Source organism: Quercus robur, chromosome 11 (assembly GCF_932294415.1).
Source record: "Quercus robur chromosome 11, dhQueRobu3.1, whole genome shotgun sequence".
NCBI lineage: Eukaryota > Viridiplantae > Streptophyta > Magnoliopsida > Fagales > Fagaceae > Quercus > Quercus robur.
In genome coordinates, this window is record NC_065544.1 from 722222 (window position 1) to 785387 (window position 63166).

The following is a 63166-nucleotide window of genomic DNA, read 5'->3' on the forward strand; positions in this document are numbered from 1 at the left end:
CTAATTTGAGCACTGATCAGTATTTTAGGCATATCTCTCTCCTCAAAAATTCAATTGACACAAGGCTAGATGGGTTGGAACCGTAACTTAAATATCTACAACTTTCCAGTTTTGAATTTTTTGAAATTATCAATTTTTTAAGGCCGAAAGTAACTCAAAAATTACCACTGTAAACTTGGACGGAAATTAAAATAGTAAATGTTTTATTTTTTGGGGGACACTTAGACATGAGGGTTTTGAAGAGAGGCTGGTAGAACGAATTTTGGCAGAGCAAACCTTGTGTTTTTCTTTCTCTAATGGCAGCCTAAACTCTTTGCTAGGGCTAGGGGTTATGTTTCTTCTATACGGTATGAATATTCAATGTGATTCTTTCTAAGATTTTATCAATAATATATTTGATTGTTCAATTAGATTTCTTTTGATGTATTAGTTCTTCCATGCTTTCAATAAGTTCAATCATTTTATTCTTATTGTTTAGATGAATTTCTAATAGTTTCAAATAGAAATCAAGTTCTAAAGTGAATGGGTTTTTCTGAAAACTTTTCTAACCGCATTATCAATCGAGGTTATTATGCGTTTTTGAATTGTCTCAATTCAACCGAATCATAAGTTTTTAATTATATAAGAACAATCAATTATGAAATAGATATTTTCTTAGATCATAAATTCATATCGATATAGGAAAACACCCTGATGCCCTAGTATTTATATTATTGATTAAAATCAGTTTTTATTATTATTCTTGTTAACAATCACCAAGCAAAAGTATTTTTCTTCTTCACTCAAATTGTTATTTAATTATGTTGTCTTTGAATTTACCCTGCTCCTTATGATTCGACCTCAGTACTCCGAGAATTATATTGCTACGATCTCCTGCACTTGGGAGTGAGCAAGCACTTCTACAGTTGCTGATCCAAGTAAAGAAGCACGGCCTCAGGACCCTCCTTTTCCTAGCCAGCAAGGGCCAGCAAAAGAACCCGGTGCTTCCCAAGAAGTACCCTCAGACAAGGCTGCAGTTGTTCCAGAGGTAGGAGCAGCTTCCCAGGGCTTCCAAAAAGAGTTGACTTTAATTGTCCTGTTCATTGAGGGAGCCTCCAAAGATAAAGAGGGGACAACTACCTCCGAGGCAGATAACCCAGCCAACAAAACCTCCAAGCTTCAGATCAAGTTGAAAAAATAAGCCATCCTTTGTAATATAATTATGACTTTTGTAAGGGATTTTGTCCCCCCTTTTTTTTCGACATATTTTAATGAAGTATGTATTTTTAACATCTTGAATTCGTTTGAGTTATTATTCATTTCATTTTTATTTTATCTGTTTTGTTACTTTGGTTTTGAGTAGTTTTCATCTTGACTGCCCTTTGTTTGTACAAAAGAAAAAACATAGTTTACACATACTTTTAATTGGCAGTTAAAATGGGCGATAGCCATTGAATCCGTAACATTACATAGACATATTTTGAATATATATATATGTATCTATCTATCCTAACAAGTTTAACCTCAAGTAAACATCCAAGCATTTGATTAAATAAAGTTAAATCTAGAGTGCCTCAGTATGCTCTAAATGATGCTCATAGGGTTATTGAGGTTTATATCTTTACTAGCCAATCACAAACCCTGTGATCCGAGAATGGAAATTAAGGGTTTACTCCCTTTAAGTGCTCAAATTCATGTTGAACTAGCATTTTAATAGTAAAAGGGTGTATTAATTTCTATTGAACCTGTTTAGGGCTTCAATAGATGTTATAGGGTATTAATTTCCACTGAGTTTGTGGTCTGAGAAACCTGACATAACTTAGTTTTTGTTTAATACTTCAATTGATGTCATAGGGTATTAATTTCTACTAAGTTTGTGGTCCGAGGAACCTGACATAACTTAGTTTCTGTTTAATACTTCAATTGATGAGGAAACACATGACATATGATTGGAACAAATTAAAGGGAAACTAAACAGGACTACTTTTATTAATAATAATACATTTTTAGACTGTTTATATTCCAAGGGTGGAGTACAGCTTTTTCATCTAGATCTTCCAAATAGTAGGCACCTATTCCTGCCACTGAGGTGATCTGATATGGTCCTTCCCGATTAGGCCCCAATTTTCCTTAAGTTGGATTCTTGGTGGTTCCCAGAACTTTCCTCAGTACCAGATCTCCTACAGCCAAAGGCCTTAGCTTTACATTGGTATCATAACCTTGCTTGAGCTTATGCTGGTAGTAAGTCAACTGGACCATCGCATTCTCCCTTTGCTCTTTGATCAAATCTAGACTCCTTTCCAACAACCCATCATTACCGCCCGTGGTAAATGCACTAGTTCTCAACGTTGGGAAACCAGTTTCCAGAGGGATTACAGCCTCGGCTCCATATGTCATTGAGAAAATGGTCTCTCTTATTGATCGTCGAGGCGTTGTTCGATACGTCCAAAAGACGTATGGTAATTCCTCCACCTATTTTCCCTTTACATCATCCAACCTCTTTTTAAGTCCACTTATTATAACCTTGTTGATAGCTTTGGCTTCCCCATTCCCTTGAGGATAGGCTGGAGTGGAATACCTATTCTTTATCCCCAGGTTAGAATAGTATTGCCTAAAGCCTTTGCTATCGAACTAAAGGCCATTATCCGAGATAAGGGTATGGGGAACCCCAAATCGAGTAATGATATTCTTTAAGATAAACCTTTTAACATCTACGTCCTTGATATTAGCCAAAGGTTCAGCTTCGACCCACTTAGTAAAATAATCCATGCCGACCAGCAAATACTTTTTGTTCCCTAGTGATTTAGGAAAAGGACTTACAATATTTAAACCCCACTGAGCAAAAGGCCAAGGGCTGGAAAAAGGATTAAGAACTCCTCCAGGCTAGTGGATGTTTGGAGCGAATCTCTGACGTTGGTCACATTTTCTGACATACTCTTGCGCTTTTTTCTGCATATTTGGCCACTAGTATCCTTGAGTAATAGCTCGGTGAGATAGGGATCTTCCCCCGTGTGACTTCCACAAATTCTTTCATGTAGTTCCTTTAGGAGTGACTCTGATGTCTCGGGATGTACACAAAGCAGAGATGTCCCAAAAAAAAACGTTTATATAACTTTTTGTCCTCAGACAACCAAAATCGAGGAGCTTTCCTTCGTATTTTCTCAGCTTCTGGCTTCTTCTTAGGCAATATATCCCTTTTGAGGAATAACAATATAGGGTCCATCTAGCTCGACCCCAAATTAACTTGATGGATCTGGAGAAAATCTTTCCTCGTTAGGGTGGGAATGCGCAAATCCTAGACAACTATCACTCGGGGCAAATTCCGTGCCGAGGAGGTGGCAAGGGTAGCCAAGGAATTTGCATGGGTATTTTCACCTCTAGAGATATGTGACAAATAGAAGGATTCAAATTTCGTTTGTACACTCCTAACTTGACCCAAATATTCTTGTATTCTTGTATCTCGAGCTTCCAGTTTCCCTTTAACTTGACCTACGATTAGTCTTGAATCTGAGAACATTTCCACTGCCTTTCCACCCATTTTCTGGACCATAGTCATTCCCACCAGCAAAGCTTCATATTCTGCTTCATTGTTTGTAGTCGAGAATCCCAGCCTCAAGGACTTTTCAATGATGATCTTTTCAAGGGATACCGGAACTAGCCCCACTCTTGCTCCCTGTTGATTTGCTGCTCCATCCACATATACTTTCCAAGATGAGGTGTCTTGTGTGGAGATTAGGCCAACCAATTTTTCATCCATGTCATGTCACTTCACCTTTGCTTCTTCTAGAAGTTCAGCAAACTTGACTACTAGATCGACAAGGACCTGGCCTTTCACAGACGTATGAGGCATATATTTAATGTCGAAAGCCTCCAGAATCGTGCCCCATTTAGCAATCCTCCCAGTATATTCTACACTTCAAAGTATGGACTTGAGTGGTAATTGAGTCAGAATCACCACGGTGTGCACCTAAAAATAATGGGGGAGTTTTCATGTTACATGTACTACTACCAAGATACCCTTTTCCAGTGATAAGTACCACACCTCGGCTTCATGAAGTGACTTACTCACGTAATAGACTGGTTTTTGGATGTCACTATCTTCTCGTATTAGAACAAAACTTACTGCATGGGAGGCTATCGCCAAATAGGCAAATAGGACCTCATCCACCGCAGCACTGGACATGATAGGTGGCCGAGATAGGTACTCTTTCAGCTGCTGAAATGCTACAGCACATTCCTCAGTCCATTCAAATCCTTTCCATTTATGTAGTAAAAGGAAAAAAGGGTCTGCAACTATCAGCTGACTTAGATATAAATCGGTTTAAAGTAATAGTCATCCCTATCAGTTTCTGCACCTCCTTAGGATTCTGAGGTGCTTGTAAGCCATTAATGGCCTTAATCTGATCTGGATTTACCTCGATTCCCCTGTGAGTCACAATGTAGCCCAAGAACTTTCTAGAGCCTACACCAAATGAACACTTTGAAGCATTCAAAGGTAATTTGTGTTTTGTCAGAATTCCAAAAATGTTCGCAAGATCTCCTACATGACCAAACACCACTTTGCTCTTTACAACCATATCATCGATATAGACTTCAATGTTCCTGCCCAATTGTGGTTCGAACATCTTAGTCATCATCCGTTGATAAGTAGACCCCGCATTTTTTAAACCAAAAGGCATCACTTTGTAATGATAATTTCCAATGGGAGTAACAAAAGCTGTCTTTTCTTGATCATCCAATGCTAACGGTATTTGGTGATATCCTTGGAAGGCATCCAAAAAGCTCATCCGAGGATGACCTACCATTGCATCCACTAACTAGTCTATCCTAGGTATAGAGAAAGGGTCCTTAGAATAGGCCTTATTGAGGTCTGTGAAATCCACGCACACTCACCATTTCCCACTCTTCTTTTTCACCACTACCACCGTGTTGGCTAACCATTGGGGGTAAAAAACTTCCTTGATAGCCCCAACCTACTTGAGCTTGGCCACTTCATTTCTGATAGCTTCGGCATGCTCTTTTGACTGACGCTAAGGTGGCTATCTCTTCAGGGCGATGGAAAGATTAACATTTAAATGATGATAGATGAAACTTGGGTCAATACCTGGGGCTTCATATGCACTTCATGCGAACACATTAACATTTTCTCTGAGGAATTCAACCAAATGCTCTCTCTCCTGCAGAGGCAGTTTAACTCCAATCTGAAAGAATTTCTCCAGATCATCGCCAACAATTACCCGTTCCAAATCTTCGCACTCTACCTCGTCGGCTGGTCCGTTGAAGGGTAACATCAGGGTTTCTGATTGCTATAAACCGTTATCAGCGGTGGCCAAGGTTTCTGCCTTAGGTTGATGTTGGATAGCCATTACCAGGCATTGTCGAGCCATAATTTGACTTCCTACTGTCTCCAAAACCTGGTCTCCGGATGGGTACTTAATCTTCTGGTGTAGAGTAGAGGAGACAGACCCCAGAGTATGAAGCCAAGTTCTGCCCACAATGGCCGTGTAGGGAGAGAAGACATCTACGACAATGAAGTCTACCTCCACCACATCCGTGCCGGTCTGCACAGGTAATCTGATCTGACCTTTTAGGACAACCATCTTTCCCTCAAAACTCACCAGAGGAGAACTGTAGGCCATCAAGTTCTCAGGTTTCAAATTTAGCCCTCTATACAAGTCTGGGTACATTATGTCAGTAGCACTGCCCTGGTCAATCATCACCTTTTTCACATCGTACCCACCAATTCTCAGCTTAACTACAAGAGCATCATCATGGGACTGTATAGTTCCAACTTTGTCCTCATCTGAAAAACTCAACACTAACGGGGCGCCCATCTTGGCTCTCTTAGGCATTGAGCTAGACTCCTCGGCTGGAGAACGGGGTACCAATGTTACCCTAGAAGGACAAGATCCAGTCCTTCTCGGGACAGCAATAATAATGTTTATTGTGCCAAAGGGGAGTCTTGAAGAAGCATCCCCACGAAGCTCTGAGCCTACTTGGAATGATGCAAGAGTTGCTTCAACTTCCCTTCTCAGACTAACTGGTCCAAATGGTCTCATAAATTCCTGCAATCCTCCATTGTATGTCCATGATCATGATGATAGTGGCAATAAAGGTTCTGGTTGCATCTTATAGGATCTCCTGCCATCTTGTTTGGCCATTTAAAGAACGACTTATTCTTAATCTTCTCTAGTACTTATTGCACTGGCTCTCCAAACACAGCGTTAACCGCCTGGGTGTTGGCAAATCTTGACTGCCCTACAAAGTCTTTCCAAGGTTAGTTATTATTGTACCAGTCTGACCTGAAATCCCTCCTCTCTCGAGGGATCACCTTAGCCTTTCCTTTCCCTTGCAGTTGGTTTTCTTCTACTCTTGTGTACTTGTCAATCCGATCCATCAATTGGTGTACACTAATAACAGGTTTAATAGTTAGAGATTTCCTCAAATCATGCTCCGCTAGAAGACCAGCCTTGAAAGTGCTAATAGCCACATCATCGTGCTCTCCTTCTATTTCATTAAACATCTCCTAGTATCTATCCGAATAAGCCTTCAAAGTCTCACCCTCCCACATGGACATAAACAATAAGGACCCCAAAGGCCGAGGAACCCTGTTGTAAGTAATAAATCAAGCACCAAAAGCTCGGGTGAGTTTTTTGAAGGAATCGATAGAATTCCCCCTCAAACCATTGAACTACCTCATTGCCACTGGGCCCAAACTAGATGGAAAGACTTTACACATTAAGGCCTCATCTTTGGAGTGAACAACCATCCTTTGACTAAAATGGCTAATGTGTTCTATCAAGTCAGTCTGACTATTATAAATGGTGAATGTGGGTTAATGAAATCGCTGAGGAAGGCTCGCATCTTCAATGTTCCGTGTGAAGGGTGATTTAAAGACTTGACTCAGCGCCTTGTTCATGGCATCATTGCCCAAGCCTTTGCAAGATGGGCTTCTGTACCTACGCCTATGGTGGTGCTCCTCTTCATAGGAAAAGGTCTTGCTGGGCAGAGTTCTAGACCTCTGTCTATAATTAGCACCATCTATCTCTTTAGAGGATGGCTCGGAGCTGGGCGGTGAACGTCTTCGCTAGCATGACGCAACTCCCTCTTCAACTCGCCGATTTCACGTTGCATGTCTCTGTCATTCTTTGCATGGGAAACATGACTCTTCCCTTGAGATTGACTTTTACCGGTATGAGCTGTGTGCACACTTCCCTCACGGCCCCCTTTCTGTTCGAGGCTCCTGCACTGATTGCCATGTTGAGAACCCCTTGACTCTGCTTGATGTAGATCAACGTCTACCTAGTATGGTCTTGCTACTACCTAGTGTGGACCTACCTCCTCCATCGTGAATGTTGTAACCGAATCTCCTTTAAATTAGATCAAGCTCTTCCCACAGACGGCGCCAATTGTAAGGACTTAAATGGGATTAGGCCCAAAATAGGATTGGGTTCTAGCCCAAGCGGCCCAAACAATAAATTTGTAAAGCGTAGATGAAAGAACTAGATTTACTCCATAAGAAAAACGATTAAATTTGGTAATTTAAGATTGTTAGACACACGTAAGATGAGAAAATCTGTCCTCGAAGCAACTCGAGGGGTTCATATTATATTGTACTTGTTTAAACAATAAGATCATACAAGAGTTCACAGTCTTCTTCTCAAATTACTTGATTTTTTCCAATCCCCTTTTTTGGTACATCTTCCTATGTTATATACTACATTCTTGGTTCCATACCTACCACACACATGTAGGTTAGATTCGGGTAACTCCTCTCTGTTCTATCCAGCACCTCCCAGAACCATCAACTAGTAGCTATAAGGCTGCTTGATCACTGTTAAGGCATCACTTTCACATTAATGCAGCCGAAGAGTTGGTTGAGAGGTATTTAATGTGGAGGTAGCAAAATTTGAAGATATTTGTTTACCCATTTTCCTTTTGCTACCCCTTATCCAACGTCCAACCCTTATTTTGATGTAACTATGAAGAAGGTCTATGATGATATGGCACTCTTACTGACCTCAGACACTAGATACCGAGATGGCTTTTCTCCTCGGACATTCATTGGACTTATCTCTTATTATCCCTACTCTTCTCTTTATTTCGTTCCCCTTATAATTTTATCTGAACATCCTCGGATGGTCCAATGTCCTCAGATTGAGCCATAAGTCCAATTAGTACAGTTTTAACAGTATCTCCTAATTAAATGGCCCCCACAAGTAATATGCTCATTGGTTGTTTCGTGATTTTTAAGAATAGAACTAATATTTTTCCAATCCTTAGTTCCTCCATTAGCTAGTTGATTTGTATTAGATTTTGAATTAAACAACTTGCAACAAAAACAAAATACTTTATCTAGGTCTTTCGAATACACTAACCATTTTCTATCATGTTTCTCCCCATTTAGTAATTTTCGAATATAATGCGTAGTAGAAAAATGTCTAGAGTTCTTATCTATAGGAAAGTTTAGATCATCAACTCTTATTGGACCATTTTCTACTAACAAATCTCTTAATTTTATATCAATAGTTTTCCATTGACTTGGATCAAAAATATTTTTAGGAATATAATTAGGTTGATCATTAATATTTTCACTCTCCTCTAAATTATTTTGAGCTTCATTATCAAGAATGGTAACATTACATGTTTGAACATTATCATGACCACCTTATTATCATTTTGTTGTATATTTTCATTATCTTCTAACTCTTTTTGATGAATTTCTTGCTCATTTATAAAACCTTCACTCAAATTTTCTGCAAGATTTTGTTTTTTACTAGTAATAAATTTGTCCATAGCTCCTTTTTGAGATTCAATTAGTTCTTCTCTGTCTCTTTTTTTTTTTAAAGTTTTTTATATCCAGATAGATATTTTCTAGTAGACATTTGTAATTAAAAAATATTTATGAATAAATGAAACACAATCTATAATAAAAAAGAAATTACAATTTAACTAGAATAATATAAATTTAATGTATAAAACAATAGAACTTGGTTTATCAAAAGCACAATTGCAACTTTACTTAATATGATCACTTTACACTTTAAACCTGCACAAATAAATTAAAATTAATATTAATACAAAGTAAATTATTCTAAATTTATAATTTTGTTATCAATACTCTTTTTTTTTTATGTAGCAGTAAACCAAATTTTTTTTTTTATAGCAAAAATGTATAGGACTCAACTAAATTGGATGATTGGATTTGGATCTACTAAGAAGTAAGACCAGCCCACTAGCAAAATGTGTAGGACTCAACTTGATAGTTGATCCACTAAGACTAAGACCCTTAGACACGCCCACTATCCCTCCATCACCATGACTCCAACCCACTAAATCTGATTTCTTAAAAAAAAAAAAGGTGTAGCACTAGGATAACTGGATCAAAAATGTGTAGGACTAGATTTCACTGTATACTTTAACTTCCATCCACATCCACTAAATCTGACTTCTTTAAAGAAAAAACAAAAACAAAACAAAATTAAGTGGGTCCATTCGGACCATTCTAGAGAAATCTAAAGAAATAAAAAAAAGAAAAGTCACATTGAGTACTTTAACTTCCATCCACATCCACTAAATCTGACTTCTTAAAAAAAAAAAAAAAATTAAGTGGATCCATTCGGACCATTCTATAGCATTCTAGAGAAATCTAAAGAAATAAAAGAAAGAAGAGTGAAGTTAAAGCAGTGCCACTAAAGAGAAAGAGTACAAGAACAACTAAACTAAAGTTAAGCAAAAAAGAAAGAGCAAAAACCCAACAGGGCCAGCACTCTGGCATCAAACCATGAAGAAGACGAAAGAGGCAAAGGAAGAGAAAACAAAAAAAAAAAAAACCTAAAATAAATCTCTGTGAACACATCAAGTCTATTGTTAACACCAATTGATGAGTAAGCCAACTAAAAATAGTGGTTTTTTTTTTTTAGAAAGATGGTGAGAGTCAGAGAGTGAGTGTTTTTTTTTTCTTCTTTCTTTTTTCTGCATTTTCTTATTTGTCTCTTCTTTCTGCCTTTTGTAATCTTTTCTTCTGCAAGCTAAAAATTTCTGCCGTTTGTAATCTTTTCTTCTATAAGCTAAAGATTTGATGATAGCCTGATGGGATTAGCCTTAATGTCACATTGTCACTTCAGCTTTTATCTCTGTGAGAAACAGGCCTTCATGGCTTGATGGGATTTGGTGATGGCCGTTTGTAAATTTTTTTTTTTTCCTAGATGAGAAAGCAATATTATATAATATATTATTACTATTTTGGGCCTCTTATAAGTGGGGGCTTTAGGCGGTAGACTAAATGGCCTGTAGCTTCAGCAGGCACTGTGTTCAACTATCATATATAATCTTCATGTAATGCAATTTATCAAAAAATATAAAAATAATCTTCATGTCATGCAGGTTTTGACGCGATTGAGATTCATGGGGCACATGGCTACCTCATCGACCAATTTTTGAAGGATGGGATAAATGATCGAACAGACGAGTATGGTGGCTCAATTGACAATCGATGCAAATTCTTATTGCAGGTGGTTAAAGCAGTAGTGGCAGCCATTGGTGCAGAACGAGATGGAGTGAGAATTTCTCCAGCAATCGATCACCTTGATACCACAGACTCAGTCCCACTTGGCCTAGGCTTGGCAGTGATTGATAGACTTAACAAACCCCAAGTAGAACTTGGCTCAAAACTCACTTATCTTCATGTGGCTCAGCCTCGATACACAGCTTATGGGCAGACAGAATCTGGAAGACCTGGCACTGAAGAGGAGGAAACTCACCAAATTAGGGCCTTCAGAAAAGCTTATCAGGGAACCTTTATCTGTAGTGGTGGCTTCACTCGAGAGCTAGGAATGCAAGCTTTGGCTCAAGATGAGGCTGATTTGATATCTTATGGTCGCCATTTTATCTCAAACCCGGACTTGGTCATAAGGTTTAAGATCAATGCACCCCTAAATAAGTACACATTAGAAAAACTTTCTATACACAGGATCCTGTTGTTGGGTACACAGACTACCCTTTTCTAAGGGAGGAAAGGAGGGATTGTCCCGCCTCTGATAGCTAGGGACATATTAGCTGAATAATTGCTTGTATGTTACTATAATAATTGCCTATGTATGCTCTTTGCATGTCTTGTTTTGGGCTTAAACTTGATATACTTTCGTTGTGGAGACTGGAGACTAAAGAGTGATAATAGTTGATAGAAGTAATTTTAAATATGCATTGTACACTACAAATTTCTGAAACAAATCTTCATTAGTTCGTGATATGGCATGGAGCTTTTTATGCACTGTAAGTCTGTAACGAACAGGAAATTTAAATCATTTGATATTGCTGGATAAAATGGGTTTGCTATTGGGTGATATGCCTCGATTTTTTAGCGATTAGTACAAATCCCCATGATATGTTATGGGGTTGTCAATTCTGTTCTAGAAATTATTTCAGTCTGTCCATTAGCACAAGATCAAATTTGAGGGGGCCCAAACACAACCAAAAAAGAATTCATGAAAATCATAAAATAACTTGAAAGCGTGGTAAACAAAAAGCAACATTTTTACTTGGTGAATATTCAAACCACATGAAGCAAAAAAACGCAAACCACGAATATTGAAAAGCTAGCTACTTGTAGCTTGTTTGAATAGGTTTATATAGACCAAGCTTAATGTAGGCTAGTTGATTTTTATCAAGTTGATTAACATCATAATCCCATATTTCTTACACAATTCGGGATCATACTGCAAATGAACTATTATCAATATCATCTGTACATGATGGTTTTTCAAAATTTTATTTGAGGATGTTTATAAATTGCTACATCAACACTAGAAATTAACATTAGCTTGACTGACATCATAATCCCATATATAACAATTAATGTTTTTAACTTTTCATTCCATTATTTATTTAATTCTAAAATTTGATTCTCTACTAATTTAGAGTTTCTACATAGGTTAAAATAAAATAATAAATATTATATCAGGACCTACCATAATTGAAAACAAGAGTATCATGAAAATATTATGTCATTTTGTGATATCCCAATACTTTCTCATAAAATGCTTTTACTTATAAGATTAAGTCATATTGCTGAGTTTTGGAGCATTCTTATACTATAAATCCTAACTGTACTCCCTCCTATCACATTAAAATTGGGTCTCACTAAGTAAATTTGTGATGAAACTCATGATTATTGTAAGCAGTGGAAGTATCATGTTGCTATATTTTAGGAGTATTGAATATTTTGAATATATAATGTATTATGATTTAATGAGGCAATGAGTTAAGGTTTTAACCTACCAAAGTCCATTCAAAGAAAATATTCTTGTTCCTCTATTCCTCATAAAAAATAGGTAAATTTCACGAGCCCATTTGGCCTCATAAAAAAAGGGGAAAAAGGTAAAATACTATTTTGGAATCTAAACTCTATCAAAAATTTGTTTTTTGTCCATAAACTTTAAAAAGTTATTGTGGGGCCCGGCCCAAAATAATGGGCTAATTAAACTACGGGCCCGTTCGAGAAGAATCCTGTCCGAGGAGAAGTCATAGCCCAAACATTATTTAAGCCCAACTGCGGTAAAAGAAACCTGTCCAAGGAGTAACTCCTCCTCGGACATTACGAAGTCCGGATCAAAAGCTCGCCCCAACCATTGCAGCTCACCCTCCGAGCATATAAAAAAGAATAAAACCCAAAATATCTCATGGAAAGCTGCCACCACCACATTAAATGTGTCACAACCACTCTCTTGGCCACATTAATGAGGAAAAGACCCCTGAACAGTGCTACCTTGGCCTCTGCAACTCACAAATGAGAGATAAGGGTGTCTGATAGGACAGGTGCTCAAGTGGGGACTTAGATGATCAACAAGTGTAAGGTTCAGATAAGAATGAGAGGCCTATATAATGTAGTGGAGTCCCTCAAAGAGAAGGACGAAAAATGTATTATCTGTACCCAGAAAATAGAATCTTCTGCTGAATATCCATTCTTGTGTTTTTGTTTCTGCAATAACATTGTCCATGCATCAGACCGACTAAGTTCACTGAGGCTAAGTTCTTTGACCCATCCTCTACAAAGATTTATTGTGTGTTGCGCCTTGGACCAAGGCCTGATCAGTAGGATTTGGACCAGGAAAATCGTGCAACTACAATTGGCGCCGTCTGTGGGAAGAACTAGGGTATCAGCTAGCACAACGGTCGAGCATGGCAGAACTAGGTCCACACCAGGAGAATCCTCGCCAGGCTAACTCCCAACAGACACAACCCGTTGAGTCCCAGAGGCAAAATAACCCTGCCAACCCAGGCGGCAGAGGGAATCGTGAGGGAAGTGTGCATACTATCCGGACGAGCCAGAGTCATACTCAGATAGGTAGTCACTTGTCCCAGAGGCGAAATAGTCATCAGGCCATACAGCGAGAGATAGATGACCTGAAAAGGAAGTTACGACGTGTGCAGCGAAAACGATCTCCCTTTGGCTCAGACGAGTCCTCTAATGCGGAGGATGCGAGTTACCGACGGAGGACAAGGACCCCCCCAAGTGAAACCTTTTCTTACGAAAGGGAACCACGCCCTGTACGGAAGTATGAGAGCCGATCCAGCAAGGGTTCGGGAAACGATGCTATGAAGAGGGCGCTGGACCAGGTTTCAAGGTCACCCTTTACGTATAAAATCGAAGAGGCTAAGCTGCCTCGATGCTTCAACCAACCAGCGTTCACCATCTATAACGGCCGAGCAGACCCGGTAGAACACGTGAGTCAGTTTAACCAAAAAATGGCAATCTACTCGCAAAATGAAGCCCTAATGTGCAAAATCTTCCCATCCAGCTTGGGATCAATGGCGATGAGGTGGTTCAACAGCTTGAAGACAAATTCCATAGGCTCATACAAGCAGCTCACTCAGGCTTTCTGCTCCCACTTTATCACAAACACCAGGGTCCCTCGACCCCTCAGTTCGCTATTGTCCTTATCCATGCACGAAGGAGAAACCCTGAAAGCATATTCGGATAGATATTGGGAGGTGTATAATGAGTTAGATGACAACCATGATGATGTTACTATCGGCACATTCAAAAGCGGTCTCCCCACCAAGCATGGCTTAAGGAAATCCCTCACTGGTAAACCAGTTGCCAACGTTCATCAGTTGATGGATAGGATCGACAAGTACAAAAGGGTGGAGGAAGATCAGCTGCAAGGAAGGGGAAAGGAGAAGGTCGCTCCTCCCAAAGCAAACGATTTTAGGTCGGAACGGTATAACCATAACCAGCCGAGGAGAGATTTTTCGAGACAGGCTGGACAGAGTAATACACAAACGGTGAATGCCGTGTTCAGGGAGCCAGTGCAACAGGTGCTGGAGAAAGTAAGGAACGAACCCTATTTCAGATGGCCAGGAAAGATGGCTGGAGACCCTTCCAAACATAACCAGAACCTGTACTGCCACTATCATCAGGACCATGGGCATACCATTGAGGATTGCAGGAATCTATGGAATCACCTAGATCAGTTGGTCCGAGAAGGGAAGTTGCGTCACCTTCTGCACCCCTCGAGCGGCCATCCCGGTCAAGCAATACAAGAATCTCGAAAGGATGTGTCCTTAAGACCCCCCACAGAAACGATACATGTCATCCTCGCCGCACCAGGAAGAACTGGACCACCCCTCCCTAGGGTACTGGCTGTTGATCGGCTCCCCTCTGAGGACAGGCAAAGGGAACCTAAAAGGTCGAAAAAGGGAAGCTCTTTGATATTGGGATTCTCGGACGAGGATAAGAGAGGAACTATTCAACCTCACGACAATGCCTTAGTGGTTACGTTAAGAATTGGAGGCTTCGATGTGAAAAGGGTGTTAGTAGACTCAGGAAATGCGGTGGAGATAATGTACCCTGATCTATACAAGGGGCTGAACTTGAAGCCGGAGGATTTGACAGCTTATGATTCCCCCCTTCTCGGCTTCGAAGGGAGAATTGTTACACTAAAGGGGCAGATCAGACTACCCATACAGACTGGGTTGGAGGTGGTGGAGGTAAATTTTATCGTGGTCGACGCTTACTCACCCTACACCGCAATAGTTGCCAGGCCATGGATCCACGCCCTAGAAGCTGTATCCTCCACACTTCACCAAAAAGTAAAATACCCATCCAGAGGACAAGTAGAAGAGATCCGAGGAGATCAGGTCGTGGCTAGGCAATGTATAGTGGCCGCCATCTTACATCGGCCCTGTGCCGAGTCCTCGGCCCCAGAGACTTATAGCAACCAGCCGCCTCGGCAGGGCAAGGCGATGGGCTAGCCGAGGAGATAAGGTGTGAAAGTTTAGATAAATTTGCTGTCAACAACGACCCGGAGAAGTTTTTTCAGGTCGGCTCTGAGTTGCCTTCTCAAGAAAAAGAGGAACTGGTCAGATTTCTCAGAGGAAATGTCGATGTGTTTGCATGGGACGCCTACGACGCCCCGGGAGTTGATCCTAGCCTTATTTGTCACTACCTGAACGTTAACCCCTCTTCCACTCCGAAGAAGCAGCCACCCCGACGCCCTTCAAAGGAACATGCTAGTGCCGTAAGAGACGAAGTGGCAAAACTGAAAAAAGCAGGGGCTATTAAAGAGGTCTTTTACCCCGAATGGTTGGCAAACACGGTGGTGGTAAGGAAGAAGACAGGGAAGTGGAGAGTCTGCGTGGACTTCACGGACCTTAACAAGGCGTGCCCAAAGGACCCATTCCCCTTACCCCGAATCGACCGATTGGTGGATGCAACCGTGGGTCACCCTCGAATGAGCTTCCTGGACGCCTTCCAGGGCTATCATCAGATACCCCTTGCGTTAGAAGACTAAGAGAAGACAGCTTTCATGACGCCCATCGGAAATTATCACTATAAGGTGATGCCGTTTGGACTAAAGAACGCAGGGTCAACCTACCAAAGGACGATGACCCGGATGTTCGAGCCACAGCTGGGCAAGATCATTGAGGTTTACATAGACGATATGGTTGTGAAGAGTAAAAGGGTGTCCGAGCACATGAAAGACCTTGAAATAATCTTCGCTATCTTAAGGGAGCACAGGTTGCAGCTGAATGCTTCCAAATGTTCATTCGGGGTCGGGTCTGGGAAATTCTTAGGGTATATGGTAACCCACAGGGGAACATAAGTAAGTCTCGATCAAATCAAAGCAATTAACAGCCTACAGGCTCCTCAGAATCCGAAGGAAGTGCAGAAGCTTACTGGCATGATTGCAGCATTAAACCGGTTCATATCGCGATCAGTGGATCGATGTTGACCTTTTTACCTCCTGATAAACAAGTGGAAAGGGTTTGAATGGTCGGAGGACTGTGTTCGGGCCTTCCAGCAACTTAAGGAATACCTGTCACGACCACCCATCATGTCCAGCCCTGAGGCAGACGAGGTGCTGTTTGCATACGTCGCTGTAGCTCCCCATGCTGTAAGCCTGGTATTGATACGGGATGATAATGGGGTGCAGCGACCGGTTTACTATGTGAGCAAATCATTACATGAGGCCGAGGTGCGATACCTACCTTTAGAAAAGACAATTCTGGCGATAGTACATGCCACCCGGAAGCTCCCTCATTACTTTCAAGCGCATACGGTCATCGTTCTAACTCAGCTTCCCCTTCGAGCGGTGCTTCAAAACGCTGACTACACAGGAAGGATCGCCATGTGGAGTGCGCTTTTGGGGGCCTTTGATATTAAATATATGCCCAGATCCTCCATCAAAGGTCAGGTCCTCGCAGACTTGGTAGCGGAGTTTACTGAACCCTCTGTAGAAACAATAACCGAGCAAAAAGACATGGATGGAAAATCGGTTGGCACAATTTCAGCAGGGGGAACCTTGCATTGGAAGGTCTATGTGGATGGCGCAGCCAACCAGAGAGGATCCGGAGTTGGAATAGTTTTAGTATCGCCAGACGGTGCTGCCATTGAAAAATCACTGAGACTCGGGTTCTCGGCTACGAACAATGAAGCCGAATACGAAGCCTTACTTCAAGGGATGACGATGGTTCAAAGATTGGGCGGAAGGGTAATAGAAGCGTTCTTGGACTCCAGATTGGTCGTCGGCCAAGTGACGGGCAAGCTGGAAGCTAGAGATGCTAGGATGCAAGAGTATCTAGGACAAGTCAAACGCCTACAGACGAGTTTTGAGTCCTTCAATCTGACGCACATTTCCAGGAGTGTAAACACCCATGCAGACTCGCTGGCCACTCTCGCCATGTCCTCGGCGCATAACCTGCCGCGAATGATCCTTGTTGAAGATCTAGTCCAGGCAAGTCCCATTAGAAGAAACTCGGCCCAGGTCCATCAGATCAGAAAGAATCCCAACTGGATGGACCCCATAAAAAACTTCCTCCAAAACGACATCCTACCGGAGGGAAAATTAGAGGCCGAGAAGATACGTAGGAATGCTCCTCGGTTCTGGCTATCAAGGGACCACAAACTATATCGGCGCTCCTACTCTGGGCCGTACCTACTCTGCATACATCCAGAAGAATCCGAGTCTCTACTTGAAGAGTTACACGAGGGAGATGGGTAGAAGAGCTCCCACACGTCTTATGGGCCTATCAGACAATGCCACGACGCTCAACCGGTGAGACCCCCTTTTCGATGACTTATGGGGCTGAGGCCGTGCTCCTAATCGAGAACAACTTTCCCACACTGAGGTCTAACTCATTTACCCCAAACAGTAATAACGAGTTATTGGGAAGAAGTCTAGACCTAGCCGAGGAAAGAAGGGAAAAAGCAACGATTCATATGGCCTATTATCACCAGAAGCTAAAACAAGGATATGATGCCAATGTTAAACTGCGACCTTTAGGTCCGGGTGATCTCGTAATGAGAAAGATTCTCGGCAGCGCAAAAAACCCCTCTTGGGGCAAGCTAGGGCCCAATTGGGAAGGACCATATCGCATCACATCCGTGACCGGGATAGGCGCTTACTATCTAGAAGATTTGGATGAAAAAACTGTACCTCGACCATGGAATGTAAATAACCTCAGAAGATATTATTATTAATGAAAATAGGCTTAGCCCATGTTTTGCTTCGTGATTATCCTGTGCCTACTGGTCTCTTTACAACTATTCATGGTTTTAAATAGAACCTAAGTCCTGCATGGCTCCTCAGACCACAGACTTAGGGGAAATTATTACTTATGACAATTTATCATAGTTTAAACAGAACCTAAGTCCTGCATGGCTCCTCGGACCACAGACTTAGGGGAAATTATTACTTATGACAATTTATCCAAGTTTTAAACAGAACCTAAGTCCTGCATGGCTCCTCGAACCACAGACTTAGGGGAAATTATTACTTATGACAATTTATCCAAGTTTTAAACAGTACCTAAGTCCTGCATGGCTCCTTGAACCACAGACTTAGGGGAAATTATTACTTATGGCAACTATTCATGGTTTTAAACAGAACCTAAGTCCTGCATGGCTCATCGGACCACAGACTTAGGGGAAATTATTACTTATGACAATTTATCCAAGTTTTAAACAGAACCTAAGTCCTGCATGGCTCCTTGGACCACAGACTTAGGGGAAATTATTACTTATGACAATTTATCCAAGTTTTAAACAGAACCTAAGTCCTGCATTGCTCCTCGGACCACAGACTTAGGGGAAATTATTACTTATGACAATTTATCCAAGTTTTAAACAGAACCTAAGTCCTGCATGGCTCCTCGGACCACAGACTTAGGGGAAATTATTACTTGTGGCAACTATTCATGGTTTTAAACAGAACCTAAGTCTTGCATGGCTCCTCGGACCACAGACTTAGGGGAAATTATTACTTATGACAATTTATCCAAGTTTTAAACAGAACCTAAGTCCTGCATGGCTCCTCAGATCACAGACTTAGGAGAAATTATTACTTATGGCAACTATTCATAGTTTTAAACAGAACCTAAGTCCTACATTGCTCCTCGGACCACAGACTTAGGGGAAATTATTACTTATGACAATTTGGGAAATTATTACTTAAGAGAAATCATTTTAAGGCGTGCGCGCAGTCTAGCATCATTGCAACCCTCATTCAAATTCGTTGCACAACGTCCTTTTTATCTCGACCGTTTATATTTACTTATGTCGTTGTAAACGTTAAATAAAGGAATGGTACTAGCATACATCAATAGGAAATGTAGAGAATATTCTATATTAATATCTCGAGGTCAATACAAAGAGAGGTCCTTACAAAAGAACACAAAACCGGACGACTCTCATCTAAAAAAAAAAGGGGGAAGTACAAAAATTAAAAACTTAAAAGCTAAGCCTTAGCAGGAGGATCCTTCTTCTACTCTGGCTGAGGAGGAGGAGCCTCGGAGATAGAGTCCGTGGCAGGATCCTTCGCTTTATCAAGCATAGGGACGGCATCAGGCACCGCCAGATCCTGCTCCGAAGCCGCTTGGGCGCCATCAGGATTCTCTCGGATCTCCTGAGGATAGAAGATGTTCTCGGGCAGTCTCAGCACCGAATCAGCAGGAATTCCTGCAGCCTCAAGGGCATGAGCCCATGAGATGCTGTAGTAGTCCCTGCACACCTCGGGGATCTCCTCGGATAGCCTGGCCTCCGTTTCTTGGACCCCGAGCTGGTGAAAAGCTTTCTTTTCAGCCTCTGCAGCCTCTCGAATCAGCTGAGCCTCCTCTTTGACCCGCCGTAGCTCATCCTCGACTTTTTGTAGGGCAGTCTTGAGATCCAGCACTGCCTGCAAGGTTGGTCTGGGTCACGTACAGCTCTTTGCGCTGATCCTCCGCTTGAGTCTCGGCACTTTTTAAACCGGCCTCTGCGCTCTTGCGCCGTTTCTCCGACTCCTTGAACTTCTCCGTGAGTTCAAGGTGATCGTGCTTGAGGTACCCCAAGGCTTTCTCCATCTCTGTCTGAGACTGGGTCTCAGCCTCAGCCTGACTGCGATTATCACGACAAAACTCCTCAGCCACAAATACCTGCTGAGTAATCTGCGAACAAAACAAGATTGGTTTAGAATTTAACAGGGTTAAATAAATTAATTTAATAAAATAGTAAAAGGGTCACTTACCATGGCTAGATCCCTTTTGAGGGATAGGAAAATCTCGGGCTGAGAGAATCGCCTGTAGGCCTCCATATCCTGAGGAATGAGTAGGGGTTGCTCCAAGGCATCAGCTACGTACCTTGCTCGGCCTCGGTTATAGTCTCGGATCGATGGGGAATAGCAACCCCATCTAGCTCCAGCTTGGGGCTCCATGTACGCGGGGTAATGCGTACCTCAGCATGGTTCTCCTCATCTCGGCTTTCCACGGAATCACCCCTTCTGCTCCTCGGCGCCCGGGTGGTTTTTTGCTGCTTGGTCGGCTGGGTAACCACCTCACCTTCCTCAGGAGCGTCAACCGGCCTTTTCTTCTTCAAGTCCGGATTAACCTTGAGGCCGAGGTCCGAGGGAACCTGAGGGACCACAGGAGGAAGGGTCTGGGCCTATGACTGAGTTGGTCCCTTTGACGACTGACCTTTTGATGATTGACCTTTCCCTCGGGAGGCCATCAACTCCTGTAAAGTTTTTCCCTTACCGGCCATGGGGTCTATCTCTTCGTCCGAAGGGTCGTCCGAGCAGGCTATGATTAAGGGAACGCCAGCTGCGGAGTGTCGACCCTGCTCTCCTTCAGGATCCGAAAGCTCAATCAAGGGGGCTTGCTGAACCTCCTCCTCAAAATAAAACTCGTCTATCTCTTCCTCAAGGGAAAGACGAGATGATTCGGTTTCCCCTTCAACCGGAACAGCAACGTCAGGGTCGTCTGGCGGAGGTAGTTGCTCTGCTAGCAAGGGATCTCGAACGCTAGGTAGCACGACTGGTGGAAGATCACGTCGAGCTAGGAACCCGGGCTTAGACACGTCAATCCTAGCCAACCTCGGACTGCCAGCTCTTATGGCGTGACCGATAGCTTGGAAAGAGCGGCTTAGAGGTTGATAGCCCAGAACCAAATGAGCTGCACGTAACTGTCCGTCCTCAGTAGCGTAAATTTCCGACCTTAGAAGGTAGTTCAACGCCGGCACGTTCACGAGGCTTAGCCGAGGAGCGACATGAACTTTATCTGCAAACATCCAAGAGGAGTAGGATTAGTTCACGAAATTTTCCAATTGTAAAGAAAGCAAGAAAAATAACCCCCTAATACTAAACCCTTTCCCGAAAAGGATTGGCCCTAAAGACGCCGCACCTGGGACTCCTGCTCGAGTTGGACAATGAATACCATCGCTCCACTCCCCTGAAGCAATAAGGAAATCCTTCTTCACGGTCTTATTGGATACTGGGAGACAAGAGATCAACCTAATGACCTCGGATCGAGATTTAAGATAATACCCTCCTTTCTCGATGTGGTGACACTCGTACAGATGAACCACATCGTGCCAGGTAAGGCCTAGATTCATCCGTTCGTCTAGGACGTCTACACAGCCTAGTATCTTGAACATGTTTGGGGCACACTGATGCGGCGTCAACCTATGGTTGTACAGGTATTCCCTTGTAATCCTACGCATGGGAAGTGTCATCCCTCCCTCTATGAAAGCAATCATGGGGATAACAACTTCTCCCTCGCCTCTATCTGTCAATACTCCTTCAAGAGGACAGTACTGCAGCCCCACCCCTGGGGGAATGTGGTATTTTACCCTAAAGGCCTCCATAGAGGCCGGAGTATTTACTAGTTTTTTTAATCTACCCATTTGAGCTGAACTGGAGGAATGAAAATAAAGACCGAGGAGAAAAGTAAAATCCGAGGAGGGAATCGAAGCAGCGAAATGAACGGAATTTACTGATACCTTCACAAAACGCTCAATAGGATGCCTGAAAATCTCTCTTGGAGGAGACGCTTCACGAAAAACGGATATGGAGGCTTAGCGGACGCAAGTATTCGTAGATCTCTGGAGTTCGATGGAGTTCTCTGGAATCCTCTGGAGTTTATGAGATGCCGATAAAAAGAAAACTGAACCTCTCTGACATCTTATATAGCCGGGAGGAGAGAGAAAAGATCGCTCCTGCCTAAAAATTCGAGAAAAAAATGCTAGCCGTCCGATCCACGCCTCACCGTTGGATGAAGGGGACATAAAGCCTCCAGGAGTAAATGGCCGCGCCTCGTAAATTGTAGCGCGTCCAAAGTAACTGCCCGCATGCGCGCCCCAAGCCCTCCTTACTTCCATCCTCTCACTAACATCAAAACCCTACTTTTCTCCTCGTAAGGAGATAAAAACCGGAGTTTTGAGGGGCTATTGTAGGGCCCGACCCAAAATAATGGGCTAATTAAACTACGAGCCCGTTCGAGAAGAATCCTGTCCGAGGAGAAGTCATAGCCCAAACATTATTTAAGCCCAACTGCGGTAAAAGAAACCTGTCCGAGGAGTAACTCCTCCTCGGACATTACGAAGTCCGGATCAAAAGCTCGCCCCAACCATTGCAGCTCACCCTCCGAGCATATAAAAAAGAATAAAACCCAAAATATCTCATGGAAAGCTGCCACCACCACATTAAATGTGTCACAACCACTCTCTTGGCTGCATTAATGAGGAAAAGACCCCTGAACAGTGCTACCTTGGCCTCTGCAACTCACAAAGGAGTGATAAGGGTGTCTGATAGGACAGGTGCTCAAGTGGGGACTTAGATGATCAACAAGTGTAAGGTTCAGATAAGAATGAGAGGCCTATATAATGTAGTGGAGTCCCTCAAAGAGAAGGACGAAAAATGTATTATCTGTACCCAGAAAATAGAATCTTCTGCTGAATATCCATTCTTGTGTTTTTGTTTCTGCAATAACATTGTCCATGCATCAGACCGACTAAGTTCACTGAGGCTAAGTTCTTTGACCCATCCTCTACAAAGATTTATTGTGTGTTGCGCCTTGGGCCAAGGCCTGATCAGTAGGATTTGGACCAGGAAAATCGTGCAACTACAGTTATGTTTTCATCTTTAAACTTTGTAATTAATTTTTTTTAGTAGTTTAGAGATAAAAATAGAGATGACAAAATAACTTTTTTTCAATAATTTAGGAACGAAAAATAAACTTTTGGTTTAAGGACATAAAGCAAAACATTTTTAATAGTTTTGGGACGAAAAAAGAAATTTTCAATAGTTTAGGGACAAAAAAGGAACCTATTAAAACTTATGGATGAAAAATAAACTTTTGGTAAAGTTTGAAGACCAAAATAGTAGTTACTGTAATAAAACTAGTCACTAACCCGTGCGATGCATGGGATAGTTAAACAAAATTTATACATATTCACCTTTATTGATATAATCATTTGAAGACAATTCTAACTAATACCCAAATGTAAGAGACACATTGACATACTATTTAAAGTAGCCTTCTGAAGAATTTACACATATTGTGCAACTGAGCCTTAATTTCTCATCAACGGTTAGAAATATAAACTGCAAATATATAAATAAAGACCATGACTTGAGAAGGACATTAAACTTAAAATTAGAGTAGTAATGTTACTTTCTCAATCTTTGCTCAGTTGTAATAATAATATAGAGGAAATTCAAAACATGGAAATAAAATAAAATAAAGAAGAAAATCTCTCTATAGCTTAAGAAACACAATATAATAAAATTAAAGAGAGAAAATTTTCGGAAGACAAAATATTATAGATAATTTAAAAGAATTTTGGTTTAATTCCTGAACACCACAACTCCATAAAATTCATACTAATAATAATATTTTATGATTGCACAGACTATTTTTTTAGAGTGGTTGATCTCAACATTGGCATGCATTTAATCTTTCACTAAAAGCAAAGGAAAGTAGATCATGTGCATACATCTTTATGAGCAATTTTTGGTAGTCAGGCGTAACAAACGTGTAACCATTTTGTCCTATTCCTACCATCTAAGAACACATCCTCTCTCATAAGTTAATGATGCCAAGTTTTAACGTATCCTCTCCTTTTTTCTGTTTTTCTTTTTTTTCCCCAAAGAAATAAAAGGACTTTAAAGACATGTCCAATTTGTTAAAATGCAAGTGCTTCAAGCCATAGAACGATTTAGTGAAAATTGCAACTCCATGAATTGAATTTGCAAATAGTATTAACTATTGGCTATTAATGCGATTATTAAGCCGTACCACATTGAACATGTTTCTCTATCAAATTATATAAACAAACTAACCTTACAAAAACTGAACTTTATAAGCTAAAACCATTAAGAGTTATATGTAATTTATTAAGAGTAGGGGGATTATATGTACCGGTTTGCTTGCTGGTACGGTACGAAATCAACTCCCTTGGATAAGAGTAGTATTGGAGTTCAACAAATAAGATTCCTAGTTTTTGGGAGAGTTAAGTTATTTAGATTGTTTCATTTATTTGAGTTGTCTTTTATTCTATTCGATTGTATCAGCTTGTAAACTGCAATGTATTTAAGTAGTGGGACTTGAATAATAAAGCAAGCAAATTAAATCGCAAATGGTCTTTTCTTTCTCATGTTCTAGGAGGTTAGTCACCTCTAATCTAACTAACTTAATTCAATAAACACCCTGCGTAACTAACAAAGAAATTAGAAATACTTTATCCTTTACATATAGTCAACTTCTGCAAAACCATTTTTTTGGTTTTCTATTTTGCCAAATTCTATATTATTAACATTTTGAGACATCAAAAAATGGAATTAAAAGTAGTGATTATTCCATCAATGAAAAAGAATAATGAAATTGAAAATTTAGAGCAAGCCAAATCAGTGTTTGATACAATACTGGAAGAAACTAGACAAATTAGTGTTTGATCACTTTGGTTGCTGGTGGCTGATGGGCACTCGGGGTTGAGATTGAAAGGATCTAAACCTGAGGATATGGTTGCTGCCTTGTTGGGAACCTAAGGTGGCTTTTTCGGTTTTGGACAAGAGTTAACTCTGATTACAAAATCTGAATTTGCTATTTGGTTAGATTAAAGCTTTTAAATGAGGTAGAATGTTATAGGCGATCGTTTTTAGACAGATCCTAACCCTTAACTGGACACTCTCCATTTCAAAAAGAAGTGGAGAGGATCCGGAACCTCAGATAGCATGCAACGGTGGAGCTAAGATGATAAAACTAGGAACAGAAATCGTGCATTGGCATCTTCTTTTCCTGCTGCTAGCCTAGAGATGTACGTATACTGTTATGGTCCATTAGTCACTAATCACAACCTTATCTTCACTACAAATGTGAGAATAGGAAAACTTTTAATTCCCTCTTGCTTCGCTAACACGTACTACCTCTCTCTTAAGAATATTTCTATTCTTATTCATCATTCCGTGTATAGGTGTGGTGCCCTAAGTCTAACCATAAAGTTGGTAAAAGGTCCACTTCTTGTTAGCTCGAGCCAAAACCCATTCTAGGAAAAGGCATTATCTAGCTAGCTAGCTAGGAGGCTTCTGAATGTCCAATAAATTTTGAATCTGCGTCAAATTTACCTACATCCGTCACCAAAATCAAAATTAAAAGCATAAACATCAGAATCTTGGGAAAAGCTATTTTAAGCACTCATATAAGATAGATGCCAAAAGCTTTATAGTTTAATTAATTAACGTTTTTAGTATTTTCAAATGGAACACTCTTACTCTTCAACTTTTGAATTATATATATTAACATGTTCAATTTAGTTTTCAAATGCTAGTATATTTACTTATTGATTTAGTGCCCGTTTGGTTCAGCGTTTGAAGCCCAAAACGCGCGTTTTCAAAAAAGCCAGCCCAAAAATAGTGTTTGGTAAGTAATAAACGCAACTTTTTGGAAAAAGTTGCGTTTTAGATTTGTGAAGAAACGCACGTTTGAGTTTATGGAGCTCTGGAGGTCCATAAACAAAAAGCTCATGCGCATTTTCAAATTGATCCGTTGGGCTCTTCCAAAAATAACCAAATTACCCTTGATAAATCATCAGCTCTCATCTCATCTCTCTGCTCTCCCAACAAATTTCCATATCCAAACACAAAAAAATCTATAACAAATTCCCAAATCCAAACACAAAAAAATCTATAACAAATTCCCAAATCAGTTAAGGAAAAAAAAAAAATCAATCCCTTGCAAATTAGGATTCCTCAAAATGCAAAAAAAAAAAAAAAAAAAAAAAAAAAAAAATCAGAATATAGCATAGAGAATTACAGGACAAAATCGAAGTCGAAGCGTCAAAAACACCGAGCTCTGGGTTCGATCAAATCGGCGAACACCACCCAATCAAACCCGGATGACTCTGACTCCGACCCCATTTTCGATCTCCAAGCCCTTCCCTCTCAGCCACGAAGAAGGAGAATGTTTTGGTGTTTGGAGAAATGGCAGGGAAGGAATAAAGAAAGGAGGAAAGAAGGATTAAAAAAGGAAGAAAGAAAAAAAAAAAAAAAAAGAGACGAAGAAGATGTTCTGGTGTTTTGGAGAAATGGCAAGGAAGGAATAAAGAAAGGAGGAAAGAAGGATTGAAAAAAAAAAAAAAAAAAAAAAAAAAGAAAGAAAGAGAGACGAAGAAGGAGAACGTTCTGGTGTCTGGAGGAATGGCAGGGAAGGAATAAAGAAAGGAGGAAAAGAAGGATTAAAAGGAAAACAGAATGGGTACGTGTGTGGAGGACAAATTTAGTGGGAAAAAAAAGGAAAAAAAAAAAGGAGAAGAAAGAAATGCCGTGTGGAGGATAAAAAAAGAGTGGAAAAAAAAAGGAAAAAAAAATGAAATATTATCACAATTTTTTCACAATAAATTTTAAGGGGTCGGTTATTATTAGTTAATATTGGTAAAAAAAATAATTTTTTTAGAAAGAGAAAAAAATAATTTTAATAGTATGTTAAAATTAAAAATTAGTATTAATTTTTATCACAATATTTTCACAATATTTTTACAATAAATCTTAAGTGGTAGGTTATTATTAGCTAATATTGGTGAGAAAAAAATAATTTTTTAGAAAGCGAAAAATATAATTTTAATAGCATGTTAAAATTAAAATCAGTATCAATTTTTATCACAATGTTTTCACAATAAATTTTAAGTGGTAGGTTATTATTAGCTAATATTGGTGAAAAAAATAATTTCACAATATTGATTTAAGTATGAAATAAACTCTCTTATATATACATTGTCCTTTTTGGTAATTTACATTTCAAACTGCCACTTTTATAAGTGCTAGCCAAATACTCAGCTTTTTCAAAAAGCACTTTTTAACAGCTTTTACCAAACACTCAGCTTTTTGAAAAAACACTTTTTCATTATGCACTTTTTGAAAACTCAACTTTTTCATTATGCACTTTTTCAAAAAGCTGAACCAAACTCACCCTTATATACAGTTTTTTAAAGTTTCATTTTTTTTTTTTAAGGTAAAAGTTTACTTTCACCTGCTTTTAGTAAATAAAAAAATTATGAAAAAATAAATCTAATCGGGCATTATCTGTGCTTACTAACATATATTGCTAATCGGGTTCAACAAATTAACAAACAATTTTGTAAACCAAATTATAGCAAGTATTATAGTGTAGTTATTGACTCATAGTTTAAAAAGTAATCTATAATATATTTTCCATGACCAAATATAAGGTACATCCAATAATAATAATAATAATAATAAAGTCTTTTCATTCCAAAATTTTGCAATAGAATAGAGAACTAACAACAAAACTTATGTAATGTGTACTTTAAATGCTATTTTTTAGGTTTTCTTATTAAAATTCAATCATGTGTCTACTTAACTAAAAAATATGCATTCATCCCATGAAAAAAAAGTTATATAACAAAATTTTAAGATGAAAATCTAAGGAACAATACTTAAGTATTGTATCTAATTCTTATCCGGAAAAAAAGGTTGATCCACTCCTCTATGAAAATTACCATAAAATTATAGAACTTAGAAATTAAGGGCTCGTTTGGTACTTAAGTTTAAATAACAGCTTTCTGTTTTTTTGAAAATATGTGTGGGTGAAAAATTGTGTAAAAATATATGTAATGTTATTTAAAATTGAAAATATATGTTTCAATTTACGTACCAAACCACCCTAAGTATTCACTGCAGAGAGTCTTACCGTGGGAAACCGGAAAAGGGGCATTCCTGCAGAGAGTATCCCCATAAATTCCGCATGGCTGCAGTTCATCAAAGTCAGAAGGACTCCTTTTTAGCTGTCAAAATGTCTTCTTATGCCGTCTTTTGCACCCTTTAGCACGTGCTCGTGGACCACACTTGATATTTTCTCCTATCTCCACCGTTTATGGAAATTTCTTACGGACTTCACTTCCTGACTAAGTAAGTTCTTACTTTTAAATCTTATCCGATAGACTATAAAATAACATGCTTTGGGTCAATTATATACTGTGGTATTTCAAATAATACGTACTGAGGAGTCTTTTTATTTTTATTTATTTTCTCCAATCGGACATTAATTAATTAAGCTATTGTAAGGAAGGAAGAGTAATGTAAATTGATTTTGAGGATATTTCCAATTTGATGAATTGGCTACATTGCCACAATACATTAATTATCTTTACTCCAATTAAAGTTATTGCGTGCAAGCTAGAGCTTTGTTACGTAAAACACAAACATACACACAGCTAATTCATTTCATATGTGTATTTAGTTTAGCACTTTTTATTAGTAGGCGTAAGTGGACTTTTGCCTACTTTCACAAATTAATTAATTAAGCAAAAAACTAGTCCAAACCTGCATGCTTCTTTGTTTCCGATGATCACGAATCTAAATTGATTTTACCCCCAAAATCCTAGTCCTGTGATCAGTTTTTCTCAATCACATTTTTCCACTTTCGATAATTAAGATATATATATTTTTTGCAGAAAAAATGTTTTATATAATGCATATAATTAAGTGTTATTTGGTACAACTTATTTTTCAACATTTTAAAATTTTAGATTATTTTTAAAAGTAATACCTAAAAGAAGTGAAATTTAGAAAACATGTACCATAGTAAATGCGAAAGATATTTAGAACAAAAAGGGACATCTTGTTGTTTTGTGGAAAAAGATAACAACAAACATGGAACATAGCTAGTTAGTGGCGACTCCAGGAATTTTTTTCAATGTATTTTTTAAGAAATATAAATTATACAATCTAATAAAAAAAGAAATTCATATATTGACAACAACAATAATAAAAAAAACATGCAAATACATAAAATTTACAATTGCCTTCTAAGAGTTTTCATATTTTGAAATCAGTGCATAATAGTTTCATTATCAATACTACAAGCTACATTTTTTTTAATATATACAACCAAGCAATCATTCATCCACTAAATGTAGAATAAATTATGGAGCAAAATTTAATTTTTTTGTATAAAAAAAAAACTGAGAGTGTTCCCAATTATTTTTTGAAAGATAGACAAATAAAAAATTTTAAATTATTATATATAAATAAATAAATAAATAAAAATTAGGTGAGGGTGGGACCACCCTGTCCTTAAGGACCACCCTGGCCTTAAGGTGGCGCCGCAGCTGCAGCTAGCTCAATATCTGTTTGTTTCTTCCTGTAGTTGCCCTTGAAGTCCTGCATGGGCGTATCCAAATCAACGAATTGCTACGCCAAAAAAATATCCATATATCCAAAGTTCTATATAATTGACACCAAGACCACCTTCCTTCAAACACACTCTAAAAGCTAAAAATAAACATAGGCTTATCTAATATTTGTGAGAATGATGCTTCCCTTATTCTTCATTTTCTGTCTCTTCACCAGCTCCCATGCTGCTGTGCAAGACTTCTGTGTCGGTGACCTCACGGCTCCTCAAGGCCCTGCAGGCTACTCTTGCAAGGACCCTTCAAAGGTCACAGTGAATGATTTTGTTTTCTCTGGCCTAGGCAATCCTGGTAACACCTCAAATCTTTTTAAAGCCGCGTTGACTCCAGCATTCGCTGCGCAATTTCCTGGTATCAATGGCCTTGGAATTTCTTTTGGTCGTTTAGACATGGCACCTGGCGGAGTTGTGCCATTTCACACACATCCTGGAGCTTCAGAAATCTTATTTGTTGCGGAAGGAACAATCCTTGCCGGGTTTGTTTCCTCAGCTAACACTGTTTACTTTAAATCCCTTAAGAAGGGTGACATTATAGTTTTCCCTCAAGGATTACTTCACTTCGAAATAAATACGGGAGGGACTGTGGCTATTGGATTTGTTAGCTTCAGTAGTTCAAGCCCAGGTCTCCAAATTCTGGACTATGCTTTGTTTGGAAACAATTTACCTACTGAATTGGTAGCAGCAACTACTTTCCTTGACACAGCTCAGATTAAAAAGCTTAAAGGTGTTTTTGGTGGAACTGGTTAAGGTCTTCGGTCCTTCGGAGATCATCTACCAATAAAAATATTTCCTCAAGGATTATAGATTTTTAATAAGTGCATTTATGACTAGTATGCGAGCCAACATTCCGTTGATGGCAAATGTAAATGTCTTTGACGAAGCAAGATAAATAAATGCTTGATATTTATTTTGTGTTCCGATTAAATGGGATATACTTATCCCACAAGCCCTAAGATAGTTGCAATATCTATTCCAAATTGCTTACTGAGTATATTAACAATAAAATTCTGTAGGGAGAGACCATTAAAATCATCATAGTAGAAATGTGGCGATGATTATTCTACTTATGAGGAATTGCATTTGAAATCTTAAATTATCTACCATCAAATTCGATAACCTTGTCAACTCTTTTGTATGGTCCAAACTTCTTGATGGGTCACGTATTCCAAGAGTCATTCCCTTGCAACTTTTATTTAGAATCATAAACGAGCTCAATAGTCAGGGCCGCTCTATACATTTTGGGCCTAAAGTGAGAACTAAAATGTAGTCTTTTTTATACTTAAGTATTAATTAAATTAATATTTATTTAATATTTTTATATTATAATATATTTTATTTAAAATCTAGTTTCCTCACATTTTGAGATGTAAATTGACTAATTAAATTTTTGTATTCAAGTTCTTCTAACATCTCATTTTCAATCAATAATATAGCTAATTCACTTATTCTTTCTTGGGACATTATCAATCTTAAATATGATTTTATTAATTTTAATTTTGAAAAACTTTTTTCTACAAAAACAATTGTAACAAGTATTGTTAGTAAAAACCTATAAGCAATGCATGTATTTGGAAATGAATTTAATCTTTTTATATAATTTAGTATGTCAATTGAAGTATAATCTTTTATTTGTAAAATTTCTTTTAAAACGTTTAACTTTGAAATAAATCTAAATCATCAATATCATAATAAACATCATGTTTGAGAAAAGATTCAAGTTTAAGACAGTATTTTTGTAAACTATTACACTACAACAAAATGTATTTTTAGCGACGAATATTAGTGAGGAAATATTTTTCGTCGCTAAAAATATAGCTTTAGTGACGAAATATGAATTTCGTCACTAATAATGAAAAGAATTATAACATTTAGTGACGAAAAATAAATTTCGTCGCTATTGTGATTTGAAAAATGGGCGCCAGTGGAGGGAAACTTTGGCGCGAGTTTAATTAATCTATAGCGACGAAATATTTCGTCGCTAAAAGTTGAAATTTTTAGTGACGAAATATTTCGTCACTGTAGGTATTGTTGTGGATAGTATTAGTGACGAAAATCATTTCGTCACTATAAGGAAGTATTAGCGACGAAAAAAATTCGTCACTAAAAATAATAATAGTTTTGCACTTATATGTTTTTAGTGACGAAATCACAATTCGTCACTAAAAGTATGCTTTAGCGACGAAATATGAATTTCGTCTCTAAAAATCTTAACAAAGCCTGGGCTCTTTAGTGACGAAAATCCTTTTGTTGCTATAAGGAAGAATTAGCGACGAAAAATATTCGTCACTAAAAATAAAAATATTTTTGCACTTATATGTTTTTAGTGACGAAATTCATAATTCGTCACTAAAAGTATGCTTTAGTGACGAAATATGAATTTCGTCTCTAAAAATCTTAACAAAGCCTGGGCTCTTTAGTGACGAAAATCCTTTCGTTGCTATAAGGAAGAATTAGCGACGAAAAATATTCGTCACTAAAAATAAAAATATTTTTGCACTTATATGTTTTTAGTGACGAAATTCATAATTCGTCACTAAAAGTATAAAAACTTAAAAACCATATACCTTTTGCGACGACAAAGTAGGCATTAGCGACGAAAAATTTTCGTCGGTAAAGACCTGACTATTTAAACCCATTCGTCTCTTTTATTTCTGCCAAAAGCCAAAAGCCATTTTATTTCAGCGCCGAACCATTCGTCAAAAGCCAAACCATTCGTCGCTGAACGCCAACCCATTCTCAACGATTCAACCTCCATTCTCAACGATTCAAACTCCATTCTTGACGATTCAAACTCCATTCTTAATGGTTCTCTACCCATTCTCGACGGTTTGAAGTGTTGTTTCAGCTCCTGACCCATTCTCGACGATTCAAACTCCATTCTCAACGGTTCTCGACGATTCAAGACGGTTTTGAAGTGTTGTTTCAGCTCTCGACCCATTTTCGACGATTCTCGACGGTTTTGAAGTGTTATTTCAACTGATTCGTCACCGATTCTCGACGATTTGAACCCATTCGTCGCCGATTCGAAACCATTCGTCACCGATTTGGACCCATTCGCAACGGTTTTGAAGTTTTATTTTAGCTCCCACCGTCGCCGATTCGAACCCATTCTTGACCATTCTCGACGATTCGAACCCATTCGACGCCGTTTTGGACCCTTCGCGACGAATTCTTCACCACCGATTTGGACCATTCGCGACGATCTGGATTCGGTAAGGTTTTTTATTTTTATTTTTTTGTTTGTCAATGATTAGTTTGGATTTATTTATTTCATATTCAATGAGTTTATTTTTTATTTATTTGTTTTTATTTATTTTTTAGTTTGGATCAATGAGTTTATTTCATCACCAATCTAGAGATATTCTTTTGGTCTGAAATGAAATGAAAGTAAAGTCTTAAAGCCAAAATGCTATTATAGACTTTATAGTATTTTACTTGGTTCCTATTAAGATTGTGATGTTTGGTATCTGTAACATTTGTAGAAACTTATTTATTTTATGATTTGGCTTGATTTTTGTTTCATCCATAGTTTATAAATATTTGCAAACATTCATGTAATTAAGTCTTTAAAGCCATGCATTTCATACACTTGGCTAAGCCCTTTAAGCTCATAAATTTGTCCAAGCCTTTTGTCATGCATTTCTTACACTTTAAAGTTTAAAGGGTAAGCATTTCATACACTTGGATAAGCCCTTTAAGCTCATACATTTGACCAAGCCTTTCAGCTCAAGCATTTTATACACCTGGCTAAGCCTTTAAGGGCATGTATTTCATAAAATGTTCCCATAAGAGATGTGTGTGGGCACTTGGCTAAGTCTGTAAGGCCATTCATTTCATACACTTTGCTACACCTTAAACGCCAATAATATATTTCATAGGAATTTTTTTTTTATAAAACTCATACATATATGAACACTTGGTCTCTTCATAAGGCCATGCATTTCATAAAATGTTTTCATAAGATATGTGCTATATAGACTCTTGGCTATATATGAAGCATTTCATAGGAAATGTTTCTATAAAACATGTATATATATATATATATATATGAACACTTTTTCGTGTAGACCCACTTGTTTTGGAGGATGCCCCCACCTCTGGCTTTTCACTGGTTTCCTATAACACTAACTACCATATTGATTGTAATAAGGTTAAACGTGATATCTATATTAAATTGTGTCTATTTCAGAGCTGTCAAAGGTGAGCCAGGTGCTTGCATAGACACTTAAGTGATGCGCAAGGAGTCATGTAGAGCCTTACAACATTTTTAAAATCTATGCAGCTTTGTTGGACAAATAACATTCTTTGTAAATGAATGAGTTTCCCTCAGCTAGTTGTTGTTGATGACTGGAGATAAATAATTGATCTGGTGAATATAAGATTTCTTAGTCTACATGGGACAAAATTGAATTGAATTTGTTTGTATTAGATCATGTGCAACTCTAATTTGAGTAAATGTAGTATGTCTATTTTTCTCGGCCTCAATCCTTTATTTTCTTGCAATATCTTCAACTTAAATCAAAACGCTCCTTGTTCGTGCTTTTGATGGTCTTCTATGTACGTGATTATATCTTCTTGGTCTACTTGTTTACTTATCCACATTATGTTGTATTATGCCTTTTTGTAACTAATGTATACTTGAGTTACTATGGCTTATTGTTTCATGGAATTTTCTTTAAATAGGAGAGATGATGCTTGGTTTGCAGCTCTTGGAAGATCTTGCATCCATATGACATGGAGTGACCGGGGTGCTATATATCTTGAGGTATGCTCTATGTGTTTAACACCTAAGCAGTGAAAGACTTCTTGATAGGGTACTTTAACACCTTTATTTACTATAACATTGTGTTTCCTTCTTTTTCTCAATGCTGGTTGTGATTTGCCTAATTCTAATGACTTTATGTCAATTATCTACTTATTATTTATTATGTAAATCTATGGTATTCTAGATTGAGAGTCATCTTTTTATTGAAATTCTTGCATTGTCTCCATTAAGAGGTAAAGCTTCATTGTTCTATGTGTTGCATGCGGGTGAAATCCTATTGATACATAGAATGTGTTGATGACTGCAGCCATTTGATCATTGGGATTGTGAGGAACAAGGTGAAGAACACAAGTTAACTTTGGATTTTTTCTGAAAGTTGTAAACTTAACTTGAGCAAAGTAAGTATATTCTAGATAAAAACTTATAAAACTCTATATATACTTGTGATGTTAGAAATTGATTTTGTGATGGGTTGTTGTGTTGGAGCAAGCGGGTGGCTTGCATGGTGTTATAAGGTGGTTTAAATTCATATTGGGAGTGTTTTTAATTTCTTGCAAATGTGAATGAAACTTGTTGATTAGTAGCAATTGTGTTCCTTCATTTGATTTCAATATTTGTAAGCACTATACTTGTGATGTTGGAAATTGGTTTTGTGATGGGTTGTTGTGTTGGAGCAAGCGGGTGGCTTGCATGATGTTATAAGGTGGTTTAAATTCATATTGGGAGTGTTTTTAATTTCTTGCAAATGTGAATGAAACCTGTTGATTAGTAGCAATTGTGTTCCTTTAGAAATGCATTGTTAGAAATGTTTTTTATAACATAGTTAATGTTTTTACTTTACGATTTTAATGTAGTAGTGTTTTTAAATTTGTGCAGATTTCTTATTGGTGGCTTTAGGGGATTTACTTTTGGCATTATTTGAAGACATATGGAGACATCTTCCGTTGATTCTAATTATATTATGCTACATTTTTTGTATTGTTATAAAACATCTTAAGTTATTGTATGTGTTGCAAACAATTATTGTATGGAAGGAGTTTGAATTAGATACTTATTTTAATTTTAACTTGTGGAATGTATAGATTGATTTTTTATAAATGTGTTGTTGAAATAAATGTGTTAATCAAATGTAAGATTTTAATAATGTAATGACAGGTTACAAGTTAATATCAAAGCCATGAAAATAATAAAAACAGAAAATAAGTTTTAGCGACGAATTTTTTCGTCACAAATATAGCAACAAAAAATTGTTTTAGTGACGAAATATTTCGTCACTAAATGTAGTACAATTTTGTAAGAAATGGTTTTAGTGACGAAAATTTTCATCGCTATATGTGCCTGGATTTTCTTAAAAATAGTTTTAGTGACGAATTTTTTCGTCACTATATGTACCTGAAAGTAGTTTTAGTGACGAAATTATTCGTCACTAAATATGATTTAATAAACTGAAATGGTTTTTAGTGATGAAAAATTTTCGTCACTAAATATTGTTTTTAGCGAGGAAAACATTTAGCAACGAAACGATTTCGTCGCTAAAAGCTTTTTTCTTTTTTAAACAAATCGGACTTTTAGTGACGAAATTTTTCGTCGCCAAGACTTTTAGCGACGGGGCTACAGCGACGAAACGAATTTCGTCACTAAAAGTCCAATTTCGTCACTAAAGGTTCTTAGTGACGAAAAACTGGACTTTTAGTGACGAATTTTTTCGTCACTGAAAGTACATTTTGTTGTAGTGTTATCATCTAGTGATTTCAATTTTGTGAAGTTATATAGAAAACCAAAAATATCTTCATATATTTGAAATTGTTCAAATCTATTCTCAATTGAACTAATTGCTTTATCTACTATATATAAGAAATAATCAATTCTAAAAGATTTTTTAGTAGAACGTGTTGTCTCATTATGAAAATTATCATCAAATTGTTTCTTTCTATGAATTATGTGTTTCTCACAAAATACAGGTTCTATTTCCATTTCCAATGCAATTTTTATTAGATGCATTCATTGCAGATATAAATCCATTTTCTCTATATCCTTTAAAATAAGAAATGAGACCTTTTAATTGATCTATAGCAACATCAATGTGCATGTCTTTTAATTGTAAGTTTTTACTAACAAAATTGACAGCAAATAATATGTCGTACCAAATAGTCATACCCAATAAGAACTCAAAGTTTTCAATTTCATATGTTGCTAAACAATTAGCTTCACTTTTTATTTTAGGATCTTCACTTGTTTGTGCTAATTGCAACAAAGCATCTCTTATTTGTGGATCTTGGAATTTTATTGCTTTTACACTTTCAATGCATGCTTCGGTCACATGAAACAGGAGTGTCCTACATATCTCAAAAGCATTGGGAAGAGCAAGGCACTTGCTGCTACTTTGAGCGACACTAAGCCTTAGGATGATTCCGACAATAAGGATGACGGAATCTTGAATGCCTTCACTACCACTGTCAATCCTACTGAGGGGATTATTGAAGATGTGGATGAAGAAGAAGAATTTGTGGAGTCCAAGTTTGAGAAGATGGATGATCAAGATGATATCCATACAACCTATGAGAAATTATACAAGCTTTCTGAGAAACATGAGAAACTTTATAGGCTGACTATCAAGAAGCTCAATGATATGGAACTTAATCGTGAAGAGCTTTCCACAAAGTTTGATGAAGCTAATCAGACTATTGGAGCATTGAGTTTTGAGAACAATTTCTTAGCTGAGAAGATCAAGAAGTTTAAAGCGAAGCTATTTCAAGTCAGAGCTCAATTGGAGAGGACTTCAAGTGCAAAACTTGATGAGATGTTTTGTCTTCAGAAATCTGCTTCTGATCGAACAGGTTTAGGGTATGGTCTCTCTTTTTCTAATATTGCTTCTACTAGTACTACTGTTTTTGTTCCTCCTAATAATAATGTTATTGAGAACAATGATGTTAAAACCGATATAGCTAGTGAAAATATAGACAAAGATAAATCTATCTTAGGAGCACCCCTTAAGCAAGATAAGAAGGAAGCTAAAAACCCTAGGGCTAAGAAGGCTAACTCTCAAAAGCCTAAACAAAGGAAGCAGCATCTTTGTCATCATTGTGGAGTTGTTGGTCATACTCGACCAAATTGCTATAAGTGGTTAGCCACTCAACAAAGCAACGGCATGATAGCATCTGTAAGCCAGAATAAGCTTCAATCCTCTCTTGCTCCCCTAGGAGATCTTCTCAAAGCCCTCATGTTATTTTTGAACTTGAACGGTTTCAATTCTTCCCTACTGCCAGTTCAAGGGCTTAATCAAAGGAAATGTTTTTTCAAGGTGTGGAAGGAAAATGACTCCAAGTTATTCTATCACTTTCTTCTCTCTCATTGTGTTTTTGTTTTTGCTTAACTTGTGTTTTTTGCTTTCTTTCTTAGTCAGTCTAGTTTTTTTGACTTTGCTTTGTTTAACATGTTTTTGTTTGTTTTCAATTTTGTTTATTTTGTTTTTGATATAAAAATTTTTAAAAAAATTGAAAAATTAGAAAATACAAAAACAGTGTGTGTTATGTGTACATTGGTACTTGTGTACCTTGGATGTCCATTGAAACAAAATTTTCTAAATTTTGTATCTCTTGTAGCTTAGATGAGTATCTCTATGCACAACTAAGCAAGTGAGTTTTGTGGCTCGTGTTTGTGATTAGTAAGGTTAAGTGATCTCTTGTACTTAACACTTGTATCATACTTTTTGACGGGAAGGACTAGAAAATCCTAAGAGAAAGGCATAAATAACCATCTCACCATTGTTGCCCGCCAATCATGAAATGACATTTGTGTGTTTCAATATAACAAAATTGGAAGGTCAAGAGTGTAAGGTTGAATTTATTCAACCATCTAATTGGCTTTATTCCGTGCCAAATTTGCTTGTAATTCAGCATTTAGTAACCCTGTATTTAGGTGGGATTGTTGTAAGGGTAGTGAGTGAGATAGTGTGAAGATTGCTCAAGAGTGTGCAAGAATACAGAGAGTCGCGGCTGGGACTCGCGACTGGACTCGCGGCTTCAACCCGCCAGAATCTGCACACGTGCCAAGCATGCTGGAAGATGAACAGTCATGCTAGCTGGAGCACTACAGGACAAAACAGGACAACTGGCCATACGGTTAACTCGCGACTGGAACTCGCGACTTAGTCAAGCCGCGAGGTCAAGCCGCGAGCCACCCCTGTTTTGGAAAAACCTGACGTTTCGCATTCCACTCCTCTTCAGTATAAATACCCTTTTAACCCACGATTGAAAGAGAGCTTCCAGAGAGAATTTTGAGAGAGAAACCCTAAAGAAAAACCAGATTGTTTTACCCACAATCTCTACCTTAGAGTCTCATCAAAATCCCTCACTCTCTTCCTCTCCATTGTCAAATCCTTGAGAGGCCTTTATACCAAACCTGGTTCTCACCATTATCATCTCTGTGAGACAGACGTTTGGAGTTCTGGGAAGCAGTTAGGAAGGAGCCAATATTCATTGGTTGATGCTACGGTGTAGTAGCGGAATCCGGAAAGCTAGAAAAGAAAAAGGTTCGGCGCAACCTCGTTGGAGCAAGAAGCTTGGAGGGCTTAGGTGCATTGGGTAGATTAGGCTTGGAGGGTCTATTGCTGTCCTTGTATCCCAACTGTATTTTCTAGTGGATTGATTACCGCTTGGAGGGCGGCGGAGAGGTTTTTCGCCGAGGTCTTCGGTTTCCTCTTCGATAACATATCTGGTGTTATCGCTGTGTTTGCATCTTCCTTCCTCTCTATCTCTGCCTTTACATTATCTGCTGTGGTTTATTTTGTTGTGGCTTAGATAGTTGTTTAATCAATACCATGTTATAGCATATGTTAAGTTTCCGCACACTATTGTTTAACATATTGCGTGTGTTGATTAAATTGGTTTTTGGGGGTCTAAACGTTCAAAAGTGTTTTTGTACACGTTTTTGAACTTTCAAAGAGCTTAACATAATTGTGTATTTCTTTTCTATTACTTATATGCCCATGCATGATTTGCTTAAAAAAAATATGCAAAGAAAAATAAAAAGAAAAAAAGATCGAAATGCTTTAAATATAATTGCAAGCGTGTATTCTAGGAGATGTGGGAGTTATAGGATGTACCTCGAAGGTGATAGTCCCCATCAAACAGTTATGATTGTGTGTGAGTTAAAGTGATTTTCTCATATCTCAAATCGTCATAACATGTATACACTTATGCAATCTTGTGATGTTTTGCACACACAACACGCAATATTCTTTGTTACTCCTGATACATGTGCAAGTACAATGTGATTTGGCCATCACAAAGTTTACATGTGTTAACGTATGCTCACTAAACTATCTTGACACATTTTTGAAATATAAAATTGATTAGACTTGTTTAGTATGTGTGTGTGTGTGTGTGTGTGTGTGTGTGTGTGTGTTTTTGGGATCTATGTGCTTAAAATTGTTCTTGAGAGATGATTTTGAGAGCGTAAAATGTTAATTGGATCCTTGGTTGAGTTGCATGCTTGATTGCATTCATATCTTTATTTTTTCATTCTTGAAAAACTGATTTTTAGCAATCTTGACACCTGGCTATCTATTAAGCTTTTAAGCTGTTTCTTATCGCAATCTCGACACTTCCTCAACAGCTAGGTGGATCGATCGAGAAAGTTCTTGGATCCTCGATAGCCTCTCAACAGCTGGTGGATCAATCGAGCTTCTTTTCTTGTGTCTTTGCCTTGTACCTTGACACCTTTTAGACACCTGCATCTGTCAACGTTGTTTTTCTCGACACCTTCCTCGACAGATGGCTCGACACCTCTCAAAACCTCTATCTGTCGAGATTTACTGACCTTCTATATAAAGGTCCAGCGAATCCGATTCTCATTTCTCTCGATCTCTCTCTTGATAGCTTCTTGTTCTCTCCTCCCAAACCTCTCTCACTCACTCCAAACTTCTTCCTCAAGGTTTCTTCAAGCTTTTACAAGTTTTTCTTCACTTGGTAAGCTTTGAATCTCTCATTTACATGCATTTTTATGTTTTGAAACCTAAGTTTTGGGGTTTTTGAAAAATTGATGAGTTATTGTTGAAATTTTGGGATGGGTTTTTGCTTAAATGAGTTTTAAATCTCATGCATTGCATCACATAAACATTATAACAGTATTATCATGCATTTAGATGTGTGCAAATTGATTGTGTGCTGGTAGGTTTGGATTGGGCTAAGCCCATGATGCAATTTCTTTTGCATGTCACATGTTCATGCATTCCTCATGCATACGTATTTCTTTTTCAATATACTTGCTATATTTGAAATGTGTTGGGACTTTTCTGATTGTCTCTTTCTCTCCCTCTCTTTTCTGTTTACGTTAGTCGTGTCTATGACACCTAAGCGTAAGTCAACTCCGTCCCGAAACCCTCTTCGTTCCGGGGCATCGTCTTCATCTTTTGATCCTACTCCTCATATTTGGTTCCGTGATGAGGATGCCCGAAAGGACATCTTAGAGAACTTTTCTCAACGAGGTGTTCATTCGGAATGTCGAGTCATTTTGGTAGACTTTGCCGACACTGACTTACTCAATGTCATTCACAGTCGGGGTTGGGAGTCACTGTGTGACGTCCTGGTCACATGTCCATCCGTGTTGTTTTAGGAGTTTTACTACAACATGCATGAATTCGATTATTCAGTATCTTTCTTTCATACTCGCGTTCGAGGTACGCGCATTGTTGTCACACCGCAGCTTGTTGTGGATGTGCTTCGTGTTCCGAGGGTAGAGCATCCTAACTACCCCGAATGTGAGCATCTGAGGAATGTGCCCAAAGACGAAATGATTTATGCTTTCTGCAAGCGCCTTTCTGATTAGGGTGATCGTCAGCTTACACCATGTAAGGCCTTTGCTAAAGGTCCTAGATTCATAAATATAGTGATGACTTTTTTTTTGCACCCACTCTCTCACTACAACTCTATCACAAAGCCTCGTGCTCGATTTCTGTTGTCTATTCTTGAGCATCTTACTATTGATTTTCCTTCACCTTTCATTCTTTCTCATATAGATGTGTATAGGGATACGGCTAACCGTGATAAGCTCATTTTCCCTTCAGCTATCACGCATATTTTATGCCATTTTTCTGTTCCTTTTCCCTTTTCCAACCATTTTTCTGTCATGTGTGCCATAGACGCCACTACCGTTAAACATAGCAAGGCACAATTTAGGTCACGGCAGTCGAATTCAGTAGCTCCTCCCTCCCATTCGGCTCCATCTCGTTCTGCTCCATCCACAACCGCTCCCTCCTCTTCTACGAGTGATGTGGCACTTGTAGACATCATGACGCAATTGTAGCGCATGGATGCTCGCCTTGATACACTCTCTACAGAGTTGTATTAGGTGAACGTTTGTGTCAGTCGTATTGCATGGCAGCAGGCGATTATGGGTGGCTCTGCTCCTGAGGCTTCTCCTCCACCTCCTCTAGTGGCTTCTAATTTTGAGGATGAGGATGAGGATGATGGTGATGACGATGATGCTTCTGATGATGATGATGATGGAGATGTTAGCTCTACCGATGAGATGTCTACTTAACACTCTTACCCTTTATCACTCGTGACAAAAAGGGGGAGTAGTTTTGGATATGAGAGTAGTCATTCTTAGGGAGAGAGTTAGTATATGGCATTTTTGTTAGGGGGAGTGTTGATATTTTTGAGGGATGTAGTGAGGATTACATGTATCTTTTTCTTTTCTCTTTTTTAGATACATTTATTCTGGTACATGGGTCTTGTGACCATTATTGACATACATTGTACTTATTTTCTTTATATGATGATGTATGTTTCTTTCACCTACCCTTGCATGTGTTGTTTTTTTTCTTTCTTTATACACACGGTTCTTATTACTTGTATGTAATCTATTATTTCTGTTTCACACAAAGATGCCTTGATGAGTTTTGTTTAAAGTGTTTTAGAAATACAGGTTGTCAAAGTCTACTTGCCATAAACTCTCTTCTTACAAAATTTTTTAAGAGTTTGTGTTAGGATAGATTTTATTGTATTCAACAAGTAAATATGAGTTGAGTGATTTATGACTTCTCTCATATGTTCATTTGTTTGTTGTGGTTTTGTCATAGATTGCCAAAGAGGGAGATTGTTAGGACATATGTGATTCATTTGTTAGGAACATATGTCACTATTTTATGTAATTGGCTAATCCTTTGATAAAATGCACTTTATTTGTAATTGGATAGATCTAAGATGTGTTTAATACTTCAAGAAACTATATTTCAAGATCAAGTGTTAAAGTCATGCAAGTCTGTCCAAGAAACAAGCTGAAGAAGTGTTGTTCATTAAAGCTCGACAGCTAACTCGACAACTAGCTATCTATCAAGACCTGCAGAGCTGTTGAAGCCCGTGGCTCGACAGCAGCTCTACAAATAGGGTATCTGTCAAGATTTATAAAAAACAGAATTCCAGTTCTGTTTTGACTCCAATCTGTGATTATGTGTTTGGGCTTTCTTTTCTTACAACCCTAGGCATATAAAGTGTTCACAAGTTATACAAGTGTTGAGCAAAGTTTGTTCAAGCAAATTGTGATCGAAGACAAAATTTGCCCTAATTCATCATTCTTGTGAAGAAGTTGCTGTGTTTGTGCACTGTAGGGTTTTGTGACCAAGCATCTTCTTGATCTTCATCGTTGAGATGAACTGAAGAACTTTGCAGCCAACAACCTTCTCTAGTCGGTGGTTGAAGTCGCGTACTAGGATCCGCGCAATTGGTCAGTCACGTACTGGGAGCCGTGTATCAAAAGGAGAAATTATCACTACAGAACAAGTCCAATTAGGTATTGGGGTAAGAGTTCAATTGTAGGTTGGTATAAGGTATTGAGATTCCTTTACTTGTAACCGCTTGTTGTGATAATAGTGGAATTTCGGGAGTAGTGACCTTAAAATCACCCGGTGAGGTTTTTGCCGTGTTGGTTTTCTCCATTCGTAAACAAATCACCATGTTAATTTATTTTTCGCTGCATACTTAGTTTATTGGTGATTTGTTATGCTACCACGTGTTTGCATGTTAATCTGATTAATTAATAATCTTGACTAATTAATCAATTAATTCATCACAAGGGGTCAATTCATTTTTGGCCTATTAAAATGCACTATATAAGTAAATTACTTTGTTATTAATCATGAATTTTCTTTATATATATATATATATATATATATATATATATATTTTAAGAAATAAGAACTACATGAGTTATTATTACATAATTTTAGAACTCATTTCTAACTAAATGATTAATTATTATTATAAAAAAACGTACCTAAGAGAAACCAAGAACTTAAATGGATGTCCTTTGTTTTGCTTCTTTATAGTAGACTACTTTTAACATAATATCCATACATGAAATTTATTTAATCAAAATTATCATATACAAAATACATATGAGTAAGTTGCAACTTGAAAAAAAAACAAAACAAAAATGTGGGGTGCAAGAAGGATTTTATGGAAAGACCATTGGTGAATATGTATAAGTTTTTAAATTTTGATAATAGATTTTAAGTTGGAGTAGGATTTAAATTTCTGAAACTTAGATGATAAAGTTTAAGCTAAATTAAATTATAACTAAATCTCATCCCTTGATTCGAGAAAATATATCCTAACAATTAATGGAATAATTTTTTAAATAATTAATAAAATGTAAGATGCAACTTGAGGGAGGGTGGGGGGGGAAGCATGAGGTGTTGTGTGGGATTTTGGATTTTAGTTTAAAATTTATTTATTTTTATTTTATTTTTTCTAGGGAAGGTAGTTAAAACTTTTTTACAATAAACTTTTAGTTCGAATAGAATTTAAATGATAAATTTTTACGTAAATTAAACTATTATTAATTTTATCCCTTAATTGGAGGAAATATATCCTAATAATTAGTAAAAAAAATTAATTTAATAATTAATGAGAGTAGTTGTTTATTAGGAAAAAAAATTATTCCAAAGAGAGAGAGAATATCATATAAATTTATCAACTCTTATGAATCTATACAACATGTATATCATTCTAATACAAATACATATGTGTAAGTTTCAACTCAAAAAAAAAAAAAAAAAAAAAAAAAAAAAAAAACAAACAAACAAACAAAACAAAAACATGGGGTGCAAGAGAAATTCTATGGAAATACCATTAGTAAATATATATATATGTATATATATATATATATGTATGTATATATATATATATATATGTATATTGAAATTTTGATAATAGATTTTTAGTTGGAGTTGGGGCATGTTGCATAAAGAAATTGATAAGAATAAATAAGTTGTTGTCTCTATCAATTGAAACTTAGATGCATATTAAATGTTTTGTTAAAACACTTATTGTTATTTTATCTAAAGAAATTGATAAAAACAAATAAGTTGGCATCTCTATCAATTGAAACTTAAATGCATGTTGCATGATTTGTTAAAACACGTTGTTATTTTATCTAAAAAAAATTAATAAGAACAAATAAGTTGAAATAATATTGTAATTTGGTGAAACTACCTAGCGCAACCATGACTTCTATGCTCAACTTTTATTATATAGTATATGATATGACATTATGCGAAACTAGGTTTCAATAACATATAATTTTTATTTAACTTCTGGCATGTTATTTTGAAAATTTTTCAACAATAAATTTAATTAAATGATTTTCTAATAATCCCTTTTATGCCTCTAAACTCACTAAAATATTAAAGTGCAACCAAAAATGTGGAAAATAGGAATTTCTTACTTTCTATGTAGGAACAAACTAATGTGGCATTCCATAATTTTTTCTAGATTATTATCATTTTTTTCAACATTTTTAGTCATTTATCAAAACCAATACACACTCACACACAAGACTCGTCACATGTGATTTGCACGTGCGATTAGACTCTTTTTTATCTTTTATTTTGGATTTAGTGAATTAATGTTTAAAAATGAGATAGAAATAGTGTTATAATTTTCAGGATCTTTTTTTACGTGAGAATTGATAAAAGTTTGAAAGACTTAAATCCTAGGAAATTTTTTAAAAATAGTAAATTACTTTTTTAACCGGTTTGTATTTTTAAATTTAAAATTATTTAACTAAAAGATAAGGGTATTTTAAAGAGTTTAAGAATTTGAGTAAGGATATTTTAGTATACAAAATGATGAAACCCAAACAAGAAATCATGTTTTATATATATATATATATATATATATGAAAATTTTGGTTCTCATGATCTTTGTGTTTAAGGATAGATTAATGTTGCGTCTCATAATTTTCTCTTAACTTTTCCAAATTTTTATAATTTTTAGTCATTTGTCAAAAACCATAAAAATTATTTTAAAAAATTAGAGACAATAAAAAAAATCTGGGAAAATGTGAGTTACATAATTTTTATGTAAGGTAACAGAGTAGTGTAGCTTCCCATATACTTTTCTTCCAATTGTATTAAATATTCTCAGTTTTCTGAATTAATAACCAAAACTAATAAATTTTACAACAACCTTCACAACTCATCTCATATATAGGGAAAAATGCTCATACACCCCCTAAACTTTCAATTACTGGCCAAAAGACCCCCTCAACTTTTATATTGGTCAATTTACTCCTTAAACTATTCAAAACTGCTAAATCAATACTTCAGTTAGTCTCACGTTAAAACACTAACGGATTAAGCACGTGGTACTCACGTGACTTTTAAAAACAAAATTAATCACACAAAAGTCCAAAACCCAACAGAAAGAGGAAGGAAGAGAACCAGGTCCGATGGTGAAAGAGCTCAGGCAGTCAATTCAGAGCCACTATGAGCTTTCCCCTGCTGTCTCACCGCCCTTGTCCCGGTAGTGCCTTGGTGGTTCCGCCGCACCGTTCTATCTTGGTATGTCTTTTTTTCTTTTTTTCTTTTTTTTCTTTTTTTTTTTTTTTCGTTCGTTCCCTGAGTTTAAATCCACAATGAATTTTTTTTTTTTTTTTTTTTAATCTCCATGTACGAATTTCTATAGTAGAAATTATTGGTTTGGTTTAATTTTTGGGTTGGGTCTCTGTGAGCTTGGTTTGGTGTTGTACCACCTGGTATGTTTGTTTTTCCCCTCTTACGTATTGCTATTTAAATCCACAAAGAACTTGTTTTCTATCTCCATGTGAGAATTTCTATAGTAAGAATTATTTGTTTGTTTTAATTTTTGGGTTGGGTCTCTGTGAAATTCTGGGTTTTTTTTTTATTTTTTATTTTATCTCCATGTGTCATTCACTGGGTGTTTGATTAAATGCCTGAGAGACGTATAGCTATTGCTCTGATGGTTTAAACAATGAAGCCTGAAATTCCTTGTTTGTGGCTTTGCTGAGTGCACCAATGCAGATTCCACTGCTAGCTTTCTTAACTTCAGCAATTGAGCCATTGACATGCCCATCTTATGTTCATTGCCTCTGCTAGTAAACATTGACACCTACATGTCCATCCCATCTCATATCACCATAGCAGCACAGAAGTGTTAATCTAGATGTGTAGCATCACAGTTAATTTTGAAAGAGCCAAGAGAGGTGCTTGCCAGTGAATTATCTGCCTATCACTGCTAGTTGTGTTCTGAGTTCTGTTGATCTGAAACTGCTTCATGCTCCTGGAATTTCTTGTCTAAAACAGCTAGCATGCTCAAACATTAGTTTGTTTACTTTGCTTATTAATTTCTTTCCGATTCATTGTTTTTATAACCTCGCACAAATTTCAGATGTCATAATTGGAAGGCTAGTAGCATTCCCCACTCTTCTTGAGCCTAGGACAATTCTTTTTGGGCCAATTGCCTTTAAGAGTGGATTTTAAAGCGATTCATTGTCATTTGGTGGAGAGTGCATACATTAAGAGGACAATTCATTTTGGGGTAGCTGTCTTTTTTGTATTTTAGAAACTTTGGGGTAGCAGCTGTCTTTAATTTAGCATTTTGTGGGTCATGCTAAGCCACCACCGTGGAAACTAGTATCATTGATCATGTGCATAATCCATTTATAAATGGTAAACAATGATATTGATTAGTAGCAACCATGTATATTGTAATATTTTGAATTATGTGAATTGAATTAGCAGCAATCATGCATATGTGCATGTGCAAATTGTTATTTTTTTTTCCCACTATTCTCTCTCTCTCTCTCTCTCTCTCTCTCTCTCTCTCTCTTTATATATATATATATATATATATATATTTTTTTTTTTTTTTCTCTAGCTCTTCTATTAACGTTCTTGTTAATTTTGTACTGTAGCCATGGATGAATATCCATTGTCACTCCCTGGAAATTCACCTTCTATGCCAAATGTACAAGCCCCTCAATCCCAATATGATTCTATTGAGGCTGATGGCCAATCTGAAATTGTTAATGTTCCAATTGATGTGGAGGATGACGAGGATGACGAAGATTACAATTTGAGTGATTTTTTTGAATCTGATGATGATATAAATGAAGATTTTGGTATGGAGGATGATGGAATCAATAAAGCAATTGGGGGCAAGCAGCTTGAGGGAGTTTCAAATGGTGAAGGAGACTCAGATCATGGGGATAGTGATGAGTTAAGGAGTGCAGAAGGGTCATCTAATGATGAAGGGAATTCAAGGCCTAGGTTCCCTGAATTTAACTAGTGCATTGGCATGGAGAATGTACAGTTAGTGAAGGATCAAAAATTTGCATCACATGTAGTCTTCAAGGAGGCACTAAAGGAGTGGTGTATTAAAGAAAAACATGATTTTGAGTATAAGCACAATGATAAGTGGAGAGTGACAGCTGTATGTAAAAAAAAATGTGGTTGGAAGATGAATGCATCCCAAACACAAATGGGAGATGCCTTTCAAATCAAAAGTTTTAAGAGCATACATACGTGTGGCAAGGATCATAAGAATAGTAAGATTTCTTCAAGGTGGCTAGCCAATAAATATTTGCCATTCTTTAGAGATGATCATACTTGGACAGCAAATGCATTGAAGGGTGCAGTGTTTAGGGACCATGAAGTTGATGTGACTTTGGACCAATGTTATAAGGCTAAGAGAATGGCCTTCAAGATGATACATGGTGCTGAGAAGAAGCAGTATGAGAGACTTTGGGACCATGCATCTGCTATTAGGAAGTGGAATGTGGGTAGCACAGGGAAGATACAAACTGCAAATGATGTGTTTGAGAGAATGTATGTTTGTCTTGATGCTTGCAAAAGGGGATTCTTAGCAGGTTGTAGGCTACTTATTGGGATAGATGGTTGTCATTTGAAGGGCTTAAAGTTATTGCATAAGAATACTGATTGATTTCCATTTGTTTTATTGTAAGAAGCTAAGAGTAAAGCTTTATAGTATATACATTTTTATTTTTCTGTCTGATATTTTATGATGGATGAAGATTGAGATGTCTTTGCAATTAAGATGATACTTTCTTCTAGTTGCTATTTCTAAAGAATTGATTCTAGGGTAATCATTTATTTTTAAACCTTTATTGTTATTTCTGGGTTCTATTAATGGATGTCTAAGGGCATCGATTAAGGGATGTTCCACCCTCAAATGACATGGTATTGATTCTATTGAATATCAATAACAATATCAACATGTTCAATCGTGCGTGAAGAGAAGATTAAAAGGGCGTTTATGGGCATGAAGAGGGAGTAAAGGTTGCAATATACATTTTTGTAATAGCATCAATACTCAATAGTGTTTAATGTAAATGATGCAGAACAATATTTGATCACACCAGTTATTTATATTTATATGAACTATAAAATCTAAGGATATTTGGCTCCAAAAAGTTCCAAAAGCTCTTTTTAAAAGAAAATACAAACCTGAGCATGACAACATATAATTACTATACTTGAGAAAATATATTGCCATTAATTTCATAAGTTGAACATTACATAGTTGTGAATATTTTTAGATTACATTACATCTAATTTTCACATATAGATACATTACATTACAAATCCTTTTTTTTAGTACTCCTACATATTTAGTCACTGCAAATAAAGATGACTTTTAACGTTAACACTTGGACCCCATACAAAAGGCTATCACAATCTCACTATTGATTTAAGAAACCACTAATAATCACCAAAGCCACTTAGGGATTCTCTTATGCATTTTAGCTTCATTCTTCAACCTTCCATTAGTGTCCAATAGTCTAGTAATTACACTTTTTTCTCATTGGTGTGAATTCAATGTCATGCCTCTCAAATTAGTTATATACATTACATTCTTCAGTCTTCAATCTGATCACCTGAGATAGCTGCGTTCCCTGCAACAAACAGTTTTTAAAATCATAAGAACCCCAGGTTACATAAACCAATAATTTTTTATACTACATTCTACTACAATTATATACTACCAAATGCCAAGTTTGAATGAAATTTTAACACAAATCATTTATAAGCCGTGTGCACCTAAACTAACTGTTACCCTTCATCAGAAAATGATTAATAAAACTGGACAGGAAAAGGTTATAGATAAGAGGTGTGTCACTTGCCACTTTCCCTATAGGTTTGTATCATGAGAATTTAACCACACCAACACAATTCTGATGCAGAGAACGCTAATTCAAATAGAATCAAAACACACAAAATGCAATTAAGTTAGACAAAGCTTTTTGTACCATAGAAGGAGTTAGACCTGTGAAAAAAATATCAAATACTTAGGCCCATCTATTGGAAATTAATTTATAATATATAATCCTATATATATATATATATATATATATATATAAATCAGTTTAATAGTAAACCTTCTCATTATTAACTAGAATAGATTACTTGTGATTATCTGAGCTGGCTTTGCATACATAATTAAATCTTGGAGCCAAAACTAATAGGTAAGATTACAATTTCGCAGCAGTGGCAGCTCTACTTGCTGCCAAGAGTACTTCAGGGAAGGTTAATAGAATTCTCTACAATTTTCTCACAGCCTGCAATTTTATCACATAAAGGAGTGTGAAAGTGTTTACTTGGAACAGATTGGTGGCCATCCTACAACCTGTGCCCTGCCACACACAAAACACATACACTTAAAATTTATTAAAGGGTGTCATAATCAACTTCTTAGCTAATGCAATTAAGATTGTATTACGAATAGAGAGATTCAATTTCCTTTGTGAAGGGCCAAACAGTTGAAATTCCAAATGAATAAGACTTAGTTGAAAGATTTAGAGACAAATCTCCCTAAAAACCCAAATTATAGGCAGGGAAGATCTTATCCACTTTTCTATTTAAGAGAAACTGCAAAACACAAGTACTAGGGGAGGGATCTTGAGGACAAACTTATGCTTATGCAAAGCCCCAAAGAGATCACCAAAAAAAAGAAAAGAAAAAGAAAAAGGAAGATAAACAACTAAGTGAAGTTCAAGGACAATATCATTTGGTTGTTATAACTTTTCCACCCTCAAGAATGGAGCCAATATCATCAAGGACAAAGCCCTAACAATAAAATGGTTGGGATATTAATACCGAGTTACTTCAGGAATCCTTCAATATGAAAGCAATAATCATACTCATTGTGACAAAAACGTTATTCCCAACAAATCATATGTGTGAATCTGGTTCCAAAATTTGCCAAATATTTAATAAAAATCTCATAATTTCAACACTTTCATCATTGGAAAAACAGGCAAGACATAGTGACATAGTCATACTGGCCTTTTGTTATCAAAGAGCAAGATCCTAGCACCAGGACTTTAAACCTGGCATATACTCTCCATCATAAACCATATGATACAACCCAACACAATAAGATTTACTTGAGTAAAATCCACAAATGCTATTCTAAATAGGTCTTGGTCAAGATAGAGAAGTGAAATATTGAAAAAATATCATAAATGATCAAGGGTCTCTTAGGCAACAAATGAATAAGTGAAACACATGAATGATCCCAGATATTTTACCCTAGTTAATTATTTGCAATTTGTATCTTCATTGATGCGTGCAGCCAATTTCAGGCTTCATTGTTTAAACCATCAGAGCAGTAACTATACGTCTCTCAGGCATTTAATCAAACACCCAGTGAACGACAAATGGAGATAAAAATAAAAAAAATAAATAAAAAACAAACAAGAATTTCACAAAGATCCAACCCAAAAATTAAAATAAAAAAATAATTCTTACTATAGAAATTCTCACATGGAGATAGAAAACAAGTTCTTTGTGGATTTAAATAGCAATACATAAGAGGGGAAAAACAAACATACAAGGTGGTACAACACCAAACCAAGCTCACAGAGACCCAACCCAAAAATTAAACCAAACCAATAATTTCTATTATAGAAATTCGTACATGGAGATTAAAAAAAAAAGTTCATTGTGGATTTAAACTCAGGGAACGAAAAAAAAAGAAGAAGAAGAAGAAGACATACCAAGATAGAACGGTGTGGTGGAACCACCAAGGCAACGCCGGGACAAGGGCAGCAAGACAGCGGGGGAAAGCTCATAGTGGCTCTAAACTGACTGCCTGAGCTCTTTCACCATCAGACCTGGTTCTCTTCCTTCCTTTTTCTGCTAGGTTTTGGACTTTTGTGTGATTAAGTTTGTTTTTAAAAGTCACGTGAGTACCACGTGCTTATTCCGTTAGTGTTTTAACGTGAGACTAACTGAAGTATTGATTTGGCAGTTTTGAATAGTTTAAGGAGTAAATTGGCCAATATAAAAGTTGAGGGGGTCTTTTGGCTAGTAGTTGAAAGTTTAGGGGGTGTGTGAACATTTTTCCCTCATATATAAATGGATTGTCCTTAAGTCTTAGAGGAGGGTGACCCAAACCAGAGGGTGTGCACCCCACGCCCATGAGTGAGCAACCCACCAATTTACTTGAGAAAATTTAAATAATATATACATATATATGCTTAAAAAATTATCGAAAATTTCAATAATGCATTTTAGTTATAAGGAGAAAAATGGTGCAAACAATAGGATTTGAATTAGGTCCAATGCATCCAATGCACTAGACTAGTTGATATGGTAACACATGTCACCATCTCAACGGATACCACTGGACAATGGACCCAAACAATGTATTAAAATGAGTCATGGGTGAGCTCCACTCGCTTTCTAGATTCTGTTTGGAAAATGCTTTTATTATTTTTTCATTATTTTAGTCCTTTTGGATTTGGGTGTTTAACCCTATAATTTTATTTAAAGTTGTGACTTTGTTGGACTATAAAATTTGGTGGCCAATATTATGTTTTTATTTTGTAACTAATCACTAATCCGCACGATGCACGGAAAAACTATTGATTTGAAAAAAAAAAAATATATATATATATATATATATATATATATATACATTTAACTTCTATACTTTTTTATAGTTCAGAAGTGTTATCTAACATTGAGCATTATTGAGTTGCAAGTGCATAGTTACCGAAACCTACAAAGTAATTACAATTCTTAAATTAATAAAGCCAAACTCCCAATAATTACACACACACACACACACTCAAAACTAATATAAACTACAAATATATAAACAAATGACATAAGGAAGATACACCAAGTTTCAAATTTGAGTAGCAATATAGCTTTCTCGTAGTAATAACAATATAGACAATTCAAAACATGGAACAATATCAAAATTATAATACCTAATTCCATTATCTTTTATGTTGAATCCAAACAAATAATTAATTGAAAAAATAATTAATCAACCAAAAATCATAGCTTTTAATCAGAAAACAAAAAATCACATGAACCTAAATAAAAAGCATTTAAGGTGAAAAATTAAGATCAACCTACTGAGACGCAAATACCAAAAACACTAAAACTTAAAACTTCAAAATTTATAGAATCCCCAAATTCTACATCAAAACCAAACCAAATTCAACAAATTTATATATAACATACCAAATAAAAATTTATTATTCCCCAGGCTAGAAGACATAAGTTGCAACTATAAATTTTCTCCAAAAAAATAGAGATGTTTTATCTGCTATGTACAATTTTAAAAAATAATTAGTAGAAATTTCGACCCAAAAACCAAAACCACGAAAACAATATCAATATAAATATGGAGATTAACTCAAATACTCAAAAGAAAATCAATTCTAAACATAACAAAAAAAAATAAGATAGAAAGAAAATCCCAAGCACATATGAAAGCAAATAAAATATTCGACATAAAAGATAAAATTCATTAATAATAATATAAACAAATATCCACATATGTTGAATTGAAATTTTATTAATAATAACAATATAAACAAATTCGACATAAAATTCATTAATCAAAGAAGAAAGTTGAATAAGATTACTTGCGTTTTTATTTATTTATTTTTACTTTAGTTTTTTTTTTTTTTAATCCTAAAGTGAAGTTAAGTTTACGGTTTTAAGGTGGTAATTGCTAAGGTTTTGTGGAAGGAGAAGAGACTCCTAACAAGAGTCCTTCTCTTCTTTTTTTCTTAATCCTAACTTTTTTTTTTTTTTGTGGCTACGTGAGTCTCTCTTTTCATTTTCTTTTTTTCCTCTTTTTTTTTTTTTGATTCCTAAAGTGAAGTTAAGTTTAGGGTTTTGAGGTGGTAATTGTTAGGATTTTGAGGAGGAGACAGGAGTCTCTCTCTCTTTCCCTCTTTTTCTTAATCTAACATGAATCCTTTTTTTGTTTTTTTTTTTTAGTCCTATTTTCAAACTGGGTCTCTTTTTTTCTTTTTCTTTTTTGAGTCCTATGAAATTTTTTGTTTTTATAGAAATGTAAGGACTCAATTTGTAACGACCCCAAATTGGTGCGTTGGGTTCGAACGTTAAAGGCCCAAACAATAAAATTTGTAGAGCGTGGGTTAAAAAGCTAGGCCTTGGTCACCGGATGTCGGTTGGTCATGGTGTTCACAATAATTGCACAAGGGTGAAACGTGCTTACCCAAAAAGATTTTCTTTTTAGCACGACTTGGGGGGCTCTGGTTCTTGGCCCTCGTCCCAGGAGTTTAATGCTCTTCTTATTCCTTTCTCTTTTGGTTGCCCCCCCCCCCTTTTGGCGCCTGAGTTCTTACATTATATAGCCCCTCTCAGTTGATCCTAACCTTCTATTTGTTGATCAGGCAGGTAACTACTCGAGTGCCTGTCCCATCAGCCGCCTTCCCCCACTTTCTGTTAGTTGCAATAACCAAAGCCACACTGTTCAGGGGTCTTTTCCCATCAATATGGTTAGGACGTTTGTTGGCGCATTCAATATGGAGGTGATGTCTTTTCCTTGAGCCACTCCCACACTGTACCCCCGTGCGAGTCCCACTCTACTCGCCTTTTCTTTTGGGAGCGTTTCGGAGGCTGCCTTTGATGACGTGTCGTTCTTCCCTTTTGGCCCGTAGGATGCCGAGGACAGGGTCATCCTCGGATGCATCTCTAGGCCATTTGGACCTTCGCTACATGTCCTCGGCAACTACCCTCCTCGGTGCGAGCCTTGGGCCTTGATGAAAAGTGGGCCGGGACCTCAAATTCTCTGGCCCCATAATAAATTATCAACGTTTGAGTTTGAGTTTAAGTTGGATTTATTAGAGAGAAAGAGATTCACTCCTTGTTAAGTTTTTATTAAACAAAAATAATTTTGTTTAAAAAAAATGATAATGATGAGTTTCAGTTTAAGTTGAACTTGTTAGAGAGATAGAGTTTTACTCCTTGTTAAGTTTGGACTAAACAAAAAAATAATTTTATTTAAATAAAATGATAATTTTATTTAAATATTGCGTTGATGTGGAAAATTTTGAGAGCTTTAGAGATTTCAATTTTATATATATACTAGCTGTAGGGACACGATTTATTTAACGGCCCAAGAATGACGTTGGGCTCGTAAGTAAAGGGCCCTAACAATATGATCTGTAGAGAGTGGACTTAAAAGGCAGGACCTTAGCTGCAGGTTAACGGTTTAGTCGGGGTTTCTGTGGAAGCTCTTCTATGGGTGGACTTAGCTTGACTAGCTAAGCCTCTCATTAGAGTGAGTTACAGGGTTTAAGTCCTCAGACAGCGTCCGAGGAGCTTTGTGCCCTTCCCCTTTCCTCTCCTTTGCAGGATTTTTCCTCCTCTAGCCGAGGGGCCTCCCTTTCTTCTTCGCTTTCTTTCCCTTTTATACTAGTGTTCATTCCCCTTTTAGTGTCCACGTGTAAGTTCTTACTTTTTGGGGTACAGACCTGTCCTGTCAACCCATACCTAGAGTGGTTGGAAGTTGTTGGAAAAGTTAAATGGCATGGTTTGGAGCATGGGCTTGTCAGATGCAAGATTCCGTATTACGATGCTGGCAGCTTTCTCCCTTGCCCTGCCCCTGTACATAGTTTCCCTTTCCTTCTGGCGTTGGGAATTGAACCAAAACCATTTTGTCTGTAGCGCTCCTTGGAACTCTGCGTGAATTAAATACCACCTCCTTGCCTTTTAAATAAATAGGTTAGGAGGTTGTTCCACTTACACATAAATCCTTCGGCTTCCTCCCAAATCATAATCCTTCAGTCATAATCACAGCCTCCATATCCGGTGTTATCCACCCTTAGTGTAATATGTTTGAGGCACGAGTTGGGGTGAAGGGGTTACACCCGCCACAGAGGCACCGGGTTCTTCCAAGACTCAAGGTGATGTGGTCTGGACAGGGGAGGCACAGATTCAAGGCAATCCTCCGTTTTGACAAGGGGGAAATGATATCCCTCCCTCTTTCAGTCAAAATCCGAAGCAGGTACTGGTCGCATCAGATTCTTGATGCGTCAGAAGTAAGGTTCTCCGCCATCAGCGCCGTCTGCTCTATCGCAGGCGTGGTTTTACGGAGGCTCATCAACTTCCGACTCCCGGCACCTTTTCTTCAACGGTGCCAATCTCAAGTTGGGTTCCCTGCACCTTTTCTTCAACGGTGCTAGTCCGAAGTTGGGCTCTTTTGCTGCCTGAGTTATAGGCATGTAAAAGTATTGAGGAATGGTTTCCTTAGACAACATCTTGGAACGGCAGCATCCCCCTTCTCTACGCCTCTTCCTCGGCTTTTTCTTCATTCCCTTGTATTTTTTTTTTCTTTTCGCTTATGTAGTCAGTTCTAGTACTAGCTTATTCAAGCTCTTTCATTGTACGTTGTATTATCTCTTTGTCTTAATAAAAGATGAATTTATTTTCCTTTCTGCAGCAATTATTTTGTGAATGGGTGTGCTACATGTGTGTTTTCCTTTAATGAGACTTAGAGCAGGATACCTTGAAACAGAACCCTACTAATTCTAATTTATCGACATTATCAAGCATAATAATGATAATTCCCAGTAGATTAAACTCATGAAACTAACCGAGATAACAGCTGAATACTCCGTAATGCATGCGAGGAGACTGTCCGAGAACGATAAACTCTAAATATACCATCCGAGAGGGCTGCCGAGCAGTGAGAGCCTTCGGCCGTGTTTTTGATAACACCTGACCCTATAACAGTTGCACCAATTCCCTGGGTATTGCGGATCCGAGGGTGGGCTGGGGATTTTATTCAGTCTAGGGATTAATCCAACTATCAATGGGTAACCCTTCTCCAGGGTAGATTCCAAGGGCCATATAACGTCCAGGTTGTGTCCAAACCCTGCATTTTTCCTCTTAAGCAGTTGGTTTCCCCAGAGGCTTGGGTCCGAGGACCATACAAGGCCTTGGTTCTGTCCAAAACTTGTAGTTTTCTTCTAAGTAGTTGGTTTCCCCAGAGGCTTGGGTCCGAGGACCATACAAGGCCTTGGTTCTGTCCAAAACTTTTAGTTTTCTTCTAAGTAGTTGGTTTCCCCAGAGGCTTGGGTCCGAGGACCATACAAGGCCTTGGTTCTGTCCAAAACTTGTAGTTTTCTTCTAGGTATTTGGTTTCCCCAGAGGCTTGGGTCCGAGGACCATACAAGGCCTTGGTTCTGTCCAAAACTTGTAGTTTTCTTCTAAGTAGTTGGTTTCCCCAGAGGCTTGGGTCCGAGGACCATACAAGACCTTGGTTCTGTCCAAAACTTGTAGTTTTCTTCTAAGTAGTTGGTTTCCCCAGAGGCTTGGGTCCGAGGACCATACAAGGCCTTGGTTCTGTCCAAAACTTGTAGTTTTCTTCTAAGTAGTTGGTTTCCCCAGAGGCTTGGGTCCGAGGACCATACAAAGCCTTGGTTCTGTCCAAAACTTGTAGTTTTCTTCTAGGTATTTGGTTTCCCCAGAGGCTTGGGTCCGAGGACCTAACAAGGCCTTGGTTCTGTCCAAAACTTGTAGTTTTCTTCTAAGTAGTTGGTTTCCCCAAAGGCTTGGGTCCGAGGACCATACAAGGCCTTGGTTCTGTCCAAAACTTGTAGTCGTTCATTTATTTATTTATTCTTCGGAGGTTAGCCCCTCGACCAAGGTGGGGGGAGCTAGCTTGATGTTTGAGGCCCCTAGAATTGCCCATGCCATTGGCACTGCGAGGCGTAGCCCCTAGTGGAAATCTATGTCGGAGCAACAACAGCACGTCGCTGGAAATGTAGGAACCTTCACAGATGTCGCTGGAAATGTAGGAACCTTCACAAGTATTTGCTCAACAGAGGCTCAACTCCACCGCCACCTGTGCCAACGCGCAAGCCTTCCCCACAGACGGCGCCAATTGTAGGGACACGATTTATTTAACGGCCCAAGAATGACGTTGGGCTCGTAAGTAAAGGGCCCTAACAATATGATTTGTAGAGAGTGGGCTTAAAAGGCAGGACCTTAGCCGCAGGTTAACGGTTTAGTCGGGGTTTCTGTGGAAGCTCTTCTATGGGTGGACTTAGCTTGACTAGCTAAGCCTCTCATTAGAGTGAGTTACAGGGTTTAAGTCCTCAGACAGCGTCCGAGGAGCTCTGTGCCCTTCCCCTTTCCTCTCCTTTGCAGGATTTTTCCTCCTCTAGCCGGGGGGCCTCCCTTTCTTCTTCGCTTTCTTTCACTTTTATACGAGTGTTCATTCCCCTTTTAGTGTCCACGTGTAAGTTCTTACTTTCTAGGGTACAGACCTGTCCTATCAACCCATACCTAGAGTGGTTGGGGGTTGTTGGAAAAGTTAAATGGCATGGTTTGGAGCATGGGCTTGTTAGATGCAGGATTCCGTATTACGATGTTGGCAGCTTTCTCCCTTGCCCTGCCCTTGTACATAGTTTGCCCTTTCCTTCTGGCGTTTTGAGAGGTGCTGAGCACAAGATCGTCCTCGTGCCCTTCTTGGGCTTTCATTATGCGTCCTCAGCAATAGCTCTCCTCAGCTCAGGCCTTGGGCCCAAGCGCAGAATGGGTCTGGGCCACGAATTATCAGGCCCCACACTAGCATTATACCTGTGCGATGCATGGCTTAATCGAAATTCATAGGTAAGTAGTTTTTTTATATTAATTTACTTAAACTATATAATAGAATAGATAATAAAAATAAATAAACATTTTACTTTTAAGTTATATAATAAATTCATACCCTGTGAAACTAAGGAAATTATGACATGCATATATATATATATATATATATATATATGTAAGTAATAACTTATTAAAAGAGTGCAATAAATATGTTTATTTTCAGAATGCATAAGATGATTTATTCTTTTCTTTTTTTGTATATTATTTTTTTGTCAATATCATGAAACAAAATTTGTATGCTTTTCTTCAAACTTATGTGAATTTGAATTTGTCATTTATTTTTTTACAAAATTTGTCATTATTTATTTTATTTTATTTTTGGGTTACTTTATCCTTTTTTTTATTTTTTGGGGGTTACGTTAATGTTAATACATATTAGCTATTATTTGATACTCTATCCACACACACACACACACAAAAAAAAAAAACAAAAATTAACATTTAAATTAGGCTAAAAGTAAAATTGTTACTTTATTATAAAATTGATACAATACTTCTTGTTACTTTATCCAAATAAGTCGATAAGAACAAATAGAATTAAAGTCGATAGGATTAGATGGATTATATGAAGAATTTGGATTGTAATCAAATTAAGATTTTTATTAACTTAAAGATTATAGGAGAAGAAAAATTATATATGTTTTTTTTAAATCTAAAAATCTAAACAAATTGTACAATTTGGTGATGCCACTTGGCTCAACCACGACGTCTAAGACTAACTTTTTTTCTGAACCTAAATTAGATTTTTTTTAATTAAGTTTACGTTAATGTTAATACATATTAGCTATCATTTGATACTTTATCCACACACAAAAAAACAACAATTAACGTTTAAATTAGGCTAAAAGTAAATTGTTACTTTATTAAAAAATTGATACAATACTTATTGTTACTTTATCCAAATAAGTCGATAAGAATAAATAGAATTAGAATCTTACTTAAACTTAAACTTGTTTGTTTAATGGATTAGATATTGAAGAATTTGAATTGTAATCAAATTAAAATTAAATAAAAATTAGATGGATTAGATGAAGAATTTGGATTGTAATCAAATTAAAATTCTTATCAACTTAAAAATTATAGGAGAAGAAAAATTATATATATATTTTTTAAATATAAAAATCTAAAAAAAAAATCTGCAATTAAAGATGCATTAGAATGTGTAGTGTAGTAATTAAAAAAAAAAAGTTGTTGCTTTTTTTTATCTTACACTACACGAAAAAAATAAGGATTAGATGAAGAATTTGGATTGTAAATAAATTAATATTAAATAAGGATTAGATAGATTATATGAAAAATTTGGATTGTAATCAAATTAAAATTTTGATCAACTTGGAGATTATAGGAGAAGAAGAATTATATATATTTTTTAAATCTAAAAATCTAAAAAAAATTCTGCAATTTAGTGAAGCCACTTGGCGCAACCACTACGTCTAAGCCCAACTTTTATTATATAATATACTAGTCGCTAACCCATGCTATGCACGAAAACCCACCTATTTGTGAGGTAGACTAAATTTTTTTTTTTATAAAATCTTAAATTGATTAAGAAACTACACTATTGCACAATTTGCTCTTGTATGACTTCAATTTTTGTTACAATTTGATGAAGAAGTCATTGCTTGAACGTGCAATGACTTACAAAAAAATTGTCAAACAGTTCTAGATACTGCAAAAAAAATAACTCAAGAATTCGAATATTAAAACTTCTGAAATACCAAAAAATATTAAAGAATCAGATGATTCACTGTTTAGAAATTATTGAAACAAAACAAAATATACATGACTAAACACTAGAGAAATATAAGAGAAAGATGAAATACATTCAAAAGAATGATTTCAATTATTGCAAGCTTTTTTATCTTGTAAAAAACAACTAAATAGAGTTTGGTGGTTTATGTACAAAAATTACTTTTTAAAAAATACATGAAAAATCATAAAATATATATATATATATATATATTAAACAAAGTAAAGGAGAAGAAAATAACATAAGAAGAGCTCATAACTCTTCTCGGCTTTAAAAAAATATTGGGCTCGCATTGCATTTATAGTGTTCATGATTAACTTCGCAAATTTGGAGATAAATTATCAATGTTTGAGTTTGAGTTTAAGTTGGACTTGTTAGAGAGATAGAGTTTTACTCCTTATTAAGTTTGGATTAAACAAAAATAATTTTGTATTAAAAAATAATGATGATGAGTTTGAGTTTAAGTTGGACTTGTTAGAATGATATAGTTTCACTTTTTGTTAAGTTTAGACTAAACAAAAATAATTTTATTTAAATAAAATGATAATTTTATTTAAATATTGTGCTGAAATAGAAAATTGTGAGACTTTCAGAGGTCTCGGATTAATTAAAAATAATTTTATTTAAAAAAATGATAATGATGAGTTTGAGTTTAAATTGGACTTGCTAGAAAAATAGAGTTTCATTTCTTGTCAAGTTTGGACTAAACAAAATTAATGTTATTTAAATAAAATGATAATTTTATTTAAATATTGTACTGATGTGAAAAATTGTGAGAGTTTCAAAAACTTTGGTTTTATATATATATATATATATATATATATGTGTGTGTGTGTGTGTGTGTGTGTGTGTGTGTAGTTCTTTACTTCTTTATCATATTTATATAATTGTTCTTCAATTCAACAGGACAATAGACTAAAACTAAAAACACGTAAAGATGGTTATTGGTGACTGATGATGCCGTAATATCACCAGTGAGCAACACAATCCACGCTCGCTCCCGCTAACAACCTGCAAGAAGAAAAAGTGATCTCGCCGTGGGCACCGGTGTGGTGTCGACCAAATACCCTCCGACAGTCAAATTAGAACTGTTCTCAACTCTAGAGTGTTAGAGAGGGTAAAATTATGCGTACCTTGATTCGCGAGCGTATTGTAGCTTTTATAGTAGAAGAAAGTCGGCTTCTCTTCCTTGGACTAGAAGTCTTTTCCTTATGGGAATCCCCTTGAGTAATCCCAAACGTGGTGGACAATACGTTTCCTTGTAGAGGGGATCAGCGCGCGTATTTTCCGGAATGTTCCTTGCGCTAGGTTTCTAGTTCCCTTGGAGACCATATGTGCGCGCCAAGAGTATGAAACTGCTCTAGGCTACTGGGCTCTACCATTGCCGGCCCATGGGCTCGGATCCGTCAAGCCCAATGTCGTGAAAGTCCATTGAGCTAATTTTTGCCCCTTCAGCTGCCCCCTTCACCCTATGGGTCCGTCAACTCCTATATAGACGAACCCTTAGGGTGACGGTTTAGATATCGTTTGGATTTCACAGACAGAGAAAATTTAGGACGGATCCATATGATTTTTAAGTTGACGGTTTTCTTAGGAGGAGACGGATTGCGACTATTTTTAAGGCAGATAGCCAAGCATTTATGAGCGTGCCACGTGTCGCATTTCGATTGGGTTTTCTATCGAATCGAAGCGTCGCTTCGTCTTCCGTGCATCTCAGGTATATATATTACACCTCCCAATCCTCATTTCTTCATTTCTCAGACAAAACACGTAGTCAGAGCGTAACCGTCATCTTTGTCAGAACAGTCCGTCGCCCATACAAAACAGTTGATCATACAACCGTCAACTCCCAGTTACTTCAAAGAAAGGTGAGTATTACTATTATTATATGCAAGTTTTTTGAATTTGGCAGTTATATATAGACAGACTTATACAACCGTCAATACTCTTAGATCCGTCAGTCTTAGGTTTTGCCGTCATTTGTAGGAAATGTCTAGTGCGTCAAGTAACCAGTCAATGGTTCGTGACGGGACGGAATACGAGGAAGTATACCTGTCCGGTCATAAAGACTAAGAGAGTCCTGGTGAAGATAGAAGTCTGTCCGCCTCTTCCTCCTCAATAAATGAGGACATGGAGACGGTCGAAGTAGAAGAATCATCTGACGACGGCGAGGATCTACCATCGGAACCCGTCGTCTGTGCTGATGGACTTAGGAAGTTCATCATGCTACCAGAGTGGACAGTGCACAAATTTACATTCGTCATTAAGGAGAAACACTTCAACACATTTAGGGTCAACTTTCAGATTCCTGACTACATTCCAATCCGTCTGCCCTACGTATCAGAGAAATGCTATTACGACGGGGTGGAAGGTGTCGGAGTGTATGAACAGATGCTGAAGGCGAGGCTTAGATTTCCTCTAAGTAGACTGCATAGAGAGCTTTTAAAGTACCTGGGTCTTTCCGTCAACCAGATATCCCCAAATGCCTGGAGGGTCTTCATTGCCATGGAGTACTTTATGGTGCAATGACTGACGGTGAACGGAGGCTGACGGTGCGTGAATTCCTTCATTGCTACCGTCCAGATGAGATTGATAAGTCAAGGGGAATTTACAGTTTTGCCAGTAGGAGCCCGTTGCTGAAGGTTATTTTTGAAACACCAGACTCAAATAGAGACTGGAAGAGTCGCTATTTCTTCATAGAGGGTGACAGATGGATGAGCTATCTGGGGGAGACGGAGTTTATGCCCGTCGACACAACATGGGGTGTTTTACATTCATCTCGTATGAACCCGTCAAATTTTACTTAATATTTTATATTCGTCAGCTTTGGCTGTTTTCTCTAACCGTCCACTTCATCTGCAGGTAGACGGCGCCCTCAAGTCAGCATGGAAGAGTTTGGCTTTCTAGAAAGAATTTTCCAGAAGACGAAGCCAGAAGAGCGGACTTGGGCAAAGTT

General features: G+C 37.1%; 2 protein-coding genes, 2 long non-coding RNA genes and 1 pseudogene across 8 annotated transcripts; 4 read left to right on the forward strand and 1 right to left on the reverse strand.

The window, feature by feature from the left end:
• The first annotated feature begins 9737 nt into the window (after positions 1-9737).
• On the forward strand, positions 9738-11257 carry LOC126707367 (12-oxophytodienoate reductase 3-like; annotated as a pseudogene).
• An 18246-nt stretch (positions 11258-29503) lies between these two features.
• On the forward strand, positions 29504-30353 carry LOC126707371 (auxin-binding protein ABP19a-like). The gene has a single exon (XM_050406982.1). The coding sequence runs from the start codon at positions 29557-29559 to the stop codon at positions 30181-30183; it is 627 nt and encodes a 208-aa protein (XP_050262939.1). The 5' UTR covers positions 29504-29556; the 3' UTR covers positions 30184-30353.
• Positions 30354-32106: 1753 nt separating this feature from the next.
• On the forward strand, positions 32107-35350 carry LOC126707374 (uncharacterized). Its single transcript, XR_007648921.1, has 3 exons — positions 32107-32648; positions 34120-34201; positions 35078-35350. It is a non-coding gene; the product is annotated as an uncharacterized LOC126707374 (long non-coding RNA).
• Positions 35351-45852: 10502 nt separating this feature from the next.
• Positions 45853-48610, forward strand: LOC126707368 (uncharacterized). Of its 4 annotated transcripts, none has more exons than XM_050406975.1 (2): positions 46404-46708; positions 47420-48610. In XM_050406975.1, exon 2 carries the CDS (start codon positions 47803-47805, stop codon positions 48445-48447), a length of 645 nt encoding a protein of 214 aa, XP_050262932.1. In that variant the 5' UTR covers positions 46404-46708; positions 47420-47802; the 3' UTR covers positions 48448-48610. The 4 variants fall into 3 exon arrangements, with proteins under 4 accessions (XP_050262936.1, XP_050262933.1, XP_050262932.1 ...); XM_050406979.1 differs by lacking the exon at positions 46404-46708 and adding an exon at positions 45853-46046; XM_050406976.1 differs by lacking the exon at positions 46404-46708 and adding an exon at positions 45856-46046.
• A 381-nt stretch (positions 48611-48991) lies between these two features.
• On the reverse strand, positions 48992-51843 carry LOC126707373 (uncharacterized). Of its 2 annotated transcripts, XR_007648920.1 has the most exons (3): positions 51524-51701; positions 50123-50158; positions 48992-49420 (listed from the first exon to the last, which is right to left on the reverse strand). It is a non-coding gene; the product is annotated as an uncharacterized LOC126707373 (long non-coding RNA). The 2 variants fall into 2 exon arrangements; XR_007648919.1 differs by lacking the exon at positions 50123-50158 and having other exon boundaries at positions 51524-51843.
• Between the last annotated feature and the right edge of the window lie 11323 nt (positions 51844-63166).

Excerpts from the sequence above, each read along its gene's own strand:
- LOC126707368 (XM_050406976.1), top strand. The coding sequence starts at position 47,803 with ATGGAGAATGTACAGTTAGTGAAGGATCAAAAATTTGCATCACATGTA.
- LOC126707371 (XM_050406982.1), top strand. The coding sequence starts at position 29,557 with ATGATGCTTCCCTTATTCTTCATTTTCTGTCTCTTCACCAGCTCCCAT.